Genomic DNA, 72089 nt, shown 5'->3' on the forward strand with positions numbered 1-72089 from the left:
GAATCTGTAAACTGGATCATCAGCCTTTGAATGCTTTGAAGTTAGCTATAAATACTGTTTGGTAATTATGTATAAGCATCTGGGTGATTTATACCACAGTCTGTGAAATGTGACAGGAGAGATGTAACCTGCACCTGTTTTCTCCCTCTTTGGATTTGGGTCTGTTAATAATGAAGCTTATACCACTCAAGAAAATTGCCACTGACAGAATCACAGGAGGGTCCCTGCTTTGGGTTATATAAATTTTAGATGATTGAGTCTGCATTTGAAACAAACCTTTGTTGAGTGAGACCATTTTCTGGAACAGAACACTATTGCGATTTGCCATGACTGATTCTGAGAATCTTGGGGTCACTTTCTCTAGTATTGTTGGAAACACACACACACACACACACACACACACACACACACACACACATCACTATGTTCAGGAATAGCATCTACCAAACAGTTTAACATGTCCATCTCTCCTTAGGAAAAAACTTATTTTTAAGTCACAGAAATACTTTGCTCTTTTGAATGCTGACCTTGCCTTTATTCGAGCTGACCTGAGACAATAATATAACAACGAAAAAATTTCTTTAAATGCATGTTGGAAATTGACTCACTAATGTGGAGACAAACATTTAAGGAAATGGAACCCATCTAAACCCTCATTCATTTCATTTATTTGTTGTATACCCCCAAACATTTCATTCATTAATTAGATATCTCCTTCCTGCCTCCCTCTCTCCATCCTTCCTCCCTCCCTCTCTCTTCCCTTTCTCTCTCCGTCTCTCCCTCCTCCCTCCCTTCCTTCCTTCCTTCCTTTTTCTTCCTTCCTTCTCCTCTCTCCTTCCTTCTTTTCTTCTTTCTTTCTTTCTTCTTTTTCTTTCTTTCTTTCTTTCTTTCTTTCTTTCTTTCTTTCTTTCTTTCTTTCTTTTTCTTTCTTCCTCTCTCTCTCTCTCTCTCTATATATATATATATATATATATATAATTGCACTTTAGGTTCTGGGGTACATGTGAAGAACATGCAGGATTGTTGCATAGGTACATACATGGCAATGTGGTTTGCTGCCTCCATCCCCATCACCTATATCTGGCATTGCTCCCCATGTTATTCCTCCCCAGCTCCCTACTCCCCACTGTCTCTCCCCTACTAACCCCCCGAACAGACCCCAGTGTGTGATGCTCCCCTCCCTGTGTCCATGTGTTCTCACTGTTCAACACCCACCTGTGAGTGAGAACATGCAGTGTTTGATTTTCTGTTCTTGTGCCAGTTTGCTGAGAATGATGGTTTCCAGCTTCATCTGAGTCCTTACAAAGGACATGAGTTCATCATTTTTTATGGCTGCATAGTATTCCATGGTGTATATGTGCCACATTTTCCCTGTCCAGTCTATCATCCATGGGCATTTGGGTTGGTTCCAAGTCTTTGCTATTGTAAACAGTGCTGCAATGAACATATGTGTGCATGTTTCTTTATAATAGAACAATTCATAATCCTTTGGATTTATACCCAATAATGGGATTGCTGGGTCAAATGGAATTTCTATTTCTATATCCTTGAGGAATCACCACACTGTCTTTCACAATGGTTGAAACTAATTTACATTCCCACCAACAGTGTAAAAGTGTTTCTATTTCCCCACATCCTCTCCAGCATTGTTGTCTCCATATTTTTAATAATCACCATTCTAACTGGCATCAGACAGTATCTCAATGTGGTTTTGATTTGCATTTCTCTAATGACAAGTGATGATGAGCATTTTTTCATATGTTTGTTGGCCTTATATATGTCTTCTTTTGTAAAGTGTCTGTTCATATCCTTTGCCCACTTTTGAATGGGTGTGTTTGATTTTTTATTGTAAATCTGTCTTAGTTCTTTGTAGATTCTGGATATTAGCCCTTTGTCAGATGTGTAGATTGCAAAATTTTTTTCCCATTCTCTTGGTTGTGGGTTCACTCTAATGATTGTTTCTTTTGCTGTGCAGAAGCTCTGAAGTTTAATTATATCCCATTTGTCTATTTTGGTTTTTTATTTGCCAATGCTTTGATGTTTTAGTCATGAAGTCCTTGCCTTTGCCTATGTCTGAATGGTTTTGCCTAGGTTTTCTTCTAGGGTTTTTATGGTGTTAGGTCTTATGTTTAAGTCTTTAATCCATCTGGAGTTAATTTTAGTGTAAGATGTCAGGAAGGGGTCTGGTTTCAGCTTTCTGCACATGGCTAGCCAGTTTTCCCAACACCATTTTCTAAACAGGGAATATTTTCCCAAGCTTGTTTTTGTGAGGTTTGTCAAAGATCAGATGGTTGTAGATGTGTGGCATTATTTCTGAGACCTCTGTTCTGTTCCATTGGTCTATATCTTTGTTTTGGTACCAGTACCATGCTGTTTTGATTACTATAGCCTTGTAGTATAGTTTGAAGTCAGGTAGCGTGATGCCTGCAGCTTTGTTATTTTTACGTAGAATTGACTTGGCTATGTGGGCTCTCTTTTGGTTCCATATGAAGTTTAAGGTGTTTTTTTCCAGTTCTGTGAAGAAGACCCTAGGTAGTTTGAAGGGGATGGCATTAAATCTATAAATTACTTTGGGCAGTATGGCCATTTTCACAATATTGATTCTTCCTAACCATGAACATGGAATGTTTCTCCATCTTTTTGTGTCCTCCCTTATTTCGTTCAGCAGTGGGTTGCAGTTCTCCTTGAAGAGGTCCTTTACATTCTTTGTTAGTTGTATTCCTAGGTATTTTATTCTCTTTGTTGCAATTATGAAGGGCAGTTCATTCTTGATTTGGCTCTCTTTAAGTCTGTTATTGGAGTATAGGAATGCTTGTGATTTCTGCACATTGATTTTGTATCCTGAGACTTACTGAAGTTTCTTATCAGTCTGAGATTTTGGGCTGAGATGATGGTGTCTTCTAAATATACTATCATGTTGTCTGCAAATAGAGACAATTTGGCTTCCTCCTTTCCTATTTGAATACCCTTTATTTCTTTTTCTTGCCTGATTGCTCTGGCTCGAACTTCCAATACTATATTGAATAGGAGTGGTGAGAGAGGGCATCCTTGTCTAGTGCCAGAATTCAAAGGGAATGCTTCTAGTTTTTGCCCATTCAGTATGATATCGGCTATGGGTTTGTCATAAATAGCTCTTATTGTTTTGAGATACATTTCATTGATACCTAGTTTATTGAGAGTTTTTAGAATAAAGGGCTGTTGAATTTTGTGGAAGGCCTTCTCTGCATCTAATGAGATAATCATGTGGTTTTTGTCTTTGGTTCTGTTAATGTGGTGAATTACATTTATAGACTTGCGTATGTTGAACCAGCATTGCATCCCTGGGATGAAGCCTACTTGATCGTGATGGATAAGCTTTTTGATGTGCTGTTGCAAATGATTTGTTAGTATTTTATTGAAGATTTTTGTATCTGTGTTCATCATGGATATTGGCCTGAAGTTTTCTTTTCTTATTCAGTCTCTGCTGGGTTCGGGTATCAGGATGATGTTGGTCTCAGAAAATGATTTGGGAAGGATTCCCTCTTTCTGGATTGTTTGGAATAGTTTCAGAAGGAATGGTACCAGCTCCTCTTTGTATGTCTGGTAGAATTCAGCTGTGAACCCATCTGGACCTGGGCTGTTTTTGGTTGGTAGGCTATTAATTGCTGCCTCAAGTTCAGCCCTTGTTATTGGACTATTCAGGGTTTTTTTTGGATTCTTCCTGGTTTAGGCTTGGGAGGGTGCAAGTGTCCATGAATTTATTAATTTATTCTAGGTTTACTGGTTTGTGCACATAGAGTTGTTTGTAGTAATCTCTGATGTTAGTTTGTATTTCTGTCCCCTTTATAGTTTTTTTATTGCATCTATTTGATTCTTCTCTCTTTTCTTTTTTATTAATCTGGCCAGTGGTCTGTCTATTTGTTTGATTTTTTCAAAAAACCAGCTCCTGGAATTTTTAATTATTTGAAGGGTTTTTTTGTGTCTCTCTCTCCTTCATTTCTGCTCTGATCTTAGTTATAGCTTGTCTTCTGCTAACTTTTGAGTTTTTTTGATCTTGCTCCTTTAGCTCTTTGAATTTTGATGATAGGGTGTTGATTTTAGATCTTTCCTGGCTTCTCATGTGTGTGTTTATTGCTATAAATTTTCCTCTAGACACTGCTTTGATTGTGTCCCAGAGATTCTTGTATGTTGTGTCTTCATTCTTGTTGGTTTTGAAGAACATCTTTATTTCTGCCTTCATTTCGTTGTTTATCCAATCAACATTCATGAGCCAGTTGTTCAGTTTCCATGAAGTTGTGCAGTTCTGAGTTGGTTTCTTAATCCTGAGTTCTAATTTGATTCCACTGTGGTCTGAGAGACTGTTTGTTGTGATTTCCATTCTTTTGCATTTGCTGAGAGGTGTGATTTACTTCCAATTATGTGGTCAGTTTTAGAGAAGGTGCGATGTGGTGCTGAGAAGAATGTATATTCTGTGGATTTGGGGTGGAGAGTTCCATAAATGTCTATTAGTTTTGCTTGGTCCAGGTCTGAGTTCAAGTCCTGGATATCCTTGTTAATTTTCTGTCTCATTGATCTGTCTAATATTGACAGTAGAGTGTTAAAGTCTTCCACTATTATTGTGTGGGAGTCTAAGTCTCATGTAGCTTGTTAAGAACTTGCTTTATGTATCTGGGTGCTCCTGTATTGGGTCCATATATGTTTAGGATCGTTAGCTCTTCTTTCTGCATTGATCCTTTTACCATTATGTAAAACTTCAGCCTTTCAAAGGTTTTTGTCTCTTTCTATCTTTGTTGGTTTCAAGTCTATTTTATCAGTGACTAGGATTGCAAGTCCTACTTTTTTTTGCTCTCCATTTGCTTGGTAAATCTTCCTCCATCCCTTTATTTTGAGCCTATGTGTGTTCTTGCATGTGCGATGTGTTTCTTGGATACAGCACACCAATGGGTTTTGACTTTTTATCCAATTTGCCAGTCTGTCTTTTAATTGAGGCATTTAGCCCATTTACATTTAAGGTTAATATTGTTTGGTGTGAAGCTGATCCTGCCATTTTGATGCTAGCTTGTTGTTTTGCTCATTAGTTGACGCAGTTTCTATATTGTGTCAATGCTCTTTACCATTTAGTACATTTTTGGAGTAGCTGGTACTGGTTGTTCCTTTCTGTGTTTAGTGCTTCTTTTAGAATCTTCTGTAAGGTAGGCCTTGTGGTGATGAAATCTCTGAGCAATTGCTTGTTTGTAGAGGATTTTATTTCTCCTTCACTTCTGAAGCTTAGTTTGGCTGGATATGAAATTCTGGGTTTAAAGTTCTTTTCTTAAAGGATGTTGAATATTGGCTTCCACTCTTTTCTGGCTTGTAGGTTTTCTGCCAAGAGATCCACTGTGAGTGTGATGGGCTTCACTTTGTTGGTGACTTGACCTTTCTCTCTTGCTGCCCTTAGCATTTTCCCTTCATTTCAAAGCTGGTGAATCTGATGATTACGTACCTTGGTGGTGCTCTTCTTGAGGAATATCTTTGTGGTGGTCTCTGTATTTCCTGGACTTGAATATTTGCCTGCCTTGCTAGATTGGGGAAGTTCTCCTTCATGATATCCTGGAGAGTGTTTTCCAGCTTGGATTTGCTCTCTCCATCACATTCAAGTACACCTATCAAATGTACATTAGGTCTTTTCACATAATCCCATATTTCTTGGAGGCTTTGTTCATTTCTTTTTACACTTTTTTCTCTAATCTTGCCTTCTCATTTTATTTCATTGAGTTGATCTTCAGTCTCTGATATCCTTTCTTCTGCTTGGTCAACTCGGCTATTGAAACTTGTGTATGCTTCAGGAAGTTCTCGTGTTGTGTTTTTCAGTTCCATCAATTCATTTATATTCTTCTCTAAGCTATTTATTCTCATTAGCATTTCATCAAACCTTTTCTCAAGGTTCTTAGTTTCTTTGCATTGGGTTAGAACATGTTCTACATGTTCTTTTAGCTCAGAGAAGTTTATTACCAACTTTCTGAAGCCTGTTTCTGTGCATTCATGAGACTCATTCTCCATCCAGCCTTGTTCCCTTGCTGGTGAGGAGCTGTGATCCCTTGGAGGAGGACAGGGTTCTGGTTTTGGGTGCTTTCATCCTTTGTGCTCTGGTTTCTTCCCATCTTTGTGGATTTATCTACCTATAGTCTTTGAACTTGGTGACTTTCAGATGGGGTTTCTGAGTGAATGTCCTTTTTGTTGATGATGAAGTTATTTCTTTCTGTTTTTTATTTTTCCTACAGGCCCCTCCCCTGTAGGACTGCTGGAGGTCCACTCCAGACCCTGCTTGCCTGAGGATCACTTGCAGTAGCCTCTGCTTTCTCACTGGGAATTGCACTCCAGAGATATTCCTATTCAGCCAGCTTAGATTATCTCTCCTTTCTTTCTCTCTCTTTCCTCTTTCTATTTCCTCTTTCTTTCCCTCCCTTCTTCTCCCTTCCTCCCTCTCTTTCTCTCTCTCTCTCTCACTCACTCTCTCTCTCTCTCTCTCTTTCTCTTTTCCTTCTTTCTGTCACCTAGGCTGGAGTGCAGTGGAGCAATCTCAGCTCATTGCAACCTCCGCTTACCAGGTTCAAGCGATTCTCCAGCTTTAGCCTCCTGAGTAGCTGGGACTAGAGGCATCTGTCACCTTGTCCTGCTAATTTTTGTATTTTTAGTAGAGATGAGATTTTACCATGTCGGTCAGGCTGGTGTTGAACTCCTGGTCTCTGGTGATCTGCCTGCTTTGGCCTCTGAAGTGCTGGGATTACAGGCATGAGCCACTGTGCCTGGCCTCTTCTTCATTTAATTCATTGTTACACATCTTGCACATTTCGTTTATTTGCTTTACATCTCTTGTTTATCTCTTTGGCTTGTCATTCTCTTCTGCTCATTTGCTGGGACAGGGGTGTCCAATGGGAATAGAAAAAGCTTCAGGACAGAAGGAATGACAGGAATCTGTCTTCTTACAGAAAAGACTGAATGAATGTGAGAAAACCTCAGTCAAATATAGGGTGGTGTCACTATCCAAGGAGCCAGCTTGAACTTTAAAAGGGCCAGGCACCCCAATCCTATCTAAAATATGGGTTTGCTTTCCAAGTAAGAAGAACCAGTAGCTTGTTACAACTCCCAAGGGGATTGACAAGTACTAGCAAAGTATGTGAGGTTACCTGGTTCACTAGTTGGAATTGAGGACCACTGCTTGAGTCCTTTCCCTCTGGAGTTGCGGTAGGTGGTTGGGGGAAGGGGGAGTATTAGTGGAAAGATGGTAGCAGGTTCTGATCAGGAAGATAGACCATGTTAAATGGGAACGATGCAGAAAAGCCATAACCTTATGCTTGCATTGAGCTTAGGACTCTCTGCTTCTAGATATTCAGATTTGAAGTAAGAGATAACTAAAAAATTTTTAATTTGATGCTGGACTGGACTTTATTACTCCATGGCTGAGCCTTCAGATGACTAATCTTAGTGTTAGAGTCAGGTGATTCTTCTTGAGGAGAGATTCTGTGCCTTATTCACCCTTCTACATGTTTCAGCACCTCTCACTAGGCACTGGGCATAGTCAACATGGTAAGGCAACATATGAAGAAATATTTGAATGTTTTGATGTTGAACTTCACTCTATCAACCTGATCTGTCATTTTTTCTCATTTCAATAGACTTTGTGGTTAGAAAGACCTGGGTTTGGATTCAAGCTATGTTAGTTAATAGCTGCAAGACTTTGGGCAAGTTCCCTTCTTTGAGCTTCCTTACTCGCCTCTGAATTGTGGATAACACAGCTATGTCTTAGCATTATCGTGAAGATGCAGTAAAGTAGAAAGTATAACATACCTAAGACTGCTAACAAGGAGGTACTGAATCTTTTGCTGAATCTCCTTACTGTCCTGGACCATGTGAGACCCTTACTCAGTGGTTAGTTTGCCTCTTTATGTGTCACTCTGAACTAGTGTTTTTTTAATCATCAGATGTATTATTTTTATTTTCTAGTAAAAAAAAAACAAGTTAATTTATTCACGGATATAGGGCTGGAGTTCAGCATAGCCAGGATTCTAGTACCATTCTTGATGACTCATATGCCCACAGACTCTTTTTGCTCTTATTTTTCTCTCTGTTGCAATTAGCAAGATTCTAGCATTAACTGTATTTTATTTTACTCTGGCACTTTGAAAATTGGATCAAGTTTTTGCAGGTTTGTATTCTCACAGAATCATATATGATAAACACAAAGCAGACAAAACAAATGCTAAATTGCTGTGGTTGTATTTTGCTGACTCAGTATCCCATTCTTCAGCTCCCAGAAATTGGTTTCCTTTGTGCCTATGTCTGCACTTTCACATATACCCATGTATGGTCAGCTGAAAAGCACATTCTCAAAAGGTATTCATGTCAAGTTCCTGGCAGCTGTGAATGTGGCTTTATTTGGAAAAAGGGTCTTTGCAGGTGTAATTAAATGAAGGATGTTGAGATAGGGTGATCTCGGGTGGGCCCTAAGTCTAATGACAAATATCTTTATGAGAGAAAGGCAGAGGGAGATTTCAGACAGATAGGAGTGAAAACACAGAGAGGATGAGGAGGCAATGTGACCACAGAATAAGTTATTGGAGTGAAGTAGCCACAAGCCAAAGAATGCCTAGAGCCACCAAAAGCTGGAAGATGTAGGAAAGGAGCCTCCTGGAGAGCCTTCTAAGGAAGCACAGCCCCACCGACGCCAGGATTTCAGACTTCTGGTTCCCAGAACTTTGAAAGGGTTAATTTCTGTGTTTCAAGTGGCCAAGTTGGTGGTAATTTGCTACTGAAAACCCAGGAAAGCAATATACCATGTATTTATCTGTATATGATAAAGATGATAAGAAATTATATTTTTTGAGCACCTACACTCTCCTGTGATTTCTATCTCAGACATCGCTCCAAGCTTTGAAGCAATGCTGTCATCTTTGTTTCTTATCTTAACTAAGATATAAATCTTAATGCAGCCCCTGCCTCAGCTGGTGGTGTAGCTGCAGGGTCTCCACTAACCCATCTTGAATGGAGCAATGTCAGATGACTTTGAGTGAAGTATGGAGAGTTTGCAAAATTGGGTCTTGAAGACCGAAGGTTGGTTTTTTTGGTCTTTAATCGTTTGCTTAGGGGAAGGAAGAAAGGCGAGGTCAGAATTTCCATTAAATATGGAAAATATTAATTAGGGAAATGGGCAAAGAGGATTGTCTCATTATCTGGCAAATTAATTTTAGCCTACCAGCGACATGGTGCCACTAGATCTGAAAATCCTCCCAATGGGTAGTTTAATACATTCTTTGCAAGGAGGTGACAGATGCCACTGTGAAGAATGTGCATCATTTTAAAGTGAAAGTAAATTCTTGTATAGTACTATTGAAGTAGAAATTGGAGTGATCTCTTGACGTCTACCAATGAATAAAATGACCAAGGATTGTGTGCAAGTGATTTGTAGTGAATAATTGCAGACTTAAGGTAGAAAATGAAATAGATTAAATCTTAAAGACTTGAGATAGGATTCTGTTTCTGAAGCTAATGCGATGTAATATCTGTATCTTACTAGTGAGGAGAGAAAGGAGAATGGCATTTTGATAAAAGAAACCTATCCACAGTGATGATTTCTCTAAGGGCCTATTTTCATTGTTAGAAAATCCAAGAGAAAAATTATGTTGCAAGGGAACAGAATTAATCTTTCTCTGAACAACAGCCATAACAAAAATGCAATTAAAAATATATAGATTTACACCTGGAAGTCAGTCTGTTCAAAAGGATGCGGTTCCTCTTTGACTCGCACATGAATTAAAAAATCTTCCTGTTGGGAGGCCGAGGCGGGTGGATCACGAGGTGAAGAGATCGAGACCATCCTGGTCAACATGGTGAAACCCCGTCTCTACTAAAAATACAAAAAAATTAGCTGGGCACGGTGGCGCGTGCCTGTAATCCCAGCTACTCGGGAGGCTGAGGCAGGAGAATTGCCTGATCCCAGGAGATGGAGGTTGTGGTGAGCCGAGATCGCGCCATTGCACTCCAGCCTGGGCAACAAGAGCGAAACTCCGTCTCAAAAAAAAAAAAAAAAATCTTCCTGGTTACAAGACTGTGGAAGTTGGATTTGGTTTCAGGTCAGAGTTCTTGGTCACTCAGAGGTGGCCTAGCTCTGTGCTGCAGAAAGGGCAAATCAATCCTGGTGAGCAAAAAATAGAAGTGGAGATGTTTCTGTTCTTTCCCATTTTGTCATAATTTTATTAATTCTCTATTTTAACTGTAATATCCATCATAAATTCTATTTTTTTCATGGCTGATACAGGCTCAGAGGTATCACACAACTGTCCCTATGGCTCAGGTCCCTTCCTCTTTCTTTTTCTTTCTTTCTTTCTTTCTTTTTTAAGTATTTCCCTATTATTATCATAGTGCTTGAATGAAGGGTTTAAAAACAGAGTATAGAGAGCAACAGTCATTTTCCCCCAATCGTTAATGTCTACATATAGCTTTCTGGCGAAATAGAGAAAAAAGAATGTGTAATTTTTGAAAATCAGCTATTCAGTGGTAAATATAAGGCATGATTCTACTTGCCACATAAATATAAGAATTTTAAAAATGTACCAAGAAAGAAAACAAAAATAAGGACAGCAGTGAGTGGTCTTTCTTGGAGATTGCTGTCACTGTCACATCTGGGTTACCTGGGACTCTTGGACAGGGTTTTATTCATGCTAGATATATATTATCATTGTTGTGTGACAAACTAGCTTAAGACTATCATCTCCAAATAGCAAACATTTATTATATCCAAGATTTTATGGGTCAGAAACCAAGAAGTGGCTTAGCTGGTGGTTCTATCTCAGGGTCTGTCCTAGGGTTGTCGTGAAGCTATTGGCTAGGGCTGTAGTCACTTCAAGGCTCAACTGTGGGAGGATCTATTTTCAAACTCATTCAGGCTGGCTTTTGGCAGAATGGGCAGTTATCAGTAGCTGTAGCCAGGTTGGCCTTGGTGAGCGGAAGTCCATGTTGCTGAGCCCATGCATAACTTCCATCCTTGCCTCCATTGCCTCTTTGTAAACCAACTGGGCAATGACGGGAGTGTCAGGGAAGGAGGCCAACAAGCCTCCACTGACTGGCCATCTAATGCACCTGATTAGTATAATCCTCCCCTGAGGTCACTTTTTAATGAGCATTCGTGAGGGACACAAATATCTTTACACTCTACCCATTTGAACATATCTGTCTACATACTTCTTTACTAGACTTCCTAGTCACCAATTTTCTAGGTGCTTTCTCTGATCATCCTGCCAAGCAATTTATTAGCCACAGCTCATAAATTGGTATAGATATGTATCTTTGGACATCTCTTTCCTGAAAAGTAAATAAGCTGGTGCATTGCTTGAAATTCAGCTCACTGGAAGAGCCTCTCTTCACCTTCTGGGTTCTTCTGGATTGGTACTGTAATATTGCAACTCTCCACTTTGGTTGGTAACTGCATATTGTGCAGAACTATGTGTAAGCTAAGCCTGAGATTTTTTTCTTCAATCAAATGATTATGAGGGGCAGTTCAGGTTTAATGTTAACTTGGTGTCCTGTGGACAAGTATTCGGTCTCTACCAATGCCCAGCAGCAAAGCAAATGCTGTTTCTCAAGGTGAGTGCAATTATCTTCAGAGGCTAGAATACCTTTGCTCCAAAATCCTAAGTGTCTTCACCATAATTCAAGTATAGGGGCCTGACAGAGACTTCAAACAGCATCTTTATGAACCACTGACACTTCAAGCACCACCGGATCTGCTGAGTTATACAGGCCACGCAGCAGTGCACCTTGCATGGCAGCCTGGGCTGGTTGCAAAACCCTCTCTTATTCTGAGCACCACTCAAAACTGGCAGCTCCTGTGGATCACTTGGTAAGTGGGTTGAGGTATACATTGCCCCTCAACTCAAAAGAAGGCTGCTAGGTGTTGTACCTCTTTCTTATCAGCAGGGAGGACCAAGTGCAGCAATTGTCTTTCTCTTGGAAAGGCTGTCTCAACATTCCCCAGACACGTGGGCCTCTAGAAATTTCACTGAGGTGGCAGGCCCTGGAATTGATGTAAAATTTATTTTCTATTTTTTAGTACATTAGTACATTACCAATACATAGAGTAGTTACTATTCCCTGCTCACCAAGACCAATCAACATCAATTTAATGGACATCCTGTGGAGGAGAAAGGCAGTCAAGGTCCCTGAAAACTTGATCATGACATAGGGCTGGAGAGTTGATATACCACTGAAGTAGGTCAGCAAAGGTATTTTGCCAGCCTTCCTAGCTGGAAGCAAACTGCTTCTGATGGTCTTTACTAATAGATCTAGAGAAAAAAATAATTTCCCAAAGAAATTCCTGCATAACAAATACCAATGGATGTGTTTCCAGATGAAACCACATTGGGAAGAACAGCTGCAATTGGAGTCCCCACCTGATTATACTTATCAGAGTTCACTTGTCATTCTCCAAGACCTGCCTGCTTCAGAAGCCAAACAGGCAAGTGGAACAGGGATGTGTTAGGAGTTGGGAATGAACGCCCCTGCATCTTTCAAGTCCTTGATCATGGTGCTAACCTTTGCAATATCTGCAAGAATGGTATTGTTTTTGGTTTACTATTTTCCTAGGTAGAGGCAGTCCTAGTGGCTTCCACTGGGCTTTCCTATAGTAATAAGCCTTATTCTATGGTCAGGGAACCAACGTGGATATTCTTCAGTTTGTAAGCATATCTATTCCAATTACACCTTCTTGAAACGGTATAAAAACTATACATTGTGTTCAGACTCACTTGGCCCACTATAACAGACCTGAGCCACAACTCCATTGATCTCCATTCACCTGACCTCCAAAGCTTCTTTTACTCTAATGTGATAGAGAAGTGACACTTAGGTCTCCAGGAATTAGTGACAGCTTAGAGTCAGTATCTGCTAAAGACCTAGAAAGTCTGATTATTTCCACTTCCTTGATGTGCAATTACTCCAGTAAATGGGTTCAGGTACATTTTAGGGCAGCTGAGAAGATTAATAGTATACAGGTACTTTTTTGGAAGCATAGCAGGGTTTCTTCTTAGAAGGATCTGGCCTCCTCTTTATTTAAGGAGATCTGGGCCTGTCAACTGGCTCAAGCTGGGGATTGAGTGAGGGACTCTGACTCTGTTTCGGTGACTCAGTTTCAAGTTAAACTGCTCTTCAGTATCCCTAGAGCTTTCCTCCTATGCAGATCAAGTAAGATTTTAGTAGGCTGACCTCATATTTCAGTTCTAGGGTCACCATGATCAACTAACCAATACTGAAGATATCAGACTATATGAATACTGTCTTGACTTTGCTGTGCATTATGGTAACCAGGTACAGCTTGCTTGTGGATCGCAGAATCAGCTCTTGCCTGAAAGTTTTCAGCCTACCCTTCTCAACAACTTGCCCTAAAGATTTTGCTTTGCCTAGCCAACCCCAGCAGTCACTAGCTAATTCCTTGCAGTAAATCTCTTAATGTATATTTCCCATTGGTTCTTTTTCTATGGGGGAGCTCTGAGTGATACAGAAGCAATGCTTTCTCCCATTATTTTCAAGCTTTTATTCTCACGTCATTCCCTCGTATTTCATTAGTTGTCTCCTCATTGTTCAGTAGCAGCCATGGTATATCAGGCAAGATCATCTTTAGTGGCATAAAACTGATTAATGTCTTAGTTCAAAGAGGGATTTATTGTTCTCATGTAGCTATTAGTCTAAAGGTGGCAGTCCAGGCTGGTTCCTTAACGGAAACTTCAAGGATCAAGATTCCTTCTAGCCTCCCACTACAATCCCTAGGACATGGTTTTCCCAGTTTTGATTTTAAGAAAATAGGAAAGTTCTTCTAACCTTTTCTCTACAGGTTTGTGCCTGCATACTAGCAGGAAGGAAGAGGAGGAGCAAAGATGGAAGCTTTGTTTCAAGTAATTCCTACCCTTTTTAATGAAGAAAACAAGAGCCTCTTTATTATGCTCTTATCTCATTGGCCAGAACTGAGTTCCATGGATATTCTGACCTGCAGTCAAGTCTGAGGAGGTGAACATTTTTCAGTGGGCGTATTTTCTTCCCAAACAAAAATGAGTGCCTCTAAGGAAGGAAGAGAGGAATAATGAATATTGGAAGTTTCTACTGCTTGTGATATTTTTCTTTTCCCGAGTTTGTGTATGTTGAAGTTGGTGGATAGAAATGAGCAGCAGATTGAGGGATCTGTGGCAAGGGAGAGGAAGAGGAGGAGGGGGCTGTCAGAGGAGTAATGGATGCTAGAGGAATGGATCCCTTCCAGTTTTGGTAAATATAATTAATTTTCACTGCATATAAACTCTCATTTTCTTCTTAAGAAAGCAGGCCAGGGAGATAAGGGTTCCTTAAACTTCAACTGCTGCCTTTTCTCTCTAAAAGGACAACCTCTTTTCCCCTGTTATTGCTTGCTGAATCTTCTGATGGTTTGCTTTGGCCCATGATACCTGTTTGGTGATCCTGTGTCTTCTCTGTCAACAACCAAAGTGACTTCTTTGGTTTTGGATTTTGATTTTTCCATTCCTTGGAGACTCTGGCTCTAAATTTGCTATCAAAGTAAGAGAATGCCTCTCAGCTTATGATTTTAGGCTGCATAGTTAGAAAGGACAGAATTTATAACATCAGTGAAAGAGTTACTTTCAGGCAGGTGGGACTTGGGAAGATAGCAGGTCACACCATACAGAAATCTCCTACTTTGCCCAAACAAAGATGTTTTGGCTATGGAAATTCTGCTTAAACTCATTCTAGTGGCACTGAGTGCCCAGGTCCCATTTGAATGCTCCCCAAATCCCTGTGGAATAAACTTCGAATAGGGTGGTCTACCCTGCAAAAACCTTCTGTCCTATGGTCATGACAATATTCAATTAATAAGACATCAGCTATACTGCATATTAGTTAAGTGGCAGGCCTTTCTGCCAACAAATTGTTAATTAGCATGCCATGTTCTGACACTGTACCAGAAAAGAACGTTGATTATTTGGGGCTGGGGCCTGTGGCAGTTAACACATTTGTTATGTACAACTCTGTACTATATATTCTAGTATATCTTATAAATCATACATATATAAATTGACAAATTGATAGGATGAAGCTACAGAAGCTGTTGTACAATAAAATTTCTGCATCTAGACTAATAATGAATATAGTGAGATAAACCTAGTGTCACAGCTCATAAACTATGTAGAAAAAAATGTTAATTTCTCTTTTGCTCCAAGATAAGTATTGCCAGTCTCAATGGAAAACTATGCAAATGATCAGGGTTTCTTCTTCTTAGGTTAGCAGGTTTTAATAATTTAAGTAATAGCTTTGATTTCTAAGCTGTCTCCATGGTAACCTAGTTGGAAGTCTTCATGGCAACTAAGTGGGTGAGAACATGTCCTGCAGACACTTTGACTCATGGAAAACTGCCAATAGCTGTTTATTGTCAAACTTAACATACATAGAGCATTTCATTAGAGATGAGTTATCCTGAAAACTTTGTACTGAAGGAGACTTAGACCCTTACATTTCAGGATGGGGGACTCTACTGCTCTCTGTCTGACATGACACCACCTACCCCCATGTCTCATCCCTCCAGCCCATGTTCTCTATTGTGTTGTGGCCAGTGTCCACATTCCCTGATTCTGTTGGAAATTCCAACTTCTCAGAGGCAGAATGGTTTGTGGCTGCTAATATGGTCATTGTTTGTGACATTTATGTACCCTCTATGATCCATACTCTGTCATGACCTTGTGATTTTTCTGCCATCTCCAAGCCAGGGATATACTTTGTCAGCAGATCTCTCACCACATTTGAATAAAGTTCTCTTTATGTTTGTGACCCACTTCTGCATAATACAACATAAAATGAAGGAGGAGGAAGGGAGGCTTAGAGCACTCAATTCTTCATTGCCTGCCATCCTATTCTTTGGCAGCTCATTAGGCAAGGCTGCCAAATCCCAAGGTGAGATGTCAGGCTACCTTGAAAACTGCATTTACTAAAACTTCATTTGTAACAGACACCTCGGGGACCATAAGAGAGCATCACAGAACACTTAGCTGACAATATCTTTTTCTGAATCCATTATTTATCCTTTTCTTGAAACTGTCAGAACATATTTTTGTGGGCAGTCATTTCAAAATGCTTGCAGGAGTTTGTAGAAATCCATTTTTTAGTTTATCTTCTATGGTGGTCTCATGGAGCAGTTGTCTTGTTCATGTCCTAAAGAGATACAGCCCATGGAAGTTCAGAGAGTTCAGGCTGAGTAGCTAGGAATTCAGGAACATTCAGGTGGGGCCTGGATAGTGCCACTAGGTTGAGTTTAAGGAGAATTTCTACAGCCTAAACACTTTTGTTTGGACAAAGTAGGAGACTTGTGTATGGTGTGACCTGGTATCTTCCTATGTCCTACCTGCCTAAAAGTAAACTTTTCATTGATGTTATAAATTATGCCCTTCCTAATGACTCAGTTACTTGAGTCAGGGACTTCAGGTAAGCAGACTAGGGAACGTGCAGGATAAGAAATCCTCTCATAAATATATTGCAATACTTCAACATCTCATTTACCTTTTCTATCCTCTGTTTTCTTTCTTCCCACAAAAAATTTCTTTAAAAAATGGTAATTTCTCAGATTTTTGATCTCAGATTAACCCCAATCCTGCATTCTTTGGTTTAATTGGCATGTGGCAGAGACCATGAGCTGTCCAACACAAACTTGTGCTCCTCTTTACACAGTGAGCCCCTGCCCAGTGAGACTACACTTCCCAGAAGCCTTTGCATCAAGGCAGGGTCATATGACTAGTTTTCACCAACAGAATATGAATAAAATAATATGCTCCTCTTCTGAGCTGGAGTTTTAAGAAATAGTTGTGTATTCTCTACTCTTTCTTTTATGGACCTTTAGCTGGACTCAAAGAACTCTGAAGCCCAAGGAAGTGGAGGAGCCACAGGATGGAAGGTGCCCAAATCCTGAGCGACTGTATGGTCAGTTTACAAACTGTTCATCACACATTTGGGCAGTGCTATCTTTAATAAACTTCTCTTGTCTTCTTTTATTTCTTCTTATCTTCTCATGATTCTCCTGGGTGAATGGCTAATTAGAAGAGTAAGATGAGATAGAGGGTGGCATAGAGAGATGATAAATTCTACTTTGGAGATATTAATATGAGTTATGTGGGAGATATCCAAGTGAAGATGTCAAACAAATATTTAGATATTTGTGGACCGGTGAGGTGGCTCATGCCTGTAATCCCAGTAATTTGGGATGCTGAGGCAGGTGGATCACTGGAGGTCAGCAGTTGGACACCAGCCTGACAAACACATGAAACCCCTTCTCTACTAAAAGTACAAAAATTAGCCAGGCATGGTTGTGGGCACCTGTAATCCCAGCTACTTGGGAGGCTAAGGCAGGAGAATCACTAGAACTTGGGAGGCAGAGGTTGCAGTGAGCCGAGATTCAGCCATTGTACTCTAGCCCGGGCAACAAAAGCAAAACTCTGTCTCAATTTTTTTTTTAAAGATATTTGCCTATGGATTTCAGAAAATAAGTGTGGTGAGGGTGAAATTTTCAGAGCCAACAGCCTAATACTTGTATTTAGCTCCAAAAGAATTGTTGAAATTATATAGGGAAAGAGGGTAGAGAATGGAGTGCCTGAAGTTGAGACCTAAGATTCCTCAACTCTATTTAGAGTTTGGGTAGGAATGGAGTTCGAGAAAGAGCAGAAGGAAAGTAGAAGGGAAGTCAGGAAAGCATAAGGTCAGAGAAGGCAAGAGGGAAGTGTTCAAGATGGAAGATGTGGCCACCATTACGAGTTCTACTGACTGGTGAAGAAACTATGGGAGCCATCAGTGGCCTTGACAAGAGACATATTCTGGGATGATGGTTGGAACCTAGACTAGAGTAGATTGAGGAAGGAACTGCCAGTAAGGCTACAGAGAAAAAGGAACACTTACATACTGTTGGTGGGAATGTAAATTAGTTCATCCACTGTGGAAATCAGTTTGAAGATTTCTCAAAGAACTTAAAACAGAACTAACATTTGACCCAGCAATCCCATTACTGGGGACATATCAAAAAGAAAACAAATCATTCTAACAAAAAGACACATCTTCTCATATGTTCATCACAATACTATTCACAATATCAAAGAAATAGACTCAGCCTAAGGTCTCTAGGTTGATTCTACTGAATTGGATAAAGAAAATGCAGTAATATATACCATGAAATACTACAGAGCCATAAAAATGAATAAAATCATGTCCTTTGCTACAACATGGATAGAGCTGGAGCCATTATCCTAAGTGAATTTTGCAGGAACAGAACACCAAATACAACATATTCTTATTTAAAAGTGGGACATAAACACTGGGTACTCATCCACATAAATATGGCAATAATACTGAAGACTACTGGAGGGAGGAGGTGAAAGAAGGAAGGACTGAAAAACTGTTAGGTACTATGCTGTGTACTAGGTGATGGGATCATATGTCTCCTAAACCTCAACATCATGCAATATGCCAATATAACAAAACTATACCCCCGAATCTAAAATAAAAGTTAGAATAATAAAAAAAAGCTGTTCAGCATCATTAGCCATTAGGAGAGTGCAAATTAAAATCACAAAGCAATATTACTACATACCTGTGCAAATAGCTAAAGTAAGAAACTGTGAAAAGACTAATGCTAACAAGTTGCAGGAAACAATCACTCATACATTGTTGGTCTGCATGAGTGGGAATGTAAAATGGTACAGTCACTCTGAAAAAGTTAAGCAATTTCTTATCAAACAAAATATGTATAGTACACCTCAGAAATATCACTCTTAGGCATTTATTACAGAAAAATGAAAACTTACATGCACACAGAAAACTTATGCATGAATATGCATAACAGCTTTATTTGTAATAGCCTTAAAGTAGAAAAAACCCAGATATTATTTTTATAGGTGAGTGTTTAACAAGCTGTAATACATCCACACATGTAATATGACTCAGCAATAGAAGGGAATGAACTATTGATACTAGCTACAACTTATATAAATCTTCAGAATTTATGTTGAGTGAAAAAAACAGTCCCTAAAAATTGCATACTGTATAATTTCAAATACATATATGCATATATATGCATATATGTATTTTTTAAACGATAAAATTTTAGAAAAGGAGCACATTAATAGTTCCAGGGCTTAGAGAAAGAAAGGCGGGGGAAGGGGAGATGAGAGGGAGAAAGGGGTCAGAACAGAATGAGAGAGAGAGGCGGGCATGGTTAGTAAAGGGTAACCAAATGGAAGGATCCTAGTGATGATGGAATGGCTCTGTATCTTGACAGTGGTGAGGAATACCTGACCCTATACATGCGATAAAATTAAGTACAACTAAATACATGCACGTGCACACACATGCACTCCAATCTAAATAAGATCCATTGATTATATGAATATCAATATCCAAGTTGTGATATTGTATCATAATTTTGCAAGATGTTACCATTGGGTCAAGTGTACATGACATGGCTTGGTTTTATTTCTTACAACTGCATGTGAATCTACAAATTTCTCAATTAAAAATTTGATTTATAAAAAGCAAAAAGAAAAGGAATTACATAAAAAACAGGGGCAGGGAAATTAGGTAGAGTGAAAGGGGATGTAAAATGTGGGGTCAAGAGGAAGATTTTCTGAGGATAAAAAGAACTTGAGCCTCTTCTAATGCTATTAGAAATCATCCAGTGGGGATGGAGAGAAATGATGTGGAAAGAGGGGTTGAGGGGGTGGGGGGAGAGGGAGGGAGGGGGGGAGAGAGAGAGAGAGAGAGAGAGAGAGAGAGAGAGAGAGAGAGAGAGAGAGAGAGAGAGAGAGAGAGAGAGAGAGAGATTAAAGAAGAGAAGTCCTTGTCCTTGAGAAAGAGATGAGTGATGAAGTGAAGTGAGGAACCCCAGTGGAGGAACTCAGCTTTGAGAGCAGGAGGGACATGTCTTCCACTCTAATAGAAGAAACAGAGAGGTTTCAGTTAGGCATGGATGCAGGCAGATTTGGTGGCGGGAAGATGAAGGATGTTGTTTCTATTTTCTGAGTGAAATATGAGGTAGAGACCTCAGATGGAATTGAGGGTAAGGAGATGGTGAGAAAAGTCTAAAAAGAGTAGGTCTGAAAGTTGTAGTAGCAACGGATACCCAGTCCTAAACCCTGGAATCTATAAATGTTATCTTACATGGCAAATAATTTGCAGATGGAATGAAGGATCTTGCCATGGGAAGATTGTCCTGGATTACTTGAGTAGGCCCTAACTGGGATCACATAAATAGAAGGTGGAGGTAGATTTGACACAGACATTATGTTAGGCCGTTCTTGTATTGCTATAAAAAAATACCTGAGAGTGGGTAATTTATGATGAAAAGAGGCTTAATTGGATCACAGTTCTGCAGGCTGTACAGGAAGCATGATGTCCTGGCATCTGCTCAGCTTCCAGGAAGGTGTTAGGAAGCTTTCAATGATGATGAAAGGCAAAGGGGGAATAGATGCACCACATATCAAATACAGGAGCAAGCGAGAAAGAGTGAGCTTGTGGGTGCCGTGCCCTTTTTAAAAAGTTATACTTTTAGTTCTGGGATACATATGCAGAACGTGTAGGTTTGTTGCATAAGTATACACATGCCATGGTTGTTTGCTGCATCCATCACCCCGTCACCTACATTAGGTATTTCTCCTAATGCATGCATGTTTCCATGTCTACTTGTTTTTCATAGTTTATCATTTCAATACCAAGTATCAGGGTAATTCTTATTAAGATATTTAAAATAACAACTAAACTGACAAGGTGCACAAGTCCACTGCAGTAACAACAGTATGAGCAGCTATGATCTAGTTTGTGCATGCAATCACTGGCAATGACAACTGCATCACAATTCCTGCCTGGCCTATGACAATTGTAAAACTGTCAATATATATTTTTTAAAGTTTTTCTTTAAGTTCTGGGATACATGTGCAGAACGTGAAGGTTTATTACGTAGGTCTACATGTGCCATGGTGGTTTGCTGTGCCTATCAACCTGTCATTTAGGTTTTAAGCCCTGCATGCATTAGGTATTTGTCCTAATGGTCTCCCTCCCCTTGCCTCATACCCCCTGACAGATGGTGGTGTGTAATGTTCCCCTCCCTGTGCCCAAATGTTCTCATTGTTCAATTCCCACTTATGAGTGAGAACATGCAGTATTTGGTTTTCTGTTCTTGTGTTAGTTTGTTGGGAATGATGGCTTCCAGCTTCATCCTGTCCTTGAAAAGGACATAAACTCATTCTTTTTATGGCTGCATAGTATTCCATGGTGTATATGTGCCACATTTTCTTTATCTGGTCTATTGACTGAGGGGCATTTGGATTGGTTTCAAGTCTTTGCTATTGTGAATCGTGCTGCAATAAACATACGTGTGCATATGTCTTTATAGTAGAATGATTCATAATTCTTTTGGCATAGACCCAGTACCGGGATTGCTGGGTCAAATGCACTTTTAAATGACTGGATCTCATGGGTACTCAGAGTGAGACTTTATTTGTCAATGGGATGACCCAAGCCCTTCATGACAAATTCATTCCCATGATTCAGTACCGCCCACCAGGCCTTACCTCCTGCACCAGGGATTCATGAGAATTCAACATGAGAATTGGTTGGAAACAAACATCAACACCGTATTAGACACATAGAGGAGAAGGTGGTATGAAGATGGCGTAAAGAGAGGCTACCAGCCAAGAAATATCACTTGCCACCAGGAGCTGGAAGAGTCAAGGAATGAATTATCTTCTGGAGCCTCCAGAAAAAGTGTGGCCCTGCGGACACTTTGATTTTAGCCCATCAATACTGCTTTCAGACTTCTGGGCTCCAAGCTGAGAGAATAAATTTCTGCTAAGCCACCAAGTTTGTGATAACTTATTGCAGCAGGCATAGGAATCAACTACAAAGGTACTCTACTCTTGTATTTCATGCAGTATCTCTCTGTAAGACACTGTGGGGGTAAAATAATCTCTCGTGGGATAGTCAGGCACCTAGTACTTATTGGTACTTTTGTTAGCACTGGTACTTATAATCTAGCTAGTTTTCTGTGCTTCTGATAATTTCCTAATTTAATACACACACGCACACATGCATGTGCATGCATGTACACACACACAGACACATACACACACAAACATTTATTCACCCTGAAAAAAAGTACAAATTTTTGAAGGCAAGCACCTGTTTTATAGGTTTTTTAATTTTTTCTAAAATGCTCCTTTATAGTGCTGGGATGTAACAGATTCTAAAAAACTAGTATTTGAATTTAAACGAAGTAGTCACTTAAGTATGCATTTAATTTTGTTTTAGTTCATATATGATTCTGTGGTCTTTTGGCTTATCTGTGAATTTTGGGGAAAAATGAGATGTCTATTTCACTATACTGTTGACAGAATGAGGAATTGGATGAGAAAGTGGCTATCCATGGTGCTGCGTGAACTTGCTTTGACACGAAGCCTCCTCTGTCTAGGGCTTCACAACTCTAGTTCTAATGCATTTCCCTGGGACAGAACTGTGTTTTCTGAAGCCTTTATAGAAATGCTTTCATGAAACAGACTTGGTAGTGTTGAATATTTTTCTTTTTGAGTCAGAGAACTTGTTTCAATTAATTTATTGTTGATTTTCTTCACTTAATGGGATATACATATGGGTTTTCCTATGCTTAATAGACTGTGTTCTGCTTTCTTAATTCCTGGGGCACTTTGCTTTGATCTTCTACTTCTGCCTTAATTTAGGCCTTCATTTCTAGTCTGGTTTATTTAGCAAGTAAAAAAATGTTTTAAAAACACTTATATGAGAATGTAGAATTGACATATAAAACAAACAGGTTGTGTTCTCAAGTAGCTTGTAATTCACTAGTCTATCCATTTATTAATACATCTATCCATTATCCATTCATTTTGACAAATATTTTTCAAATACTTATTGTAGCTCAGGCAATATATTATGGGCATAATAATAATAAAACATGCCATCTCTCCCATCAAGAAGTACATATCTGGGGAGGTAAGGGAGAGAAGTGACTATCATATTGCTTTTAGTGCTGTGGTAGAGATGAGAACATGCTGCTTTAGCAGCACCATGGAGGGCCATCTAGTCAGGGGCAAGGAGGCTGGGAGAAGCACAGAGGAAGTCAATCTCAACTGTGAAGAACCATAGAGATAGCAGGGTGAGAGTTATTCTAAGCATAACACACTGTGGCACCATCCAGCTGGAACCATTCTTCCAGATAAGTCTCAGTCTCTTGGTACTCCATGGGGACTTCCTTCATTAATTTAACTTAAAGTTACCTAAGTCTCCTCCAGTCTCCAGAATGTATGCTATGTATGGTGTTTTGTTCACCTGCCCTGCACAGCTTGGTGTGGTGGAAGCATCAGGTATGGTTGAAAAGACTGGGGTTGAGTCTTCCTCCACCTATCTGCCAATGCTTCTTGATGCACGTACCTTTTCACTTTTACCTTCCTACTTTCTATGCCAGCCTTCTGACCTACCTGAAGTTCCTTCATGTGCATTTCCCCATACATTCGTGACTTTTGCAGGGGCAAACTGCCTGGTCAGGTAAACCCATAACCTCTTTTCCCATCTTGGCATGGCGAACTCCTATGTATCAAACTCAGGTATTTTCTACATAATATTTCCTTGATATTTATAGTCAGATTCTCCTCCAGTGTGCTGCTGCAGAACTGTAAGCATCCCTCTGCAATGCACTTATCACAGCAAATGACAGTTTTCCGTATGACTCTTATTACTCAGTGGACCTCGAGCATCTTGATAATAGAGACTATGACCTATTTATCTTTGGATCCCAAGTAACTTGCACAGTGTCAATCACATGATAGGCATTCAAGACATATTTAATGAACAAATGGGCCACTGAAATAGGCAACAGATTGGTTGTTGTTTCAGAGTTGGTTGTTATTAATAGTCTTTACCCAGCACCTAACAGTATCTTTTTTTCTTATGTAGGCTCAAAAACACCCTGCATTAATCACATAAAAGACCTATATTCTGAAGGATAAAAAATGTCTATTCCACTGCTAGAAATTTGGTAAAATATATTCTAGTTATAGATGACACCACTTAAGAAACTTTAACAAATTAAGAATTGAAATAGGGTAGAAAAATACAATCTATTGATTATATCTAATTTTACTGCCTGGAACAAAGCTTTTGATTTTAAAGAAATCAAGGGGCATCATGCAGTGTATTTTTGCTGCCTAGAGAGTTAATTCACATTAGATAAAGAAGACTTACACATGATGTAATGTCAAGAGTTATTAAATTGATGATGACAGAATGTGTTTCTGGTTTAGTTTTTATTGAAATGAAACTGCTGTTTTAATTCCCCTTTGAGATGGGGTGGGAGTGGGGAGAGAATTGTGTCTTATTTTCAGGGTAATTTACTTTACCATTTTCAGTGGGACCAATTGTGAATTATCGATAAGGGATTTGAAAAGCCAGACCTAAAATTTAAAGTCATAGCAGTTGGTTTGCTTTTAGAAATAAGTCACCTTGCAGGCTCTGATTAGAAGATGCTCCCAGAGAACTTTTAGAATCTCCCAGTACTCAGAGAACTGTTGGGATCTCCTCTGGGAGCTTGTTAGAAATGCCAAATCTGAAATCCCAGCTAATTCATGTACACATTCGAGTTTGAGAAGCACTGCTCTAGGCTGTCCATGCTAAGATTTTAGTTCAACCATTCTGCACCATACTGCCTCCTCTGTCTCTGGTCCTTAGTTTTCTATCTGTAGGTTGGATAGAGTGGGGTTAGTCACTAGGTTCTTATTCCTGACTTTGAAGAGACATTGAAGTGGAGGTGACCCTTGGGAGGGAGAGAGCTATGTCCATGCCGGATGCCTGGCAAGTGCTGTGCTGAACATCATGGACTTTGTATCCTATAAAATACAATATACATGCAAACCTGTTCTGTCAGTTGATGAAATGCCAGACCAGAAAAGGTGACATTTTTTCCTTTAGAGTGCCATATTGTGATGGCAGGGGTCATCAGCCATCAGTTCTGGACACCAGGGAGCTGAAGTCAAAGGAGAGAGCAAGAGAGTAAGGGCATGTGAGCTCAGGGCAGAACAGCTGCAGTGACCTGGGAGGACAGAGCCAAGTTAGAGCAAAGTGGAAGAAAACAGAGCCATGGGGCTTGGTGAAGCAGAGATTTAATAGGGGCAGAGCAGGGCTGTCTGACAGTTTGAGGGGTGTAAAACTGCAAGAGTGAGAGAGTGTTTGATCCACAGGAGATTTCAGCATGATTTGCAAATGGAAACCTCGCTGTAAGATTTTCCAGAAGAGCTAATGAGAAGGGGATAGACTCAAGGGATGTCTGACAGCTTGAATCATGAAATGGACAGAGTACTGAAGTCTACTTCAAATCAATCCTCTCTGCTCTCTGTGTGTTAGGTGGGAAGGAGGAAAGAAAACAGGGTATTGTCTTTTTGGGCTACGTCAGTAACAGCACACTCACCTTGCTTTTTCCTTCACAGGGTCCTCATTGGATCGTCTTCACTATCCCAGTGACTTCCACCTAGTGTTTACTGGTCTGCACATGTTAACTACCATTAAATATTTGCCCAGTCTTGATGTGCCTCAAATATTTTCTCATTTAATACTAGTCTGAGAGTTCCAGAGTTTTTGTCCATCTCACTTCACTCTCCATATCCCCCTCTTCAAAAATGCCACAGTACAGCTCACAGGTGCTGCCTGGAACTGACGAACAGCTGTTCAGTTAAGCTGTTCCTTTTCAGTCCCATCTCCTGCCAAATTTTTACAAGAACTACAGACGTGCAGAGAAATCAGAAATGACAGAAAAGCTAGCATTCCAAATAGTGCCAAAAAACAACAAAAATAAACTAGATAAGTGAAAGAAAGGGTTAAGCCACATATATATATGCAAATGTTTTATAGTTTTTAAGATAATTAACCCTTGTACAGTGTGGAGGGGACTGAGTCACTTGTCACCTCTGCTGAGACCTCTGAGAGAAACTGATCCTCAGGGGCTATTGCTACCTATTTAGAGGGCACACTTTGTCCATAGTGTCTCATCTTTCCTTAATCTCAAAAGGATTGACTTTAGTACCTTTAAATTTAGTTGTTTGAAATATTCTATAGCAATGTTTCTTAAGAAGTCTCCGACTTTTTCATTGTGAAGATGCTCTGGTGGAGGAAAATCAACTTTGGGTCTGGAGTTGGAAGACTAGGTTCTGACTCACTAGCTAAGTGCCCTTAGGAAAGTCACTTGGTCTTTCTGAGCATCTGTTGTCCTCCAAAGTCTGTTACTTCCTCCTGGGAACATGGCTGCCCAGCTAAGTACTACATTTCTCAGCTTCCTTTATAGCTGGATATGCCCGGTCTCATGAATGAGTCCTCACCAGTGGCATATAAGGAGAGGGTTCATTGGGGAAAACTGCCTGCCTTAGACTCTCTCTTCCTTCCCATTCTCTTGAGCTGGATCCTGGATCTGGGGTAACTCAGATTCTATAGTGCAGATGAGAACAACTTCCCTAGGAACAACAGACCAAGAAGACGAAGGAACCTCTCTTCCATCAAGAAGTGTACACCTCGGAGGTAAGGGAGAAAAGTGACTATCATATTGTGTGCCTTTAGTGCTGTGGTAGAGATGAGAACATGCTGCTTTAACAGCATGGTGGAGGGCCATCTAGCCATCTAGTCAGGGGCAATGGGGCTGGGAGAAGCACATCCCAAGGTAACTTTGTGAAGTATAGCTTTCGTGCCAGCTTGGACCTCTAAGTATCACAGGATAAAATAGGGGAGGAACACATGTCTGTCTCACGTATTTGCCTGTACTGTTTGCCTATTTATTATACCTGCATAGTCTTAGCCTTAGTTAATAGAACATCCATGCCTCTATTGGTAAGATTGGAGAAATCATATTAACCTTGCAGAGTTGTTATGAGGGTTAAGTCACATGATATACACAAACGTTTTATAAATTGTTAAGTACTATAACAACGCTAGCTTTTATTGTTGTTGCCATTCATTGCATTGGGGAAATCATGAGGTGGAGCATGGCAAATGATGGGATAGAAGGTGACTATCAATAATCAAGTCTCTGGAGGGGCATGCAGCACTTCTGGTGACCTATCTCCTGTCCCCACAGGAAAACATGGGAAGGTATGAATAGAGAAACATAATGTCTTTATGGTAGAATGATTTATACTCCTTTGGGTATATACCCAATAACGGCGTCGCTGGGTTGAATGGTAATTCTGTTTCAAGTTATTTAAGAAATCACCAAACTGCTCTTCAAAATGACTAAACTAATGTACATTTCTGCCAGCAGTGTATAAGCATTTCCTTTTCTTCACAACCTCACCAGCATCTGCTGTTTTTTTACTTTTTAATAATTGCCATGATGACTGGTGTGAGATGATACCTTGTGGTTTTGATTTGCATTTCTCTGATGATCAGCGATGTTGAGCTTTTCTTCATGTGCTATTTGGCTGCATATATGTCTTCTTTTGAAAAGTGTCTGTTCACATCCTTTGCCCCCTTTTTAATGGGGGTGTTTGGTTTTTGCTTTTGGTTTACATCCAAAAGCCTTCACATTTAATGGGGATGTTTTGTTTGGTTTTTGGTTCACATCCTTTGTCCCCTTTTTAATGGGGAAGTTTGTTTAAGTTCCTTATGGATGCTGGATATTAGACCTTTGTCAGATGCATAGTTTGCAAATATTTTCTCTTATTCTGTAGGTTGTCTGTTTACTCTGTTGATAGATAGTTCCTTTTGTTACACCAAAGCTTTTTAGTTTAATTGGGTCTGATTTGTCAATTTTTGTTTCTGTTGCAATTGCTTTTGGCATCTTCACCATGAGATCTTTGCCAGGTTATCCTGTGTCCAGTCCACTCCTATGTCCAGAAGATAACCCTAAGTTATCTCCTAGGGTTTTAAAAAAAATATATAGTTTTGGGTTTTAAATTTAGGTATTTTATCTATCTCGAGTTGAGTTTTGAATATGGTGTAAGGAAGGGGTCCAGTTTCAATCTTCTGCATGTGGCTAGCCAGTTATCCCATCACCATTCATTGAACAGGGAGTCTTTTCCTCATTGCTTGTTATTGTCAGTTTTGTTGAAGATCAGATGATCATAGTGTGTGGCCTTGTTTCTGGGTTCTCCATTCTGTTCCATTGGTATTTGTGTCTGTTTTTGTACTAATACCATGCTATTTTTATTACTATAACCGTGCAGTATAGCTTGAAATCAGGTAATGTGATGCCATATGTATGTTTAACATAGCACTATTCACAATAGTAAAGACATGGAATCAACCTAAATGCCCAGCAATGGTAGGTTGGATAGAGAAACTGTGGTACATGTACAACATGGAATACCATGCAGCCATAAAGAAGAATATCATGCCCTTTGCAGCAACATGGAGGCCATTATCCTAAGCAATTTAACATAGGAAGAGAAAAGCAAATACTTCATTCTCTTACTTGTAAGTAGGAGCTAAACTTTGAGTACATGTGAACACAGAGAATGGAACAATAGAATCCAGGGCCTCCCTGAGCATGGAAGGTGAGAGGAGGGTGAGGGCTAAAGCTACCCTTTGGGTACTATGCTTATTTCCTCAGTGACAGAATAATCTGTACATCAAACCTCTGTGACACACAATTTGCCTATATAACAAACCTGCACATGTACTTCTAAACCTAAAATAAAAGTTAAAAAAAAAAAAAAAGGAGAAGCACAATGGCCAAATGCAAAGGCTTTGGATTCACGCTGCCCTATTTAAATTCAGGACCTGCCACTTATTATCTTAGGCAAGTTATTTAACCTCTTTTTTTTTGTAGTTTTCTTAGTGAAATGAGGATAATAATGATGGCACCCTTTTTGGGTGGTTGTAAAGGTTAAATGTATGCTGTGAGGATTCCTGCAGGTATAAATGATGCTGACAACATGGGAATCACTCCACAAATGTTATTAATATGTATATTACCTATATGCTTACAGGTAAGAACAAGTGGAAGTGGGAGATATGAAGTACATAAATGGATAAGCAGCTTCATCTTAGATTCACTATTATTTAAGACTACTTCAGTGTTTTTATAGATGACTTACTAGCACTAATGTCCAAAGTTCCTTTTCTTCTCAACTTTTACTACTATACCTTAGTTATAATGGCTTTAAGAGGTACTTTTTTTTTTACAATTTCTAAAATTGGGATGCATTTTAAAATTGACAGTGTTGGTGGGAGTGTAAAATAGTTCAACCATTGTGGAAGACAGTGTGTGAATTCCTCAAGGATCTAGAACCAGAAATACTATTTGACCCAGCAATCCCATTACTGGGTATATATCCAAAGGAGTATAAATCATTCTACTGTAAAGACACATGCACATGTATGTTCATTGTAGCACTATTCACAATAGCAAAGACTTGGAACCAACCCAAATGCCCATCAGTGATAAACTGGGTAAAGAAAATATGGTACATAGACAGCATGGTATACTATGCAGCCATAAAAAAGAATGAGTTCATGTCCTTTGCAGGGATATGGATGAAGCTAGAAGTCATCATCCTCAGCAAACTAAACACAGGAACAGAAAACCAAACACTGCATGCTCTCACTTATAAGTGGGAGTTAGACAGTGGGAACACATGTCGTTTTAGAGGACATGATGAAGCTGGAAACTATTAATCTCAACAAACTAACACAGGAACAGAAAACCAAACACCACATGTTCTAACTCATAAGTGGGAATTGAACGGTAAGAACACATGGACACAGGGAGGGGGATAACACACCGGGGCCTGTTGGGGGTGGGAGGCTAGGGGAGAGAGACCATTAGGACAAATACCTAATGCAGGTAGGGCTTAAGACCTAGATGACTGGTTGATAGGTACAGCAGCCCACCATGGCACATTATACCTATGTAATAAACCTGCACATTCTGCACATGTATCCCAGAACGTAAAGAAAAATTAAAAAATGTTGACAGTGTTTTACAATTGCGATAGACCAGGCAGAAACTGTGATGTAGTTGTCATTGCCTGTCATTGCATGCACAAACTAGATTACTGCTGCTCATATTGTTGTGACTGCAATGAACTTGTGTACCTTGTCAGTTTAGTTGCTATTTTACATATATTAATAAGAATTACACTGATATTTGGCATCGAAATGATCAACTATGAAGAATAAGAAGACATGAAAACAGAACAGCAGCATGTGCATTTGATATTAGTGAAATAGATATTTGTTGTTGGAGGTGTAATTACATATTCTTTTGAAGAGCAAAAGCCAAGTATAATAAGATCCAAGGAGAGAAGATTCCCACAAGTAGATGAATCTGTGTTATGTTTGTGTGGAGATATGTGTACAAGGATTGTGGACCCCATGTCTACATAAGCAATTGAAGATGGAGAAATTACAAAACTCCTCATAATGCATGAAAAATTTCAAAGCCACAAGAAGCTATATGTTGAAGAGAAATGTGATTATAGCATTAAATCAGAGAACAACCATTCATCAGAAACCTCTTGCTAACTTTGAATGGAGAAGTTAATTTCCAGCTACATATGTTTCATTTGTGAGATAATGTATGAATTAAATGGGAAATGTTGTTGAAACCTCAGTGGTTTTTGGCATGCCTAGAAAGTTATACTAATGATACTTAAGAGATAAAGAGCTTGATCATGGGTTAGAAAGCATCATGTCCTTTAATAATATACATAATTGCACTGGTCAAAAGTTACCATATTTAATTGCATCCACAAAAATATATCTAGTAATGAGATATTCCTCAAAGAAGAAGAAATGGATGAATAGGTGATGGTTAAATTGGTAGAGTACTGGCATGAAGTCTCATTTGTCTATTTTTGTTTTTGCTGCATTTGCTTTTGGGTCTGTATCATACATTCTTGGCCTAGGCCAATGTTGGAGATCCCAGTGTTCACATTCACACTCCAACCAGAATTTCATGATCTTCCAGAGTTCTTACTCTTACACAAAATGTGTTCTGTGCTCCAAGAAAATCTCCAATTATCTTGCATAGTTCCTCTTTTCTATTTTCCTTGCCAGTTCATGTCTCCTTTCCTCTGTCCATTTCACCATCCAGTCTGACCCCACGGCACATCACTTCAGCTACTCTCTTGCCAGCACCTTCTTTCCCTTTAATCCCATGTCATAGTTTTTTAGCTAATTGCCAACTTTGTATCAATATGCAACATGGTTAGGCTTTGTGCCCCAACCCAAGTTTCATCTTGAATTATAATCCCCATAATCTCCACGTGTCAAGGGAGAGACCAGGTGGAGGTAACTGAATTATGGGGCCAGTTTTCCACCATGCTGTTCTCATGATAGTGAGTGAGTTCTCGTGAGATCTGATGGTTTTGTAAGTGTTTGGTAGTAGCTGCAAGGAAGATTTTATTTATGTGTCTTTGAGCTTGTATGTAGGAATCTCTCCAGGGTATAATAGAAGTGGGTTTGCTGGATGGCAGGATATACACCTATTCAAATTTACTAGGTATTGCCAAATTGCTTTACAAATACACCAGTACTGTATGTTGATTTCTGTCATAGAAGAGCTTTAAATATTAAAGAAGCCAAGTTTATCAATGTTTTTCTTTATGAATTTGTACTTTTTAATGTCTTGTGTAAGAAACCTTCTCCTACCACAAGACCGTTAAAATATTTGACTACGTTGTCTTCCAAAAGCTAAAATTTTTCTTAAAAAATGTTGTCCTTTGATGTACTTATCTTAACTTTTGAGTACGGCATGAAGATAGAATATAATTTTATCATTTTCCACATTGTGGGCCCTTTGCCCTAGCATACCTTATTTCATCCCATTGGTCCATGTGATTATCCCTGTTCTCACACTTTAAGTTGTTGCAGCTTTATAGCTTGTCTTAATTTCTGACAGAGAATCAAAGGTTAGTGACTCATGGTGGAATCAAGGGTTAGTGACTCATTGTTATTTATTTCCTTCAAAACTGTCTTGGCTATTTTTGGCCTTTTGGACTCTCTCAAATGAACTGTTAGGATCAAATTTTATGAAAAACCCTGTTGGGATTTTGATTAAAATTGCGTTGAATTTATAAGTTAGTTTGAGAGAGAACTTACGTTTTTGTGATACTGAGGGGGACATTTTACTAGATAGGGTCTTGCTCCTCAGTCTGTGATCTTTGGGCCAGTAATATTGACATCACCTGGATGCTGTTAGAAATGCAGTATTTTGGGTGCCATTCTGTTCTTACTGAATCAGAATCTGCATTTTAACAAGAGCCCAGATTTGCCTGCACATTAAAGTTTGAGAAGTATGGTTCCAAAGCCATCTCTCCCCTCTTTCTAAATATAGCTATTGATTTAGGGTTTGGATGTCATTTTTCTTTTTAATTTTTTATTGGATTTTAGGTTTTGGGGTACATGAGCAGAGCATTCAAGACAGTTGCGTAGGTACACACATGGCAGTGTGCTTTGCTTTTCTTCTCCCCTTCACCCACATTTGGCATTTCTCCCCAGGCTATCCCTCCCCACCTCCCCCTCCCACCGGCCCTCCCCTTTTCTCCCCAATAGACCCCAGTGTTTAGTACTCCCCTTTCTGAGTCCATGTGTTCTCATTTTTCATCACCCGCCTATGAGTGAGAATATGCGGTGTTTCAAACCTCCCTCTTTACTAGATTCTCTTGAGCAGAAAAGACACATGCTAAACTATCTATTGTTTTAATAAAGATACCCCAACCTCTGACTCTGGCTCCATCCAGCTATTGTCCACTGTCATTTTCTCCCTTCCCCATCAAACTCTGTGACAGAGATATTTGTGCTCCTGGCATTCATTTCCTCAACTTCCAGTCTTCTCAGGCATCTAGTTCCTATCATTTCATCAAAACTGCTTGCGTTTTGGTTACAGAGGACCTCTTAATATCCAAATCCTCTGGGGATCTCCTCACTTCATTTGACCTTCTTGCAGCATCTCTGCACCTTTTCACGATTCACTCATTTCTCCTATATTCACAGCATTTGACTCAGTTCAGCTTCTAATCATCTCTTTCTTACACCCTTGCAATTTTCTTGTAATCAACATTTTCTCTCCAGCCCATGCCTTCAACTCTCTATAAAGCTTTGACAGTTCTTCTAAATGTAAACCAGAACATGTTACTGCTTCATTTAAAACCACTCTCTAGCATTCACAGATAAAACCTAAAACTTCTTGGCTCATCATCAAAGAGCCTTGTTGATTAAGCCCATATCTGGGTGTCATTTCATTTTCCTACCATTCCCTTTCACGAGACTTGTGTTCTAGCCAGTCTAGTTGAGTTGCAGTTACCTGATAGATATCCCATTCTATTTCCTATGTCCATGCCTTTGCATTTCTACTAGAACTGTATCAAGCACCTACTCATCCTTTGAGATCCAGTACAAATGTCTTTTCCTCGTGAAACCTTCCATTCCCACCTAGACAGAGAATCTCTGCTGCCTTGGGCTGCATTTTTATGATTTTCTATCACAGTGTGTAGCAACTATTGTTTACCTTTCCTACCCTATCAGCCTGTGAACTTGTTGTGAGAGGACTTACTCGTACTCATGTTTATATCCCCACAAAAGTATACAGTAGGCACTCAATAAATGCTTATTGCATGAACAAGTGGAAGACTGCATCAAGCTACTAGAAGAGACATTTGTTCATGGTTTTCTTGCAGTTGTTTCTGCTTCTGAAATTTGAGCACTTCTTTCTGGGGATCCAAATTACTCCTCCCCTGGAAAGGCCTTCTTGAGAGGCTCCAGTTGGATGGAACCTGTCATCCTCATGCACTTAAATACCAATTTTAGCTGATCCCTCTCTTAGACACTTCCCTCTTGCTCTGTATTTGGGTCTCTCTTGCTCAACCCAAGTCACCTGTAAGTTGCCCAAAGAAAGAGATTCTGCCTCATTCTTTTTCATCCTTTTCCCAAATGCCTATCTCAGTGCTTTGACATGGGAGGTGCTTGATTGATGTCTGTTAAAATGAATCAACGTTGTTTTAAGTCAAGCAAAGAGGATTTTTCCAATGAGAACATAAAGGAGCTATAGATTCCTAAACTGGTGAGAACATTATGTGGGTAGAGCACATGCTGTGATTATTAATGTCAGACAGGCAGGTCATTCCAGAAATCAGAAGCTGAATATTTGCTGAGAGAGAGGCTTGGGGAGGTTTAAAAAATCCACCTCCACAAAGATGCTGCCCAGCAGAAATGCTCTTAATCCGCATGCGAGTGTTTGGTATACCCTTTGTACTCTTATCCTGGGGCAGGAGTAAAAACTGCCTTTTCACTAAGCCAATGTGAACTTTTGATTGGACTTTGGGGCTAAGCTCGGTGAAGCTTCTGAAAGGCTGTTCTTAAAAGCTGTCTAAGGAGGTGATTAAATCTTCTTGAGCCGTGGGAGACCCTGGGAGAAAAAGCTTTCCCTCTGCCTCAGTTCCCTTGGCTGAATCATCACGGTTGAGGAGTATTCCTTTCTCACTCCCAGAGGCCTTAGCATTCTAATCTCTAGTTAAATTAAGCATCACTGGAGAGGAAAAAAAGCCTGACTTGGTGAAAACAATAAGCTTAAATGGAACAACCTGAGCTTGTTGTACAGCGCATGCCTTCGGCAAGCAAATGAGCTCAGACCTCATCCTGATTCTGATTCACACTTGTTAGAAGAAGGGGCCCATTAAATATCAAATGCACCAACAATCAACATTTTCTTTGATTTTCTCATAAGGCATTAGAAATTTCAATATTTTATTTTAATATGCTTTCATCATGTGATGTTTCAAAACAGGCCTGAAAACAGGCCTGTAGCCGCCAGCTCCTTGCTTGTCTGCTAAGGGAAGCAAGGCTGTGCCTAGCCCTGGATGGCTCATACTTGGATCCTTATCAGCCCAGGGTGGTGTGGTAAATGAAGACCTCCCCACAGTTCCTCTAACAACAGGACCGAAGTCCTAGTGAGGTGACCTTTGGTCTTCTAGGACTTGATACTTATTTAAGTACCCAGCATGAGACATGGCCATTTTGTGACCTAAAAAGGGTCATGTGTAATTTTTAAAAATCCCTCAATACATTAAACTTCAACAAAGCACAGATGGACATTTCTCCTGCAAAGGCTAGAGGACAGCCGAGTTTCAGTGGCTTCATTTTTTCTTTTCCAAGTAGAAACAAAAGGAAAACAATGAAGATAAGCAGAAGAAAACTGTTTTATTCTTGTTGTCAGTGAACTTACTGAGTACCCAGTCACTTCCTGCATCAAAGAGGCCTGTGTCCTTCTTCCAAGGATGTCAGAGTTTAGTTGGGAGAGACATTGTACCACATAAACGCAATGATTGAAGCGTTGGATGTTTTCTGTTTGTCTTGCTAGCTCCACCCCCTTCTCTTTCTTGGATCCCCAGGAAGTTAACCACTACAAGCTGAATCAGAGGGCTCTGTTGCCTTCTGGCTCCAGGTGGAGTTTGATCAAAGATCAAACTCGCAAGAGATGGAAGGAAAGGAGGACCATAAGGCTGGGATGTTTATTTCTTGGCTCTTCCCTGCTGGTCACTGCAGGTTAGATGAATTTCTCCTTACAGTCACAGTTTCTATCAAGTGATCCTCCCTTACAATTTCACTGACTTTCTCAATATTTTGGCAGTTTTCTCTACCTTGTGCTGCTTCAGACCTTGGAGGAAGAAACAGCTCCCTGATATTGCTGCTCTCAGGGTACCTCACTATCCCTTATCCCTTAGCCCTGGCCAAAATTTGCAGAGTCCTGATATGGTTTGGGTGGAAAAGGTGTTACCTTCTTGGCATCAGCTTAACACTGATTCCAGGAGCCTGGGCTTTGGAAGGAGAGACTAAATAAAGGGCAAGGATTAAGAACATCTGTGTCCTTTTTAACTCAGGTGTCCTTAGGGCATTTTATCAAATTGAAGATCTGAATATGCAGGGTAAAATCTGCCTCAGGTTAGAAGTTTCAGTTAGCAGGAATTCTCGACAGTTCAGCATGAGTGAATTATTGAATGACTAATTGAATTAATTAATGAATAATTGATTTCACCCCACCCAAATCTCACCTTGAATTGTAATAATCCCCACCTGTCAAGGGTGGGGGGCCAGGTGGAGATAATTGAATCATGGGGGAGGTTTCCTCATACTGTTCTCGTGGTAGTAAGTCTCACGAGATCTGATGGCTTTATAAATAGGAGTTCCTGTGCACGAGCTTTGTCTGCCACCATATGTAAGATGTGGCTTTGCTCTTTGTTCGCCTTCTACTGTGATTGTGACGCCTCCTCAGCCACATGGAACTGTGAGTCCGTTAAACCTTTTTTTTTTTTTTTTTTTTTAATAAATTACTCAGTCTCTGGATATGTCCTTATTAGCAGCATAAGAACAGACTAATCCAAGTCCCTGTCTTAAGGCACTCCTTGAGTGCCCTCCCTGAGTTCGTCAATTGTTTTCTGCTGAGACCTTGCCTGATGTAATAGGTATCTTGGAAATATAAGATGGGGCCCTTAATACTGCATATAGAAACTCTAGAAGGCATTTGGAGAAAGGCAGGCATGAAACAAATTGTGGGTTATACTGGTGGGGAGGAGATTTCAGGCAGCTGGAACTTAAGGTACTAGGTGTTGTGGTTGAAGCATATTGCTCCAAAGGCATCATTGCCTATCTTGCTTATTCTTACAGGCTCAGCTTCCACTAAAGCCCCAGATACATTTGTGATCAATCACATTTGCCAAGTAAATGGAAGAATGAGGGAAGGCAGGGAATTGAAGGTGCTAGGGTGTTCTGCAGAGTCCAGATGACAGGGAAATTATTCAACTATGGTAAAGACCTGGGGTAGAGAGAAAGAACACATTAAAAAATATGTAGAAGGAAAATAATAAAGAACTTGGTGAATGATTAGATGAGTGGAATAAAAAATGCAAGAATGACTACTATAAAACCTTGCTCATCATTTTTAATAAGTTATCTTCTACTCTATTCTTTTGGGGTCCTTTTGCAACTTTCAATTATTCATTCATACTGAACTGTTGAAAATTCCTGCTAACTGAAGCTTCCAACCTGAGGCAGATTTTACCCTACATATTTAGGTCTTTAAGTTGATAAAATGCCCTGGGAACACCTGGATTCAAAGACACAGATGTTCTTAATCTTGGCCTTTAGTCGCTCCTTCCAAAGCCCAGGCTCCTGGAATAAGCATTAAGCTCCTAACAAGAAGGCAACACCTTCTGAGATGTTGGTGCATTTCTTTTGAAAACTGGGTTTTTCTTTAAAATGTAAATCTTTTAAACAAGTTTGTAGATTCTTTTCCACCTGAGTCTCCAGCCTTCTTTTTACCAGTATTCATGGAAAGCCTAATGTATGCCAGACATAGTTAGATTTGGGAATTAAAGAGAAAAACACAGTCCTTGCCTTAATGAGCTTAAAGCAATTTCACTTGTAAATACAAGACAGTATTACCTCCTGCACAGGTTGTTGAAAATATCTGTAGGAGAGTGAAGTTAGGGGAACGATGTTTATCATGAGAGAGCTCTGCATACTAAGATGCGCATGGTTACAGAGAAGTGATACCGCCACAACTTCAAGTTGAGGTTCATGGTTGGGCGGAAGCACCTCTCTGACGATGTGGTAAACTAGCCAGAGATGGATGGAAGTGCACAGAGGAGGGCACAGCACTGCTTCCTGAGGTTGGGAACACCTGCTAAAATGAGGTTGCATCTGTGCTTAGTCTTAAAGAAGAATTAGTTTGCTGCCTTCTGAGATGGGGGGTGGGGAAGGTGAAGTTTCTTTTAGTGAGCAGTGTGTGTAAAGGTGAAGTCTGTGGGAGGCAGGTGAATGGCCATGAGCTAGGCAGGAGTCAGATCACATTAGTTTGTAATTGCCTGCTATTTAATTTCCTTTTTCTATTAACTTATAAGAATAGGTTTTTAAAAGTTTTTTAAATTATACAGAAAAATATAAGGTGGAAGGTAAGTTTTTCATACTCCAGTCTGACTCCCTAGAGGGATCAAAAACATTAAGACATCTCCAGGTTTTCTTACTGATAACTTTTGTTTGCATACCTGCCTGCACATTCATATATTCTATATTTTGCAAGTAAAGTTTCGGTCTACATATTTATGCAACCTAGATTATGCAGTCTACATAAGATGCAAAACCATTCAGTTTCCATCTGATTTCTAATTATTGCATGGTATTCTACATTAGGATTCATTATAATTTAGTGGAATTATATGAAGAATGTTTGTTTGCTGCTACGACAATATAGAATTTGGAATTGACAGATCCTTAAGAGTGGACAGATAAATTCAAGGGAAATAAATGGTTTTAATTTTGATGTCCAACTGCATGTTTTCTTCCGAAAGTGGACCCCTTTTATGCTCACATCCATAAATGTATGAGAGTGTTGGATACTAGGTTTTATCCAATTTGACAAGTCTGAATGTTGCTACACTTAATATTTCATACAACTGGAAAACATTAGACTTTTACTAGTTGTCTGCTAGGTGGACTCCTTATTTTTATTTATCCCATCTGTCCCAACCAAATAATTTAGGCATCAATAACTTCTACATCTCCTATATGAATTGCAAACTCCAGTTAGAATAAAATAGAAAATCTTATAAGTACTAATTAAACACTTGTTATTTGACCATTTACATTTTATTCCCTATCTGCACTTCCTTCAGGATATTTCTACAGCTTCTGAAATGCATTTTCTTTTTCTGTCTTAAATACATGCCTATTTTAAATTAACTTGTTAATTTTTCCCTTCGCTCATCTTTGCTACTTTCTCTGGCATTATTATTTCCTAGTTTTTCAAGGGTAATCTGGCAATGCAATTTCTCCATATGTTGTAGTTAAGAAGGCAGAAAATGAACAAGTGAAAAACCAATATTATTTCAGGTGGAGATAAATGCTATAAAAATAACATAAGGACAGGGTTTGAGGGTATGTGCCTTGGGGGATGTGGGTGACAAAGCTGGTGCTCAGCTATGTGGTGAACACAAGATGTCCTTGAGGAGGCATCACTTGGGCAGATCCTGAAAAGGATGAGACACATGAAGATAAGGAGGGGTTGGGGGTGGTGAACCAGACAGAGAGAAGCATGTGCAAAGAGGTGGGAAGGAGCTTGGCACATTTGAGATCGGCAGGAAGACAGCTTGTCAGGAGTCTAGTGAGCAAGAAAGGAAGGCAAGGGCAGGGCCACTAAGGGCCTGGCACCCACTATAAGGAGTGTGGATGTGTCTGGACTAAAGGGAGGCCATGGAAAGGTGTTAAGCTGCAAAGTGACATGACGTGACATGTTTTCAACAGGTCCTTCTGGGACAGGTGCTATACTGACTGCTTCCTCCTCTATTCTGCTCAGCCTCGGGAATCTTCTCCCTGCATAGATAAACCTCCTATTACACCACTTGACATTGCGAAGTTACCAAACCAAGGTGAGGATTAAACTGCAATGATGGCTTTGCATGTGGTATTTTCTCTCTCCTCCAAGTCCCTGAATTTATTGCATCAGAGATAGTTTAATTATGTCACGTCACTGAGTAATAGATGAAGAATTTTGGATAGTTCTGTTAAGAGTAGACATCATTTGAAAACCACAGTTGTTTTAGACCACACCCAAGTACAGAACTGGATTGCTTAACATTAACTGCTGCTCTCTCCCTTTGGAGATGCCTGAAATGTTCCATTCCTATGAAACTTTAAAAGGAGAGCAATTTCGAATAAATCCTCCCTTTTTTTCCTCTTTCCTTTTTTTTTCTGATTTTTTCCTTGTTTAAAATCTGCACGGCAAAAGAAACAGTCACTAGAGTGAATCGGCAACCAACAGAATGGGAAAAAATTTTTGCAGTTTACCCATCTGACAAAGGGCTGATATCCAGAATTTACAAAGAACTCAAACGGATTTACAGGAAAAAAACAAACAAGCCCATTCAAAAGTGGGCAAAGGACATGAACAGACACTTTATGAAAGAAGACATATATGAGGCCAACAATCATATGAAAAAATGCTCATCGTCACTGGTCATCAGAGAGATGCAAATCAAAACCACATTGAGATACCATCTCATGCCAGTTAGAATGGCGATCATTAAAAAATCTGGAGACAACAGATGCTGGAGAGGATGTGGAGAAAAAGGAACACTTTTACACTGTTGGTGGGAGTGTAAATTAGTTCAACCATTGTGGAAGACAGTGTGGCGATTCCTCAAGGCCTTAGAAATAGAAATTCCATTTGACCCAGCAATCCCATTACTGGGTATATATCCAAAAGACTATAAATCGTTCTACTACAAGGACACACGTACACGAATGTTCATTGCAGCACTGTTTACAATAGCAAAGTCCTGGAATCAACCAAAATGCCCATTGATAATAGACTGGATTGGAAAAATGTGGCACATATACACCATGGAATATTATGCAGCAATCAGAAATGATGAGTTTGTGTCGTTTGTAGGGACATGGATGAATCTGGAGAACGTCATCCTCAGCAAACTGACACGAGAACAGAAAATGAAACACCGCATATTCTCACTCATAGGTGGGTGATGAAAAATGAGAACACATGGACACAGAAAGGGGAGTACTAAACACTGGGGTCTATTGGGGGGAAAAGGGGAGGGCCAGTGGGAGGGGGAGGTGGGGAGGGATAGCCTGGGGAGAAATGCCAAATGTGGGTGAAGGGGAGAAGGAAAGAAAAGCACACTGCCATATGTGTTCCTACGCAACTGTCTTGCATGCTCTGCTCATGTACCCCAAAACCTAAAATCCAATAAAAAGTTAAAAAAAAAAAATGCACCTATGCCAAAAGATAGAAATGGGTGATCTTCTAAGCTGTACATCTTTGATGAATATAATCGACGACATATTTAAATATTTGCTTTTTGATTGAGTAAGCACCTTGTTGCCAACCCTATACTCTTATATTTGCATTAAATTTTAGAAAATTATTTGGAATAAATTCTGTTTACATTATTAAAAAAAAACATTGCCAATAAAAGTCAACTTGAGTGTGAATTATAATTATAGATACAGTTTCTGAAGTTGCCAAATTATGTTCTTCACAGATCCATTAACATTTCCCCACTTGTCTGTTGGCTGATGTAGATCCAGTGCCGTGAGGACTTTTGGCTACTCCGTTGAGTCTCTGCAGGTTGGCTGATATGTATCAAGTTAATTGCCGGCTAATTCTGTAATAGATGTATCCCAGGTGTGTTTCTCAGTCTCATAAAACTTGTACTCTGTTCTCTTCTGCACTTGGACTTATAGTTGCATCTCAGTCGATTTGCATAATGCATTAATATCGAATCTCTCACAAACACTGCCCCTCCCCCTGCTGTAAACTCCGGATTTAAAAAGATCCTTGCTGACTACATTGAGTTAAGTTCAGGAATTTTGATTAACAGCAAAAATCAAGTCTGGAAGACTTGGTTATTTTGAACTTAAGTCTGAGAATGTACAACAGAATGGACCAATCACACAGTGCAAATACAAAGAGTTTAGGAACCGAGAGCAAAAAGGGAGGCGGCAAAGAACATGAAAGAGCAGTGCCAGGCTCTAACTCTGCTCTTTTGCTATGTCTTACACGTTACTTTCTACACAACAGCAATAAGTGAATCTGCAGTTTCGAGGTGATGCCAGATATGCCTTTCATCTTGTTTTTACCTCAGAAGTCTGGAATCTGAGCTGACATTTCCTAAACCTCAAATGACAAACTCTTTGGCATCATGGATGGAATTTTTTTTTTTAAGCAGTCTTCTGCAGCCATAGCCTTTACCAACGATCTGTTGGTGACATGTTGCTCACATATTGTCTTTTAAAGGACACCCACCCTTAACCACCATCCCATTTGAAATGGCAGCACTGCAGCCCCCATACCTTACTCTTCTTTTCTGTGCTTGTCACACTCTAAGCTACCATATTACTTATGTTCATTATCTTTATCTTTCTTCTCTGCTAGAGTGCAAGCCTCAAGACTGCAGGAGCATTTGTTTTGTTCACTGACATATACCAAGCCCTTAGAATAGTGCCTGGCACATAATAGATGCTTAATAAGTATTTGTTGAATGAATGAATAAATGATGTCTCATGAAAAGAGTAGAACAAGACCATCAGCTCTCAAGTTTATTTCTTATTTTGGGCAGCTAATTAATTCAGCTCTTCGGTCTTCACTTGTGAACATTTTCATGATGTAATATATAATATATTGACGTTTACCATAAGCTTTAATATGATTTTCTTACCAATCTTGTACATTTTAGTCTTAATCTTACACTACAAAACTGTGTAAAATTAGCTATTATTTGCCTGGTAGTCAAACTGATCTAATATAGTCTGCTACTGATTATTAAGTGTGTGATATCTTGATATCTTTTCATTGTGCACCACTTTCTATTTTTTTTTCATGCGATCATCTCCTCCCTCTTTGGATTTAGCATAGCACTAGGAACTTTGTAGATACTAATTAAGTACATTGTGATTAACTGTAAAGCGCTATAGGAGTTTTTATCTTGCAATAACTATTTTCAAAATGTAAGTTGTTAATAGCTCTATTGACTACTATAGAACCACAGAATTTATTCCATGAAATAGAAATTGCACACTTGCCTGCTGCAAATGTTGCCTCCAGACCCTTTCCTGTCTCTAATCCTTTCTGCCTCTGCATTATCCTCTAGGACTCCATTCAATTCCCTCCTCAAAGTGCAGATCTGACCATCTCATGCTAACCTCAGAAACTTTCCTTCTTCCCCAGTGTCTATATAACTACGCAGAAATTCTTCAGCAACTTATTCAAAGCTCTCTTTAAAGGCCTCAGATTTCCTTCATAGCTTTGTAACCGATCAATTTCATATTCCCAGAAAATCAGGAGAATTATGCTCCCTGCACTGTACTCTGAGCATTTCTGGTTCTACAACTTAGCTCATGCTGATTCTCTAACCAATTCTTTTTCTCTTTCAAACTTAGCTCCAAGGCAACTTTATGGAACTTTTTCTAATTCCCCCAATTGGACATGCTTCTTTCTCTAAACCACCATAACATTTTGCACTTCTAATATACACCTTATTATTTTTACTTATATTTGGTGTGTAAGCTTGCATGGTTTCCCTCCTCTTTTGGAAGCCACTTGTGGGCAGGGATTGAAGGTAGTGATCACATGCACAGTGCCTGGCATCTGATGTTACGTTGCCACACTAATGTGAATGAATGAAGAGACTTGTCCTGAATAATCAACTATTTTTCATCCTTGTATTTGGCCACATCTCAAAGTTTAAGTAAGTTCAGCCTTCCTGGTTATCGTATCAGAGTTGGAGGGATTACTTCATGAGGCTGTATTTTGGAATATCTCACTTTGATTTAGCATAAAAATGAAATCAAAATAATTTACTGTATATGAAAGCACTTTGAAAATTAAAAATACTTATGCAAATCTAAACTATTTTTATTTTATAGCTCTACCACACTCCCTAAAATGTAGTTGGCACTTCATAAATCTTTGTTGCATTGCATGGAATGGAAAATTAATTGAATATTTGAGATGTCACAATTGGGCCCTTCCTCTGTGCCCGTCTATTGACATGGGAAGGTTTCTTCTGTAATCCCCCTCTAGGGTTGGGAATTTTGACAGGGTGTGTTTGAATGCTCTCCTGTGCCACTCTCCCGAGGCCACCTCTGCCTAAACACTCTCCATTCCCAATTTTCCTCCACTGCTACTATTTCTGATCTCACAAAAATCTTCTGAATGGAAAGTAGATATTAGGTTATTGGAATGAATGGTTTCGTTACTTTGTCATTTATTTGTAGATTACAGGGAGTTCAATTATGCATGAAAACAATTGAAAGGGCAATAAAAGCATCAGTCTCTATTGACCACATGCCACTCTGCAGTCATTCGTTTATTTCATAAACATATATTTGATCACTTAGTATGTCAAAGCTTTCTAATAGGTGCTGAAATAAAAGATGAAAAAATATAATTCTGGCTGTGAAAGACTGACAATGCCACTGTCAAGACAGACACATTAAAGTGTTTTCTTACAATTCCACAGGGTAAGAGCTTGATAGAGATGTGAACAGAGTACCTTGGCCACATTTTGCCTGGGGCTGTCTAGGGATACCCATGTAGGTGGGTGACATTTGAGTTGGGCACCGAAGGTGCTAACAGGAAGAGATAGAGGGAAATGATATTCTTGGCAATGAGACCTACATGTGTAGGATCAAGATTTGTGAAAGGGCAATGTGCTTAGGAATGGTGAGATACTACATTTGACTAGAGTCCCTGGAGTGGAGGTAATTACAGGTCTGAAAAGACTTTTATATCAGTTTATGGAAGGTGGTTTTATGTTGCAGCCTAGGGACTGAACAGATTCATGCTCCAATTTATTTCCATCTCTGGTTAATAAAGAGGTTGTACTGAAGTGGGAAGGCCAGGGTCGGTTGAAACCACTTTGGAGACTATTTGTAATATTCTAGCTCTGAAATGAAGTTCTCAGTAAAGCCCTGGACATGCATGGAGATGAGGGGCTTGGCTGGAGGGGGCATTTCTAAGGATGAATAGCAGGATGTGGTGACTGGTTAGATATAGAAGATGAGGTGGGCTGTAAGGAAAAGGGAAGGGAGGCTCTTTGGCTAATAGGGTCAGTAGGCTCCATTAACTAAAACTTGTAGAATTGGAATGAGAGCAGAAATGTGTTTTTATGCACATGTTAAGTCTGGAGTGCTTTAGAGATACTGAAATAAAGTGAGAAGACAACCAAAGATGGAACTCTGAGCTTAACCAACAGTTATAAAGTTAACAAACCACCACCACCACCACAAGAAGTGAGATCAGAGAGGCAGGAGGGCAGCCAGGTGCTCTGGCAGGTGAAGGGGTGGAGAGCATTAGGGAGGGACAGGTGGCCAGCCGTGTTACTGCTGCCATGAGATCCAGAAGGGTGAAGAGTTCATCGGAGCCTTTGGGTCTGGACATTAGGAGGTCTTCCTGGACAAAGGAAGGCAGGACTTTGAATTTTACAGTGTGAAGGTGGGCAATAAAGCAGACTAGACAAGGACCAACAGCAGCTTGTGCTTAGGAGATGATTGACAATTAAAAAAAACCCAGAAGACAAAATGAGAACAAGGGGAAAAGAACTTTATTTTTATGGAAATTGAAGGAACTAATATAATTGTAACTTTTCTTAGAATGGAGGAGGTTTTTTATAGGCTGAGGGATACGAAGGAAGGATTAAGGGGGTAATGAGATATGAAAATGGAGAGAGATGAATCAAACGGAATATGGTTCTGAATAGCATGGAAAAGGATGGGCCAGTCTCTTTAGCAAAAGGACAAGGCCAGGCATGTTTAACAGGTGAAACAAAAGGGGAAAAAATGGTGGGTTGATAGGATGTATGTTGGCAAGTTTTTTTGCAGGGTAGAAGAAAAAGAGTGAGTTGGCAAGAACATAGAGGGATTGATACAATGAATGATGGGAATTTGAAGTGCCTTGATGGGTAATGAGAAAGAGGGTTAAGTGACCCTCTAGGGACTAATAAAAGCTCTGCTACGGTATGAAGGGGACCCAGCTGAGCTGGTGAGTCATTGTTCACTTATGTTGTTAAAGAATGAGGACTAATAATCATTTACTATGTACTAAGCGATATACTAAGAATTTTACAGTAACATTTTCGTAAATACAGCTAGCTATGCGGCGTATGCCATTTCCATTTCGCAAGCGAGGTAACTGAGGCTCCGTGATTTATTCATGAAGCTAATGAGTGGCAGAGCCAGAATGCACCACCAGCTGTTTCTAGCTCCACATCTGAGCCATTTAATATCCATGCTATCCTGTCCCCAGAGGAGCTGAGCTCCCAGGCTGGAGGAATACTTTATTTAGATCAAATGCAGAACGACTCAACCAGAGAGCCCATTTCTTGGATTTCAGCTTCATTGTGAGTAAAACTGACTGGAGCTGTTGGGATTGGGAGGAACAGGAGGTATCCTAGGTGGTCTCCAAGATCCTACCCAGCTCTAACATTCAGTGAGTTCCAATCCTATAACAATTATGTTCAAACGGAGCTTTTACCTGGAATTAAACAAAACACAACAGCAGCCTCTGCAGAGCACCTCTGATGCCTTGCCTTTGTCTGGGACAATCTCATTGCTATTGTTTTCAATTCAGACTGGGAGTCTAGGCCTGACACAATTTTTTTTTTTTTTCTCAGCCACATTTTACCTTTCATCATGCTTGGGAGGAGACAGAGCTATTACATTTTCTTATTTTCTATGAACTCGCTATTCTTTGTCCCTGCTTTTTGGCATTTTTGTGATCATGGTAGCTAGAGTGTAAGTTTTCTTGACCCCTTACAGACTGCAATCTCATCTCAATCAGAGTTGTCAAGTGGATTGCTGAAAGCCACTATTTAGCCTGATTGGGGAATGGGGCTCTACCTGCCTCCAGTCACCTCTTTGCTGAATACTTCCCAATTCTAGTCCATTTCCTACTTTGATACACATTTTGAATCACACAGGTCGCTCACTCTGACCTCAGCAGCTCTTCTATGAAGTTGGAGCCAGTTCTCGGAAAGAAACACTGTCCGGTAAGTTTAGGGATTTTCATTACTGCAGTTGCTTCCTCTTGGATCAGAAATGCCCTTTTTATTGTGAGGGACTGCATGATTTTTCATCTCTAAATGGATGTATAATTAGTTTAAAGTTTGACTCTTGGAAAGCAGTCTTGTTATTTCTATTTATGTAGAAAATCTAGGAGTAAATTAAGAATGCATTTTTGATACGTTACATTCAAATTTATCCAGGAGATTAATATCTGTTTTATTTGGCAAAGTATACAAACTGTTACATCTTTCTTGATATTTGAGCTATGATTTTATCAGCAATATTTATACTGTCATGGAGCTCGCCCGTCAAAGATAAATCTCCACAGATACTCCCAGAAATTAGAGCTCACCTGTGCACAAATCCAGTGCTTATGTGGGGGATGTGCCTAAAGTCTCAGGTCTCCAGGCATGGGAAATTTGGCCTTCTCTCATTAAGAGAACCTGAGAATTTTCCAAGTTTTGCTTATACTGAAACTCTACCAGTTTGCCTTCCATTTAGCACTTAAGTTACCTGTCTCTAGTTATTTCTTATTGATGAGCAAAGAACAAGTTTTAGCAAATAACAGATAATCAGTTTGCACACATTTCCCAAATTCCTGTTTTCTGTGGGTACTGTGGGCTGCAGGGAATTTTAAAATTTGAATAAACTGTAGACTGCTTTTCAGAGAGTCACAGTGTGGCAAGGACAGGTACAGACATAAATAGCTTAAATATGAGGTAACTTTTTTGTGTTTTTGAGAAATTATTTTATGATTTCTTTAAAAGAACAGACGTAGGGGATAGAAGTGCAGTTTTGTTACAAGGATAGATTGCTTAGTGGTAGAACCTGGGCTTTTGGTGCAGTCACCACCTGAATAGTCTACACTGTGCCCATTCACTAATTAGTCATCCCTAACCCCCTCCTGCCCTTCCTAGTCTCCAGTGTCTATTATTCTACTCTCTATCTGTACACATTATTTAGCTCTCACTTATAAGTGAGAACGTGTGGTACTTGGCTTTCTGTTTGAATTATTTCACTTAAGATAATGGCCTCCAGTTTCATTCATGTTGATGTAAAAGACATGATTTCATTCAGCTTTATGACTGAATATTATTCCATGGTATATATACTGCATCTTCTTTTTTTTTCTTTTTTTCTGAGATGGAGTTTCACTCTGTTGCCCAGGCTGAAGTGCAGTGGCATGATCTTAGCTCACTGCAACCTCTGCCTTCTGGGTTCAAGTGTTGGGCCTCAGCTTCCTCAGTAGCTCGGACTTCAAGCATGCACCACCACATCAGGCTGCTTTTTTGTATTTTTAGTAGAGACAGGGTTTCACCACGTTGGCCAGGTTGGTCTTGAACTCCTGACTGCAGGTGATCTGCCTGCCTCAGCCTCCCAAAGTGTTGGGATTACAGGCATGAGCCACCACACCCAGCCTACTGCATCTTCTTTACCCAATATTCCGTTTATACACACTTCTATTGTTGACATTCAAGGGCAGGAAGCATCCAGCACAGGAGAAAGATGTAGGCTGGGAGGCTACGCTGGTCTCTTCACATTTTTCTGCCTGCTTATATTCTAGTTGTGCTGGCAGCTGATTAGATGGTGCCCACCCAGATTAGGGATGGGTCTGCCTTTCCCAGCCCACTGATTCAAATGTTAATCTCCTTCGGCAACATCTTCACAAACACATCCAGGATCAATACTTTGTATCCTTCAATCCAATCAAGCTGACACTCAGTATTAACCATCATAAATGATTTTATTTCTTTGAGTGGATACTCAGTAGTGGGGCTGCTGGATCAAATGGTAGTTTCTGTTTTTAATTCTTTGAGAAATCTGTGTACTGCTTTCCTTAGAGTCCGTATTCATTTACATTCCCACCAACTATGTTAAGCATTGCCTTTTCTCTGCATCCTCACCTATATCTGTTGTTTTCTGTCTTTTTAATAATAGCCATTCTGACTGAGGTAAGTTACTAGCTCATTGTGGTTTTAATGTACATTTCTCAGATGATTAGTGATGTTGAACATTTTTTTCATGTTAATTGGTCATTTGTATGTGTTCTTTTGAAAATGTCTGTTCATGTCCTTTGTCCACTTTTTAATGGGATTTAAATTATAGGGTAACTCTAATAAGTGCTGTAATTAGGATGTTGAGAAAATACTGGAGTGTGAGAGATTAATGCTTCTAAAACACAAAAGACTTTCGCCTCCTGTTTTCTCCCAGAAATTTTCTTAGAGTAGCATTCTTGATCTCTTTCCCTACCATGGGAACACGAGTCATGTATTAGACTGGTGGCTTTGGGAAAGGAGCTCAGCTACGCCTCTTTTCTTCAATGTTTTAAAGTTAGTAGTAGAGACCCTCAGAAACAAAGGCTGTGTCAGTCCATGTCTCCCTGGGCTTGAGTGGGAAGCTTAGTTCTGGGCTTCATCTTAGTAGGCCTCTTGGACTGTAACACATAAGCCTTTCTTTTCAACAATGATAATAAAGTAATGATAATAAAAGGGATTGGTTTGTCTCTGTCTGCCTGATTTCTCTGAAACTTCTGTGTCCTAAACTCATGTTTTGGGGAAAGAAGCAGTTTTTTTAATAACACCCCCCAAACCCCAAAGAGGACATTCTAGGAAGAAGAAACTATGTTGTTAGGGATGAGAATGAAGGGAATAAAAATGCATAGAAACACTTTCATCTTGAAACAAGCATTATAATTTTAGGGAATATGCTAAGTCACTTCTCATTTTATTGATCTGTTACTTGGATTTTTACTGATACCATGTTGTATACCATATTGGTATATTGATACCATACTGATACCATGAACAACTCAAATTGTCACTTATGACAAATATTCGTTACTTATAAGTCTGAGAGTTGGCCAGTGTTATGCAGGGCTTCACCAAACTTGGCATGTCTTCTCACTCTGGGATCTTCTCTGGGATGAGTTACTGTCATGGTAGATGGCAGGAATGCAAACAGAACAAAGTGAAACTCATCATACCTCTCACAGTCATCGCTCAGATCTGGCATACTGTCATCTCTAGACACATTCAATTGGTTAAAGCAGCTCACATGACTAACCCCAGAGCCAATGGGGCAAGGAAGCATGATCTAATCACAGTGAATTGTAGCAAAGATGGGACTCTGATACACTCTCCCACATATGCCATTAGCTTTCATTTAACTTCTTGTATGTAACATCTTTAGCTGCTGTTTATGCTATTTGCATCATCTAACTTATTTAATCTGTTTTTGATAAAACTCTGGAGATTTTCCCTTTCTTTTGGTTTATTCTCCTGCTATAAAGACCAATTAAATGCTCTTTTATGTGAATGCCTAGACTACTTTTATGAGTTATTTTAATATTTTATTCATGAAACTCTGGGGAAGCCAGTAAGGTTGGACATACTCTTTACTACCAGAAAATATTTTAGTTATTAACTGTTGGTGGGAGTGTAAATTAATGTAACCATTGAGGAATGCAGTGTGGTGATTCCTCAAAGACCTAAAGACAGAAATACCATTTAACCCAGCAGTCCCATTTCTGTGTATATATCAAAAGAAATAGAAACCATTCTATTATAAAGACACATGCACATGCATGTTTATTGCAGCACTATTCACAATAGTAAAACATGGAATCAACCTAAATATCCATCAGCGATAGACTGGTTAAAGAAAATGTTGTACAAATACACCATGGAATACTTTGCAGCCATAAAAAAATGAGATAATGTCCTTTGCAGGGACATGGATGGAGCTGGAGGCTATTATCCTTGGGAAACTAACACAAGAACAGATACATGGGTATGTATGGATACACAGAGGGGAAAAAGACACACTGGGGCCTTTTGGAGGTTTGAGGTTGGGAGGAGGGACAGTATCAGGAAAAACAACTCATTAGTACTAGGCTTGATACCTGGGTGATGAAATAATCTGTACAACAAACCCTCATGACACATGTTTAACAAACCTGCATGTGTACCCTGAACTTAAAAGTTGAAAAAATTATTAAATAAACCAGGCTCCTTATAACCATTCCATCTGGTAGGCAGACTCCAGGGTGCCTCCTTGACCCCTGCCTTCTGGTAACCCCACCATTGTGGTCCCCTTGCTTTGAAAGTGGGCAGGACCAATGGAATATGACAAGGGTGATGGGGGATGTATGTGATTAGGAAACTGAAATCCTCAGTTCAGCAGCTTATATGAGATTGATGCTGCACACTACCACATAGGCTCAGAAATGGATCCTTCCCCAGTCAGTTCTCAGATGAGGCTGCAGCTCTGGCTGACACTATGATTGGAACCTTATGGTAGGAAGCAGAGGATTCTCATACTCCTGACTCATTGAAATGGTTGAGATAATAAATGGGTATCATTTTAAGCTGCTAAGTTTGTGGTAATATTATACAGCAATACAAAATTTTAAAATCCATTGTCTGTTTTAGAGTACCAAGGATAAAGTGTCTTAATTTGCTGCCTGCCAGTTCTATGCTTTATTTCATTTTGATCTCTTATTTTGGTAGAGTTGGCTTATTTGATGTGTTAATGTCAAGAACTTTTGTTGGTAAGCCCTGTATAAGCAGATTTGCTTAAATCCCTTTATGTCATATGTGTTTGTGTGGTTACAGAGAATTTAAAATACTTACTTATTTATGTTATTAAACCTGTACGATGTATTTGGTACAATTATATGTAGTGGTGATGCATACAGAAAGACATGATCCCTGCTTTCAAAGAGCTTATTGGAAGAGTCAGAATAACAAATACAATAAAAAATCACGCATTCGAATGACTGCATAGAAGACATAAATAGGCCACTGTGATCTAGAATAACTAGAGGATCTTTTCTAGCAAAGTCTTTTGAGGAGTTAGCATTTACGTTAAGATTCAAAAGCTGAGAGGAGGCGAATATAGTGTCTAATTCTCCTTAGTTTTGAATTGGATTAGTTGGTGCTAAATTGTGTTTGCTCATGTGTATAGAGATAATATAGATGAGATTTATAATATAAATTTAGTTCAGAAATAAATTTTATCAACACTTTAAATTCTGGAAATCAAAGGAAAATATAATGAACAAAAAATGTATATATTTTGAATCTAATCTGGTGATAATTTGGGTAAGAATGGTATAATGAAATGCTATGTTAGGAATTCTTAGGACAAGAAAAAGATCTTTTAAAATTATAAGGAGTTAGATTGAGTTCTATCTAGCATATATTGACCAAGCACATGACTGGATTCATATTTACAACAGCAGAGCCAAACTGTTTTTTAAAGTACTTTCTACATCCATCTCCCTCTGGCATCTCTATTATTTCTCTGCAATTGCTCTGCTGCGTTTTATTAAGCTCCAGATATCTCATCCCACTGTGAATCTAAATCTTTTGCTTCTATCACTTCAGCACACGCGTTGCATTTTAGAAGAGACCAGTATGCATTCTGGGTGTGCCAAGAAGAAAATAGAGTTTTCTCTTACTTAGACTTCAACTTTTTTTCTTACCAAGTAGTTCTCAGAGGTGTTTATGTCTTAGGCATTTCTCTTGATGGCAGTAATCTTTCTTCCAAAAGTATGTTTGGGTTTGAAAGTGCGTCTGTCTTGAGAGTTTGGAGCCAACTTAAATGTCAGTGTGTCCTTTGTGAACATTAGTAAAGTTTTGGGAAAGAAAAGTGATGGTGATGTCTGAATTCTGTGAGCATGTGACAGAAAGAGAGAGAGTGAGAGAGAGAAAGGGAGTGAAAGGGAGTGAAGAGAGAGAGAGGGAGTGAAGAGAGAGAAAGGGAGTGAAGAGAGAGGGGGAGAAACAGTTGGGAGGAACCAGGGAAAGAGGGAGCCAATGGGTGAGAGTGCAAACAGAAGGGAGTCAGGAGGAGGAGGCAGATGAGAAGAAAGAAAACCTAAACTCTTCGAAACAGTTGATAAAGAGAAATCAGTTTGACTTGAAGCAGGTGACAGGGTTGCAGAGGCAATCACACTAGGACTATGTTTACTAATTAAACAGCAGGAAAAAAAAATGAGAAAAGGGAAGCAACCACTCAGGGAAATCTATTCAGATAAAGAAAGTCCCCAGAGAAGGAAAATAGGAGTGATGTGAGAATCCAGCTACTCTGCCTTTCCTGAGTTCTGTGTTCAAGAAAGAGAGGCTAATTCAAGGTCCTAGTGACAAGAGAGGAGAAACCCTTTTCTAAGTAAGTAGCCAGGCCTCTGCAGCATAGTTTTAAAGTGCAATAAAAGAGAAGGATTACTCGGAAATTGATCTCCAAAGGTGCTTGTTTTCCCCAGTACCAAAAAGTTGAGTGCTTGGATTAGGGTTACAAGCAAGTAATGACAAGCGTGGAATTGGAAATGGGATAGAATAGAAGGCGGATTAACATATTATAGGGTGTTAATGCAGTCTAGAAGTGACTCTCTGTCTATGAATTCCTAGTGATTCCAGAAAAAGTGAAACGATAAGGCAATTGTCCTAATATCCTACTTTGATTTGGTGAAAGAAGAAAGGTTATTACATCTAGGACTCCTAGGAGGTATCTATTAATCTTGCTAGTCTTCCCTTCTCATCTCCACTGCTTACTTCAGACACATCATTTTCAGCTCTTTCTGGAACGTTTGTCATCACATTTCTTTAAAATCCTTTCTTTTTTCTCTTTTTCCTAATGACTAACACTGAAGCATAAAATCTTTTACTTGCTTTTAAAGATACCCAACCTCTAATCTTTGGAATATATATATATATATATATATATATATATATATATATATATATAACTATGCTTTAGGTTTTGGGGTACATGTGAAGAACATGCAGGATTGTTGCATGGGTACATACATGGCAATGTGGTTTGCTGCCTTCCTCCCTATCCCCCATATCTGGCATTTCTCCCTGTGTTATCCCTCCCCAACTCCCCACCCCCCACTACTCACTATGCAACTGGAACTTTAAAAGCAAACATATATATTACTCAGTTAGATTTAATTCAACCACAGTTTATTTTATTTAATTTTTATTTTAGACTTAGGCGGTACATATGCAAGTTTGTTACAAGGGTAACATGATGCTGAGGTTGGGGCTTCTCATCACCCAGATAGTGAACATAGTACTGAATAGAAAGTTTTTCAGCCCTTGCCCCCACTCTCCTTTCTTCCTTTTGGAGTCTGCAGTGTCTGTTGCTCCCATCTTTGTCTATGTGCACCCCAGATTTAGCTCCCATTTACAAGTAAGAACATATGATACTTGGTTTTCTATTTCTTTTCTGTTAACCTGCTTAGAGTGATGGCCTCGAGCTCCATTCATGGACATGATTTCATTCTTTTATATGGCTGCATAATATTCCATGGTACATATGTACCACATTTTCTTCATCCACCATTGATGGGCACCCAAGTTGAGTCCATATCTTTGCTACTGTGAATAGTGCTGTGATGAACATATGAGCAAGTGTCTTTTTGGTAGAATGATTTATATTCCTTTGGGTTTGTACCCAGTAATGTCATTGCTGGGTCATGATTCAACCACAGTGTATTGAATGTTGTGCTCAGTGTGTGGATGAGATGAGAGATGAGTAATCTGCCTCTGTTTGTTTGACTTTATCAATCCAGCAGTTTAATGGGGACAGACTGGCCTTCGGCAGATACTGCTTACAGCTGTACATGCTCAACAGGGGAGGTTATATTTGAGAAGAATATTGAGAGACAGTAATAGCTCACTAAATGGTGGGTGATGCAAGTGGAGCTATGCCATGGTGGAAAAGGAGGGGAAGGCTGTCCAGATTGAAGGGAATGCCCTGCGTGATATTAATAGTATGGAAGGAACAAATAACTTGGTTCATTTCAGAAGTGAATGGAAGGTTACAGGGAGTGATGAGAGACTAGATGAAAACATGAAGAGAAGCCAGTTCCTGGAGCCATGGTGTAGGTGACAGGAAGCTAATAAAGGATTGAGGCAAGAATAATTATGATCAGGTTTTGGTTTTAAAGATAAAATACCATTAGTTGTGCTGAGGGTGGATTTGAGGACAGGTTAAATAGAGGAGGAAAACAAGGTATTATACTATTGGAATTGTTGATATACTAAACAAGTTAGCGCACCGTTGCAATTGGTGTGAGAATTGAAGTGGGTCTGAGGTAGGTGGGGGTGGTGGGATGGACTACAGGGGTCAGATATATTTAGGAGGTAACAACAATAGTGCTTAGTAACTGGTTGAATATTAGGGGTGGAGAGGAAAGGAGATTCTATAATTCAGGAGGTGAAAAAGACATCTTGGGGAGAAATAATTTACCTTTGAACATGTGCTTGAGGGATCATAGAAGTCAGCCTTATATATAATACAGTGACTAGAAGTCAGCCTCACTCAATAAAGAGTGTTTCAAAGTAAACAAGATTACTTGGGCATTACGAAGGGTGAAAAGAAGGATCTTTGGGAATATCAGCAGTTGAAAAACAGGTAAAAGAGGAAGACAGGTCAGCCAAAAAATAGATTTGCCAGAAAGGTAGGAGAACCTCATAACAGTGCAAAATGCCTCTAATCCCATAGTTAAAATGGCTAAAATGGATTACTTCAGCAAATGAATGGACTCATCAGTCAAATAACAGGCATGCTCAAATTAGAACTCTTTCCATTGTTGATGCTTAGAATAATATTTCTGAATGAATGCTTATCCTAAAACTGAGTGTGTCAAAATACTCTTAATTAGTCCTGAAGAGGCAGTGGAAACTTATAATGTGAGGAGCCAGTTTGATCCAGAATACAGAGGAGCAAATGAAAACCCTCAGTATGAAGGGAACTTTCTTTGAGTAGTTGATTTGAAGAATATATTATTTCTATCACTTTTATTATATTACCATAATTATTCTTTCTAAAAGTTTAGTTCAAGAAAACATTGATGTTCAAAAGTTAGATTCTTTTGAAGAGATGCTTTAGAAAATAGCAACTGAAACATTAAAATATATCTGTATCTACATATATAGCTATATCAGATACAATTGCATCCATTGGTTTTCTATTTCATTTAAAAGTATTTCTTAAGTATCTTTTTATATCAGTACACAAAGAACTTCCCTATTTTTAAAAATATTTGTGCAGTATTTCACTGAATGAAGGTACAATAGATAGCCAACCCCATAGTAATGGAACTTTAGGTGATTTTACATCTTCTCCCTACAAACAATGCTGCAATGAATAGATATGTACTTATGTCACTTTTACAATCTGCTATTGTAGGATAAATTCCTGGAAGTGGAATTGCTGCATCGAATAGTAGGTGCATGTGTGATTTCAATAGGTATTGCCAAATTGCTTCTTTATGCATTTTGCATAAAGAATTTGCATCCTCACCAGTAACATATGAGAATTTGTGTTTTCTCCCCTGCTTTAGCAATAAAACCTGTCCAAATTTTCAAATATTGACAATCTGATAATGAAAAATAATGCAGTATAGTTTTAATTTGCAGTTCTCTTTTTGAATGTGATCAAATACATTTTGTATGTTTGAGAGCCATTTGTGATGCATTTTATGTGATCTTATTTTAATTTTTCTGTTAGGTTTTTTAATTGGGTGCAGGAATTTATTATGTACTAGTGAAATTAGTATGCACATTTTCCCCAAGTTTGTTTTCTTGTCTTTTAACTTTCCTTAGGGTGGTTTGTGCTTTAAAGAAATGTTTGACTTCTGTGATCAAATTTATTATTTAAAAGTATTTGTAAATTTCATGAGGTATACATGCTAGAGTTATAAGAAAAATCTTTCTTTTATTGCTTTATGGTTTTGTTTGTTTTAATTTTAAAGCTATTTGGAATTTTCCCTGATAGACAGTTGGAGTTCCTGCATAGGAATTTAGTTTAGACCTCAAAAATGTTTTCAAATGAGACATTAAGGGAGAGAAACTTAAAGATGTTCTTTTAAAGTAAAAGGGTAGGACGATTGAGGAAACTGTTTTGTTGTGAAAGATGCCTGAAGTGATCTCAATACACAAAAGCACTAGAAGTAATTTCATTTTTCAGGGTTTATTTTAGCAATGTTTTAAATAGAATTTAGCTGTGTAAAGAAAGTCTTTAGAGTGTTTTGGAGTCAGACTCAAAATTCTGACCATGCAAGTCAAACTCACAATGAGATTGCACCTTACACCTGTTGGGATGGCTATTATGAAAAGATGAAAGATGCCACTGTAGAAAGCAATTTGAAGATTTCTCAAAGAGCTTAGAACTACGGTTTGACCCAGAAGTCCCATTACTGGATATCTGATGCAGCTGGAGGCCATTATCCTAAACAAACTAATGTAGGAACAGAAAACCAAATACTGCATGTTCTCACTTACAAGTGGGAGCTAAACACTGAATACACAGGGACACCGAGAGGGAGCAATGAGGGTGGAGGGCGAGAGGAAAGAGAAGATTGCAACAAATGTGGCTGAATCTGGAGGACATTATAGTAAGTGAAATAAGCCAGATACAGAAAGATAAATACTGCATGATCTCACATGGGGGATCTAAAACACTCAACAGCCGAGAGTTGGATAGTGTTTGTCAGGGGCTGGAGGAAGCAGACACGGGAAGGTTTTGGGCAAAGGATTCAAAGTTTCATTTATGCAGGATGAAAACATTCTGGAGCTCTAATGTATAGCCATGGTGACTGCAGTAAACAGTACCGGATTGTATACTTGGAGTTTGCCGAGACAGTAGACCCTTCTTGCCCCACATGCGAGAGACAAAATGGTAACTATGTGACGTGATGGCTGTGTTTGCTTAATTGTGGTGGCTGTGGTACAGCATACACATATATCAAATGGTCAAGTTGCACACCTTACATATATTTGTCAGTGATACCTCAGTAAGTCTAAAAAAACAGTTTATGCACCATTCCTGTATACACATAAAAACCCAATTCTGAGTAGGGGTAGGTATAGAATGAAAGAATATAAATCAAGAAGTCTTAGAGTATTGTGAGAACATAGAACCAGACAGTTGAGGGCAAATCACAAAGTAGTCCTTTTTTCTTATTTTGGCTACTAACCAGATTTTGGAATGAAACTGCAGAAGGATTATTGAAAAAAGTAGCCCTGATGGTGTGACAAATAGACTTTATATGGCCCTTAGGTCAGGTTTTGTCATCAATTTGGTTCAGATCAGGTTAGGTCAGGTTTTGCTGTCAAATGAGTTTCTGAAAAACTTCTGGTTTTAGAGCTTTTGGGATTTGAACATTTCAGTTAGGAGAAATGGTTTTCCTTTTATTTATCAGTGTCAGAACAGCTTTGTTGTCATCTGTGGTGGAGCGGGAGTATATTTTATTCGGAAAATCATTACAAGTGTAGAAAAGAAGACTCATGCTTTAAATATATCTTTACCTATAGTTTTACTTGATTGAATGGTATGAACAATTTTTTTGAAATCAAATACATATGCGTATGAAAAATGCTCAGACAAAACCAAATTTCATTCTTCTCTGTACATTTTATAGTTTTGGATCATTTATATTGTGGCTTAAAGTTAATATCCTACTGGCTAAATATTCTGCTTATATATTTCTGCAGTGCATGGTGCTAGGCATCAGGGAAACAGAAAAAGGAGATGCTCTCTCTTCTGAAGTGTTCGTTCTCAATTTAGTGAGACAAACAAGCAAACCAGTAAGTGTAGCCTAGTATGGCGAGTGCTAGGTACAAATTGGCATACGGTGCTTTTGGGGCATGGAGAAAGCATAGCTAAATGAAATAAAAGGAGGAAACAGCTTGAGCTGAGTTCTGAAGGATGAAAACAAGTGTGAAGAACTGGAAAAATGAGGGAACAATCAACTGCAAGATGTGCATGTGCGGAAGTTCAAATGGCTGACCTGGGCTGCAGTGAAAGGTGCATGTGAGAGACCGAAGCAAACAAAACCAGCGAGGCAGGAAAAAGTCAGATCATGGAGGATCTGATGTCCTAAGTGAGGGCACTGTTTTGAAACACATGCTGCTAGTAGATACCACTGAATAATTTTAAGCAGAAAACTGACATGACCGTTTGCCTTTGACGAAGACCACTGTGATATCTCTGTGGAGGAGAGATTTGGGCAGGCCACAGAGAAAGTCAGGAGACCCAGGCAAAAAATAAGGGCCTGTCCTAATAGGGTGGGTGGGAGTAGGAGAGACACTGAGGTAGTAGAAGCTATGGGGATTGAGAATGGAATGTGGAAGAGGAAAAAGTGAAATGTGAGCCCCAACTTCCTTGCTGGAGTAGTTTGGTGGATGGTGGTACCTCTAATGGGGAAGAGCTGGCTTGGGGAAAGGTGATCATTTCTGTTTCGGATATCTCAGATTTGAGAGGCTAGTGGTATAAGCTTACCAAGCTACCTAGGAGATAGCAAAGAGTGCTATGTGGGAGAGAGCTTAGAGCCAGAGAATAGTTTTAGATATTATTAGAATCTATCTGGTTTTCGCAGCAAAGGTTTGGGTAGAACCATACAGAATGGGGCTGTAGAGAGTAAAGATGAGAAATTCTGAATTGATGCCTCAAATGCACAAATTGAGCAGCCATTATTTTTTAACCATTTCCTGATGAGGGTGCCTAAAAGCAATGAATGAACATTTCCAGCTGTATGGATCAGCGGCTTGTTGGTTATGATGCAGCAGAGGATGGCTAGAAAGGAAAAGTCAGAGTGGCACCTGACCCTGTTGCACTTCACTGGGCTGTGCAATATTGCTTAAATTTTGACTCTAAGTAATCTCAGGGGTCCACTCTTCTATACTGGAGGTGGGTCTTTTGGGGAGGTCAGAGCAAGTGATCTGGATAACATAATGGCCCCCACTGGTCATCATAAAATACTCTTAATTTCTTATCTTCCTGCATTTTTTCAGTGGAAGAATGTTAGAATGTTGCAGGCTTACATGGAAATTGGGAATTTTGATGAGTATGGACAAGCCAAGTTTTGGAATTTAAGCCTCTGGACAATTTTTGTTACTGTTGTGAGCTGTCTGCCATTGTTCTCCTCAAATGTGTCACATCAAAATTTTCTATATCAGAATTTAAGGGAAAGAGAGAAGAGACAATTCCAGAACCTTTGTCCATCACCATTTTGTGTTACAATTCCGCTCAGTTACTACGTTCTAGTGTCACCGGTCTGGCTTCATTCTGTTCAACTCGTTTTATCTACCACAGGACTTTGGTACATTCTGCCTAGAATTTTTTTTTACCTAGTTTTTTTTTTTAAATCATGGCTGGCTCTTTCTTGTCCTTCCGGTGTCTGTTCATATGCCACTTTCCTCCCTGATCACCAAATTCAGGTTCATCTCTCTCCCTCTCCCTCTTCTCTGCAGTCTATCAATTTGCCTACTTGCTTCGTCTATTTCTTTTAATCAATTTTAATTTTGGTAAGGTAATAATTCATGTCTGTGTTCAGTAGTTTATCAAAATAGCAAAAATCAAATATATTTTAAATTCTTTCTTATTTTAACCATCTCATACACTCAGTGGGTGGTATTAACACTAACCTCATCAACACAGGAGAAATTGGAGGCCTGGAACGCTCGAGTGACTTACCCAGGGGCACATAGCTAGTAAGTGGAGAGTTGCACTTGATCACAGGATTTCTGACTGATGGGCCATACCTGCTTTTAAAATACTGTCTTGAGTTCAGGTCACAATGTCATCTTTCTAAAAAGTAACATTTCTTTCAAATGATCTGTCTATTGCAAAGGTTTCATTTCTCTGTCTTTCCCTGTGAGTCAATTCCTTTTATAACCCCCCGAAATCTTAAGTGGATCTCTTAGAACTGCACAGAGGAATGATTTTGTTTTCCCTGGGAAAGGGAAACAGCCATTCCTTTCAGAACTGATTAGAAGTGATGGCTTTCCCTGAGGACATAATCAACCCTGGACAGTTGGTTCTGATGATGTCTGAGTTTCTTTCTCCTGCTCTGCCTTGCGGGGAGGTGAAGGGTTTTCAGTCTTTACTTTTTAATGACTATGTAAGGGAACAAGAACAAGCTGATGCCAGAGGTCAGTCATTGGAAATGGTAATGGATGTGCAAGGTTAGAAGCCATGTGTCACTGGCGGGGGACTGATTTTGGAGTCCTTTTCCCATACATGGTAATTATTTCAAGGAGCTCAATCAAACCCACTTCTGGCCCTGTGTAAATCAAAGGGAGAGTTAACTAATTGCCAATTTCTCCCTTTAAATTACATTCCTGCCTGTCATTACATAACTTAGTAACACAGATACATAAGTGAAAGTGCCAATTCCATATTTACTTGCACAATCTCTTCCCTCAATACTTCTTCTAGCAAGAGGGGACAACCCTGATGAATCAGAATTGCAAAGAGTGCTGACAGCTGTCTAATTAGAAGATGAGACATAAATTGCTCTGGGCGAGGCATATCCTCCTTACTTTCTTGAAATTATCTTAACATTTTTTAAAATTAAAAAAAAACATTTCTGACTTTCATATTTTTTTCATGCTATAAAAATAGATCACTCTCCTACTCTGATAAATTCCTTCTTGATTACAGTGCTAGTATAAAGGAGAACACTTCAATACCATCATCTCTATTTCCTCTAAGCAGACCATAGGGAAATAGAAAATCCCCTCAAGGGCACAGAAGTTATTCCCACTATATCAAGAAAGGGGTCAGAACAAGTCAATGCTCATTGTTCTGCAAATGCATCACCATATTTGGCATATTCGTGTTGAAGCAGAGATTTAATTTCCAACCTCCACAAAAGCTCTGTACCTACAACCTAAAAGATCTATGAAGTAACCCTTCAGTAATGATGGCTGCCTCTGGAGCAGGGACACAGGGAGCAGGAGGACACCCAGAGAGGAACAGGAGGGAACATCTGGGGTGATGGAAATATTCCATATCTTGATTAAGGAGGTTACTCAAGTGCAGGTAATTGTTAACTTATCAAAATATACATTCAAAAGGTATATATTTTAATATATGTAAATTAGATCTCAAGATGTCTTAAAAATGTGATGTTTTTCTTATTGATGCACAGGGCCTTTCCACCAATATCATTAAAATAAAAACATATCTATATGACACATTGATTTCAGGTTCTACCTGACACCAACAGGTGCCAAACATCAGTTGAAACCACAAAAGTTAGAAAAGTTTTAGGAATTTGCCTTAGAGTGCTGTAATCTGAATGTGTTCCTCCAAAATTCGTGTGTCGAAACCTAATTCCCAAATTAACAATATGAAGAGGTTGGGTCTTTAGGAGGTGATTAGGTCACAAAGGTGGGGTCCTCATGATGGAATTAGTGCCCTTACACAAGAGGCCTTGTGGAGCTTGTTGGCTCTCCCACTATGTGAGGGCACAGCAAGAAAGCACCATCCCTGAGCCAAGTCTGCCAGTGCCTTGATCATGGACTTACTAGTCTCATACTGAGAGCAATAAATTTCTCTTGTGTATGTATGTATATAAGACTTATGTCTTTAGTCTCTCTTGCTGGTTCATACCCTTGCTCCATGGAAACATTAACTATTCCAGCTGAATTTTTCCAGCTGGTGTCCAGTTGTGTCTATACCTCAGGTAAGCAAGTGCCTATGTCTTATGCTTCTCAGCAGACATCTTTTTGTATTTTGAAATCGATTATCTGTCACCTCAGCTCTGAAGGTTTCAAAAAGATTTATGAACTTGAAGTTTACCTAGCTTTTTTTTTTTTTTTTGCATGTAACGATAGAAAAATTCTTCATAGTTCTTTACATCCATATGTAGAAACTGCTATTTTTAATTATTAAAACTTTTTTTCCCTAAAAGAATGGGCCAGACTTTATTCCATAAAACAAAATGTGTTTTCCTATTTGGATTTTTAAAAAAATAAAAGCTGCAAATTTGGATTTTTGGCTAAAATCTTTTTAAAGGTTCTAAGTTGGATATTTTGAAAAGCACAGACTTTGTTGAATCCACCTCCTCTATGGACAACTATTTTGTGATTTCTGATAAATCCAGAAATCTCATTAATTTACAAATCATAATACTGAGTTTCAGAAATTTTGTGGTTTGCTCAGTTACTAAGAAAAGGTCAGAGGTGAAATGAAATCCACTTGTGCCATTTATTTTTTACTGTGGTGAAATATACATAAGGTACAATTTATCATTTTAATCATTTTTAGGAGTACAAGTCAGTGGGCATTAAGTACATTCACAATGTTGTACAATCATCACCATTATCCATTTGCAAAATTCTTTCTCCCAATCTGAAACTCTGTACCCTTTAAATAATAGTTTTCTGCTCTCACTTTCCCCTACTCCCTGGTAGCCACCATTCTACTTTCTGTTTCTATAAATTTGCCTATTCTAGACTCCTCATAAAAGTAGAATAGTATTTGTCTTTTTGTGTGTGGCTTATTTCTTTCAGCATAATGAAGGAAAAGCTCATCCGTTGTAGCATGTGTTAACTGCCTTCCATTTTAAGGCTGAATACTGTTCCACTGTCCACATTTTGTTTATCCATTGATGGATACTTGAATTGTCCTTTTGGCTGCTGTGAATAATGCTGCTGTGAACATTTTTGTACAGGTATCTGTTTCAGTCCTTGCTTCCAATTCTTTATGGGCATATACCCAGAAGTGAAATTGCTGGATCATATAGTAATATGTTGATCATTTTGTAGAAATTTTGTACTTTTCCACAGCAGCTGTGCCCATTTCCTACCAGGAAATGCATTACTGTGCATTTCCTACCAGTACTGCACAAGGGTTCCCATTTCTACATATCCTTACCAACATTATTTTCTGTTTTAAAAAATATAGCTATTAGCAGGTATGAAGTGGTTAAATATACTTTTTTGGGGGGCGATTCTCGGTATAATTGTGCTTTTCTAGAATCACATCTGATGATGCCAACTGGACAAGTTACAGGAAGAAGCTTCATGACAATGAATGTAATTAGGTAATCTTTTTATATTTGGGGTTAATATAGCAGAAAAAAAACCCAAACAAACAAAAAAACAAGGCTCTGTGTTACTTCCCAGAGAACCTTGAGGTCAAAACAGATTCAAACTTCCACAAATTAGAGATCATTCCTTAGCAGTTAAAAAGAAAAGAAACGAAGAAAAAAACAAAAGCTCATTTCTCAAGTATTCCAGTTATAAATTGTCCCCTGATGACCCTGCTACCCTGCTGGGTGTCTTCATAACAAAGACAGTGTGGCTTTGGCAACATGTGTCACCGCTCTGTACTTTTCTTTCCTCATCTGGAAATAGGAGCAACAAGTGTTTTCCTCAGAGGATAGACATGAGGATGACATGATTTGATTTACAGAACCTCTCAGGACCCTGTCTCACACAGAGCAATGTTCCGCTAGCAGTATAAATAATCCTAGCATTTCTCTTCAGTAGTAAAAGCACAATTATAATAGTAGTAATAATTTTAAAAGCCTTAAAAATAGGTTTTTAAAATAGGAGGGATTTAAAAGATGGAAAATTAACTAGAACCAGAATTCTCATTTTTACTTTTGCTATTCCTTCTTCAGGAGCCACTGTTATTTCAAGAGTTGACACATACCCAGTGGATCTTGGGCAGAGTAGATTTGCCCTGATTCAGGGGTGTATTTAGTTTTCTTTTTGTTTTTTTTTTTTTCACTCTGTGCAGCTTACATTAAAAAGAATTAAAGTATTCTAGTTTTCAGAGGCCACCATGATATGTATGGCAACGGTGGTGTTCTGAGTTTGCCGTGTGTTGGTAACTGAAAAGGAATAAAATGACTCATCTGATTTGTTTTCTGTGATCTCCCATGAACTCTGTTAGGTCAGAGCTTCCAAGTGGAAAAAGAAAACCTTGATTTCATTGTTTAATTGGAGAGGCATTCTCTCTATTTATATAGATGACAATCCCACAGTGCTTTCATTTTGTTCCTTGATTTAATGGTAATATTGTTCTAGTGACTTATTAACTGGAATAGGATCAGATGTTGAGTTTGTTGCCTGCTTCACATTTTCTTGCTCTTTTCATTTACTTATCAGCATTCTCATATCTGATGGGCCCAGCAAGAAATAAATGACATACATAAACTGGGGTAATTTGAGTATGGTTAAATAACCTATTTTCAAAGTCATGGGTGGATGTAGGGTACCCCAGGTGATAGTGGATCGCCCAGTACTGGTAACAGGGGACTGCAATGGGGGAAGGGAGAATAGCTCCTGGAATCTCAGAGGAGCCAGTGTGAAGAGGGCCACTTTAAGAGGAGTATGACCATGGCACAATGATGAAAGTGGCCAACCAGAGGTGACCCCATAGGGAGAAACCTGGGGCGGGGGGACCAAATATATATTCCTACTTCTTGCTCTTCTTTCCTACCTATTTCTTGCCAGGATTTCACCATGGCTGATCCCAAGGAAAACCAGAGCTTCAGAGCTCATCGATATAGTTCTTATAGGTCAGCCTTAGCTGAATGGGGTAGGTTTGCATTGAATGCAGGAGGTATCAGATTCTACCTGTCTTTTATTTTTTCTCTTTCAAATCTGAGATGGGCAAGCAATGCCTGGAGCTCACCATCTCCATTAATCATCCTTTCTCTTCCACAGCATTGATCTTTCCCTTTCCATTGACTCCTTCCCATCACTGGATACTTCAGTTCATTTCTTCCATCTTTTTTCTTCTTTTTAAGTTATACTGTGTTATAGGATACATGTGCAGAAGGTGCAGGTTTGTTACATAGGTATAAGTGTGTCACGGTGGTTTGCTGCACATATCAACCTGTCACCTACATTAGGTATTTCTCTTAAGGCTATCCATCCTCTGGTACCCCATCCCCTGACAGGCCCTGGTATGTGATGTTCCCCTCCCTGTGTCCATGTGTTCTCATTGTTCCACTCACACTTATGAGTGAGAACACGTGGTGTTTGGTTTTCTGTTCCTGCGTTTGCTGAGAATGATGGTTTCCAGCTTCATCCACATGCCTGCAAAAGACATGACTCATCCTTTTTTATGGCTGCATAGTATTCCATGGTGTATACGTGCCACATTTTCTTTAACCAGTCTATCATTGATGGGCATTTGGGTTGGTCCTAAGTCATGCTATTGTGAGTAGTGCTGCAATAAACATGTGTGCATGTATCTTTATAGTAGAATGATTTATAATCCTTTGGGTATATACCCAGTAATGGGATTGCTGAGTCAAATGGTATTTCTGGTTCTAGATCCTTGAGGAATTGCCACAATATCTTTACAATGGTTGAACTAATTTACACTCCCACCAACAGTGTAAAAGCATTCCTATTTCTCCACATCCTCTCCAGCATCTGTTTCTTGATTTTTTAATGATTGCCATTCTAACTGACATGAGATGGTATCTCAGTGTGGTTTTAATTTGCATTTCACTAATGACCAGTGATGAACTTTTTATCATTTTTGTTGGCTGAATAAATATCATCTTTTGAGAAGTATGTGATTATATCCTTTGCCCACTTTTTTGTGGGGTTGTTTGCTTTTTCCTTGTAAATTTAAGTTCCTTGCAAAATCTGGATATTAGCCCTTTGTCAGATGCATAGATTGAAAAAATTTTCTCCCATTCTGCAGGTTGCCTGTTCACTCTGATGATAGTTTCTTTTGCTGTGCAGAAGCTCTTTAGTTTAATTAGATCCTATTTGTCAAGTTTGGGTTTTGCTTCCCCTGCTTTTGATGTTTTATTCATGAAGCCTCTGCCCATGCCCACGTCCTGAATGGTATTGCATAGTTTTTTTTTTTGTTTGTGGGGGTGTGGTTTATGGTTTTAGGAATTAGGTTTAATAAGTCTTTAATCCATCTGAAGTTAATTTTTGTATAAGGTGTAAGGAAGGGGTCCAGTTTCAGTTTTCTGCATATGGCTAGCCAGTTTTCCCAACACCTTTGATTAAATAGGGAATCCTTTCCCCATTTCTTGTTTTTGTCAGGTTTGTCAAAGATCAGATGGTTGTAGATGTTTGGTGTTATGTCTGAGGTCTCTGTTCTGTTCCATTGGTCTATATCTCTGTTTTGGTATCAGCACCATGCTGTTTTGATTACTGTAGCCTTGTGGTATAGTTTGAAGTGAGGCATGTGATGCTTCAAGATTTGTTCTTTTTGATTAAGATTGTCTTACCCTATACAGGCTCTTGTTTGGTTCCATATGAAATTTAAAGAAGTTTTTGCCTAATTCTGTAAAGAAAGTCAATTGTAGCTTAATGGCCATAGCACTGAATTTATAAATTACTATGGGCAGTGTGGCCATTTTCATGATAGGGATTCTTCGTATCCATGTGCATGGAATGCTTTTCTCATTTGTTTGTGTCTTCTCTTATTTCGTTGAGCAGTGGTTTTGTAGCTCTCCTTGAAGAGGTCCTTTTCATCTCTTGTAAGTTGCATTCCTAGGTACTTACTTCTCTTTGTAGTAATTGTGAATGGGAGTTCACTCATGATTTGGCTTTGTCTGTTACTAGTGTATATGAATAGTTGTGATTTTTGCACATTGATTTTGTATCCTGAGACTTTGCTGAAGTTGCTTATCAGCTTAAGGAGATTTGGGGCTGAGACGATGGGGTTTTCTAAATAGACACTCATGTCATCTGCAAACAGAGACAATTTGACTTCTTCTCTTTCTATTTGAACACCCTCTATTTCTTTCTCTTGCCTGATTACTCTGGCCAGAACTTTGAATACTATATTGAATAGGAGTGGTGAGAGAAGGATATTTTTGTCTTGTGCAGGTTTTCAGAAGGAAGCTTTTCCCATTCAATATGATATTGGCTGTGGGTTTGTCATAAATAGCTTACTATTTTGAGATATTCCATCAGTACCTAGTTGATTGAGAGTTTTTAGTATGAAGGGATGTTGAATTTTATCAAAGGCCTTTTCTGCATCTATTGAGATAATCATGTGTTTTTTGTCATTGGTTCTGTTTATGTGATAGATTACATTTATCGATTTGCATATGTTGAACCAGTCTTGCATTCCAGGGATGAAGCCAACTTGATCATAATGGGTAAGTTTTTCGATGCCCTGTTTGATTTGGTTTGGCAGTATTTTATTGAGGATTTTTGCATCAATGTTCATCAGGGATATTGGCTTGAAGTTTTCTTTTTTTTGTTGTGTGTCTGCCAGGTTTTGGTATCATGATGATGGGGAGGAATTTCTCTTCTACTGTTTGGAACAGTTTCAGAAGAAATGGTACCAACTCTTCTTTATACCTCTGGCAGAATTTGGCTGTGAATTTGTCTGGTCCTGGGCTTTTTTTTTTTTTTTTTTTTTGGTTCATAGTCTATTAATTACTGCCTCAATTTCAGAACTTGGTATTGATCTATTCAGGGATTTGACTTCCTGGTTCACTCTTGGGAGTGTGTATGTGTTCAGGAATTTATCCATTTCTTATAGGTTTTCTAGTTTATTTGCATAGAAGTGTTAATAGTATTCTGATGGTGGTTTGTATTTCTGAGGGATCAGTGGTAATATCCCATTTATCATTTTTTGTTGATTTGTTTCTCTTTTAGTCTGGCTAGCAGTCTATTTTGTTAACCTTTTTAAAAAATCAGCTCCTGGTTTCAATTATTTTTTTGAAGGGTTTTTTTGTGTCTCTCTCTCCTTCAGCTCTGCTCTGGTCTTAGTTACTTCTTGTTTTCTGCTAGCTTTTGAATTTGTTTGCACTTGCTTCTCTCTTTCTTTTAATTGTGAAGTTAGGGTGTTGATTTTAGATCTTTCCTGCTTTCTCCTGTGGGCATTTAGTGCTGTCAATTTTCCTTTAAACACTGCTTCAGCTGTGTCTTAGAGATCTTTCTTCTCATTGGTCTCAAATAACTTATTTATTTGTGCTTTAATTTCATTATTTACCTAGTAGTGATTCAGGAGCAGGTCGTTCAGTTTCCATTTAGTTACGTGGTTTGGAGTGAGTTTCTTAATGCTGATTTCTCATTTGATTGCATTGTGGTCTGAGAGACTGTTATGACTTCCATTCATTTGCATTTGTAAGTATTTTATTTCCAGTTATGTGGTCAGTTTTAGAATAAGTGTGATGTGGTGCTGAGAAGAACGTATATTCCATCGATTTGGGGTGGAGTGTTCTCTAGATGTCTATCAGGTTTGCTTGGTACAGAGCTGAGTTCAAGTTCTGAATATCCTTTCTAATCTTCTGTCTCATTGATCTAATACTGACAGTGGGGTGTTAAAGTCTCCTGTTATTATTGTATGGGAGTCTGAGTCTCTTTGTAGGTCTCTAAGAACTTGCTTTATGAATCTGGGTCCTACTGTATTGGGTACATCTGTATTTAGGGTAGTTAGCTATTCTTGTTACACTGATCCCTTTACCATTATGCAGTACCCTTCTTTGTCTTTTTTCATCTCTGTTGGTTTAAAGTCTGTTTTATCAGAATAGGATTGCAGCACTTGCTTTTTTTTCCTTTCCATTTGCTTGGTAAATCTTCCTCCATCCCTTTATTTTGAGCCTATATGTGTCTTTGCATGTGAAATAGATCTCCTGAATACAGCACATTGATGGGTCTTGACTCTATCCATTTTGCCAGTCTGTCTTTTAATTGGGGTATTTAGCTTGTTTACATTTAGGGTTAATGTTTTTATTTGTGAATTTGATCTTGTCATTATGAAGCTACCTGTTTGACCCATTAGTTGATGCAGCATCTTCATAATGTTGGTGGTCTTTACAATTTGGTATGTTTTTGAAGTGGCTGATACTAGGTTTTCCTGTCCATATTTAGTGCTTCCTTCAGGAGCTCTTGTAAGGCAGGCCTGGTGGTGGTAAAATTTCTCAGCATTTGCTTATTTGTAAAGGATTTTATTTCTCCTTCATTTATGAAGCTTAGTTTGGCTGGATATGAAATTCTGGGTTGAAAATTCTTTTAAGAATGTTGAATGTTGGCCCCCACTCTCTTCTGGCTTGTAGGGTTTCTGCTGAGAAATCCACTGTTAGTCTGATGGGCTTCCCTTTAGGGTAACCCAATGTTTCTCTCTGGCTGCCCTTAACATTTTTTCCTTCATTTCAATCTTGGTGAACCTGATAATTTTGTGTCTTGGGTTGCTTTTCTTGAGGAGTATCTTTGATGTTCTCTGTATTTCCTGAATTGGATTGTCAGCCTGCCTTGCTACGTTGGGGAAGTTCTCTTGGATAACATCCTGAAGAGTGTTTTCCAACTTGGTTCCATTCTCCTTATCACTTTCAGGTACACATATCAAACGTAGCTTTGGTCCATTCACATAGTACCATATTTCTTGGAGACTTTGTTCATTCCTTTTACTTCTTTTTTCTCTAGTCTTGTCTTCAGACTTTATTTCATTGAGTTGATCTTCAATCTCTGATATCCTTTCTTCTGCTTGATCAATTCAACTATTGTGTTTTTTCATGAAGTTCTCATGCCGTGTTTTTCAGCTGCCTGAGGTCATTTATTCTTCTCTAAACTGGTTATTCTAGTTAGCAGTTCCTCTAACCTTTTTTCAAGGTTCTTACCTTCCTTACATTGGCATTAGAACATGCCCCTTTAACTCAGAGTTGTTTGTTATTACCCACCTTCTGAAGCCTCCTTTCAATTCATTAAACTCATTCTTTATGCAGTTTTGTTCCCTTGCTGGTGTAGAGTTGTGAGCCTTTGGAGGAGAAGAGGTGTTCTGGTTTTTGGAATTTTTAGCCTTTTTGCACCGGTTTTTCCCTCATCTTTGTGGATTTATCTAACTTTAGTCTTTGATGTTGGTGACCTTTGGATGGAGTTTTTGTGTGGACATTCTTTCTCTCTCTCTCTCTTTCTCTCTCTCTCTCTATATATATATAAATTTTACTGCATTTTAGGTTCTGGGGTACATATAAAGAACATGTAGGATTGTTGCATAGGTACATACATAGCAATGGGGTTTGCTGCTTCCCTTCCCATCATCTATATCTGGCATTTCTCCCCATGTTATCCTTCCCCAATTTCCTGCGCCCCACTGTTTCTCCCTTCGTCCCCCCCACACACCTCAGTGTGTGATGCTTCCCTCCCTGTGTCCATGTATTCTCATTGTTCAACACCTGCCTATGAATGAGAACATGTAGTGTTTGATTTTCTGTTCTTGTGTCAGTTTTCTGAGAATGATGGTTTCCAGGTTCATCTGTGCCCCTACAAAGGACACAAACTCATCGCTTTTATAGCTGCATAATATTCCATGGTGTATATGTGCCCCATTTTCCCTGGTGGATATACTTTTCGTTGATGTTGATGTTATTCCATTCTGCTAGTTTTCTGTCTGTCAGGCTCCTCTGCTGCAGGTCTCCTGGAGTTTGCTGGAGGTCCACTCTAGACCCTGTTTGCCTGGATGTCACCAGCAAAGGCTGCAGAACAGCAAAGATTGCTGCCTGTTCCTTCCTTTGGAAGATTTGTCCCACAGGGACACCTACCAAATGCCAGTCACAGCTTTTCTGTATGAGGTGTCTGTCAACCCCTGCTGGGATGTGTCTTTCAGTAAGGAGGCATGGGGGTCAGGGACCCACTTGAGGAGGCAATCTGTCCTTTAGCAGAGCCTGATTGCTGTGCTGGGAGATCTGCTTCTCTCTTCAGAGCTGTCAGGCAGGAACCTTCAAGTCTGCTGAACCTGCACCCACAGCAGCCCCTTCCCACAGGTGCTCTGTCCTAGGGAGATGGGAGTTTGATCTATAAGCCCCCGACTGAAGCTGCTGCCTTTCTTTTAGAGATGCCCTGCCCAGAGAGGAGGAATCTAGAGAGGCAGTCTGGGTACAGCAGCTTTGCTTTACTGCATTTAGCTCTGCCCAGTTTGAGCTTCCTGGTGACATTACTCAAGCCTCAGTAATGGCAGATGCCCCTCCCTCCACCAAGCTCGATTATCCCAGGTTGCCTTCAGACTACTGTGCTGGCAGTGAGAATTTCAAGCCAGTAAATCTTAGCTTGCTGGGCTCTGTGGGTGTGTAGTCTGCTGAACTAGACCACTTGGCTTCTTGGCTTCATCTCCCTTTGTAGGGAAGTGAATGATTCTGTCTTTCTGTCGTTCCAGGTGCCACTGGAGTATGAAAAATAAACTTCTGCAGCTAGCTTGGTGACTGCCCAAATGGGCACCCAGTTTTGTGCTTGAAACCTAGGGCCCGTGTGATGTATTCACCCAAGATAATCTCCTGGTCTGTGGGTTGCAGAAAGTGTGAGAAAAGCATAGTATCTGGGCTGGAATGCACTGTCCCTCATGGCACAGCCCCTCATGGCTTCCCTTTGCTGGGGGAAGGAGTTCCCCAACCCTTTGCACTTGCCAGGTGAGGCAGCACCCTACCCTGCTTTGGTCGCTCTCCATGTGCTGCACTACTGTCTAACCAGTCCCAGTGAGATGAGGTGGGTACCTCAGTTGGAAATGCAGAAATCACTGACCTTCTGCATTGATCTTCCTGGCAGCTGCAGATCGGAGCTCTTCCTATTTGGCCATCTTGCCGGCCTCTTTCTTCCACCTTAAAAATAACCACTGCCACCCAAGCTTTTCCTCCATGACATGGATCCTTTTAGCTTTCTTAAAGAAATGGCACTTAAGACCTGAGGACTGAGTTGGTGTTAGCCAGATGAAGAGTGCATTCCAGGATGGGAAAATCGTAGCCTTGGCAAAATTCCTCAGGAAGAAGCAAGGGTCAG

General features: G+C 39.3%; 2 long non-coding RNA genes across 2 annotated transcripts in view; both read left to right on the top strand.

Annotated features, from left to right (window-relative positions):
* Positions 1-24293: 24293 nt before the first annotated feature.
* LOC144581269 (uncharacterized) lies at positions 24294-40569 on the top strand. Its single transcript, XR_013531853.1, has 3 exons — positions 24294-26586; positions 39301-39425; positions 40448-40569. It is a non-coding gene; the product is annotated as an uncharacterized LOC144581269 (long non-coding RNA).
* Positions 40570-46204: 5635 nt separating this feature from the next.
* LOC144578778 (uncharacterized) overlaps positions 46205-72089 on the top strand; it is a 28165-nt gene continuing 2280 nt past the window's right edge. Inside the window, exons 1-2 of the long non-coding RNA XR_013525189.1 lie at positions 46205-46562; positions 50307-50367. This is a non-coding gene — a long non-coding RNA (uncharacterized LOC144578778). The remainder of the gene's footprint in view (positions 46563-50306; positions 50368-72089) is intronic.

This window comes from Callithrix jacchus, chromosome 1 (assembly GCF_049354715.1).
Source record: "Callithrix jacchus isolate 240 chromosome 1, calJac240_pri, whole genome shotgun sequence".
NCBI classification, from domain to species: Eukaryota; Metazoa; Chordata; class Mammalia; order Primates; family Cebidae; genus Callithrix; species Callithrix jacchus.